Source organism: Henckelia pumila, chromosome 3 (assembly GCF_033568475.1).
Source record: "Henckelia pumila isolate YLH828 chromosome 3, ASM3356847v2, whole genome shotgun sequence".
In the NCBI taxonomy this organism is placed as follows: domain Eukaryota; kingdom Viridiplantae; phylum Streptophyta; class Magnoliopsida; order Lamiales; family Gesneriaceae; genus Henckelia; species Henckelia pumila.
In genome coordinates this window covers 52,651,532-52,721,967 of record NC_133122.1, presented here as the reverse complement: position 1 = coordinate 52,721,967, position 70,436 = coordinate 52,651,532, and the positions used below count along the sequence as shown (strand labels likewise).

The 70,436-nt window shown below is 35.6% G+C and overlaps 9 protein-coding genes across 11 annotated transcripts; 4 read left to right on the top strand and 5 right to left on the bottom strand.

The window, feature by feature from the left end:
• Positions 1–3,432: 3,432 nt before the first annotated feature.
• On the bottom strand, positions 3,433–8,724 carry LOC140886228 (glutamate decarboxylase). Its single transcript, XM_073292733.1, has 6 exons — positions 8,423–8,724; positions 8,133–8,337; positions 4,976–5,391; positions 4,604–4,857; positions 4,168–4,220; positions 3,433–4,056 (listed from the first exon to the last, which is right to left on the bottom strand). The coding sequence occupies exons 1-6, from the start codon at positions 8,506–8,508 to the stop codon at positions 3,571–3,573; spliced, it is 1,500 nt and encodes a 499-aa protein (XP_073148834.1). The 5' UTR covers positions 8,509–8,724; the 3' UTR covers positions 3,433–3,570.
• Positions 8,725–11,012: 2,288 nt separating this feature from the next.
• LOC140886803 (isocitrate dehydrogenase [NADP]) lies at positions 11,013–15,438 on the bottom strand. Its single transcript, XM_073293659.1, has 15 exons — positions 15,178–15,438; positions 14,733–14,776; positions 14,512–14,621; positions 13,882–13,919; positions 13,690–13,767; positions 13,548–13,601; positions 13,362–13,463; positions 13,178–13,269; positions 12,993–13,096; positions 12,519–12,587; positions 12,307–12,422; positions 12,029–12,063; positions 11,642–11,784; positions 11,419–11,541; positions 11,013–11,324 (listed from the first exon to the last, which is right to left on the bottom strand). The coding sequence occupies exons 1-15, from the start codon at positions 15,224–15,226 to the stop codon at positions 11,243–11,245; spliced, it is 1,239 nt and encodes a 412-aa protein (XP_073149760.1). The 5' UTR covers positions 15,227–15,438; the 3' UTR covers positions 11,013–11,242.
• A 2,108-nt stretch (positions 15,439–17,546) lies between these two features.
• LOC140888729 (protein ALTERED XYLOGLUCAN 9-like) lies at positions 17,547–18,572 on the bottom strand. The gene has a single exon (XM_073296427.1). The coding sequence runs from the start codon at positions 18,570–18,572 to the stop codon at positions 17,547–17,549; it is 1,026 nt and encodes a 341-aa protein (XP_073152528.1).
• A 15,711-nt stretch (positions 18,573–34,283) lies between these two features.
• Positions 34,284–35,357, bottom strand: LOC140888728 (protein ALTERED XYLOGLUCAN 9-like). The gene has a single exon (XM_073296426.1). It carries the CDS (start codon positions 35,355–35,357, stop codon positions 34,284–34,286), a length of 1,074 nt encoding a protein of 357 aa, XP_073152527.1.
• A 1,829-nt stretch (positions 35,358–37,186) lies between these two features.
• On the top strand, positions 37,187–39,354 carry LOC140886822 (uncharacterized). The gene has a single exon (XM_073293692.1). It carries the CDS (start codon positions 37,686–37,688, stop codon positions 39,129–39,131), a length of 1,446 nt encoding a protein of 481 aa, XP_073149793.1. The 5' UTR covers positions 37,187–37,685; the 3' UTR covers positions 39,132–39,354.
• Positions 37,215–45,329, top strand: LOC140886821 (NAC domain-containing protein 54-like). 2 transcript variants are annotated; one of them, XM_073293691.1, is made up of 7 exons: positions 37,215–37,290; positions 41,311–41,589; positions 42,672–42,949; positions 43,038–43,313; positions 43,716–44,156; positions 44,255–44,330; positions 44,425–45,329. In XM_073293691.1, the coding sequence occupies exons 2-7, from the start codon at positions 41,433–41,435 to the stop codon at positions 44,958–44,960; spliced, it is 1,764 nt and encodes a 587-aa protein (XP_073149792.1). In that variant the 5' UTR covers positions 37,215–37,290; positions 41,311–41,432; the 3' UTR covers positions 44,961–45,329. The 2 variants fall into 2 exon arrangements, with proteins under 2 accessions (XP_073149792.1, XP_073149791.1); XM_073293690.1 differs by lacking the exon at positions 37,215–37,290 and adding an exon at positions 41,011–41,078.
• Positions 45,330–52,779: 7,450 nt separating this feature from the next.
• LOC140893070 (uncharacterized) lies at positions 52,780–56,258 on the top strand. The gene is made up of 11 exons (XM_073302146.1): positions 52,780–53,121; positions 53,558–53,663; positions 53,876–53,889; positions 53,983–54,195; positions 54,405–54,476; positions 54,579–54,671; positions 55,125–55,163; positions 55,248–55,352; positions 55,484–55,649; positions 55,763–55,872; positions 56,005–56,258. Exons 1-11 carry the CDS (start codon positions 52,894–52,896, stop codon positions 56,089–56,091), a joined length of 1,233 nt encoding a protein of 410 aa, XP_073158247.1. The 5' UTR covers positions 52,780–52,893; the 3' UTR covers positions 56,092–56,258.
• A 217-nt stretch (positions 56,259–56,475) lies between these two features.
• On the top strand, positions 56,476–57,357 carry LOC140888727 (uncharacterized). The gene has a single exon (XM_073296425.1). The coding sequence runs from the start codon at positions 56,476–56,478 to the stop codon at positions 57,355–57,357; it is 882 nt and encodes a 293-aa protein (XP_073152526.1).
• A 61-nt stretch (positions 57,358–57,418) lies between these two features.
• Positions 57,419–62,110, bottom strand: LOC140887485 (sucrose synthase 5-like). Of its 2 annotated transcripts, none has more exons than XM_073294740.1 (14): positions 61,599–62,110; positions 61,219–61,373; positions 60,849–61,044; positions 60,505–60,623; positions 60,179–60,395; positions 59,968–60,063; positions 59,638–59,811; positions 59,414–59,530; positions 59,157–59,323; positions 58,820–59,044; positions 58,172–58,738; positions 57,899–58,037; positions 57,675–57,787; positions 57,419–57,567 (listed from the first exon to the last, which is right to left on the bottom strand). In XM_073294740.1, exons 1-14 carry the CDS (start codon positions 61,833–61,835, stop codon positions 57,546–57,548), a joined length of 2,544 nt encoding a protein of 847 aa, XP_073150841.1. In that variant the 5' UTR covers positions 61,836–62,110; the 3' UTR covers positions 57,419–57,545. The 2 variants fall into 2 exon arrangements, with proteins under 2 accessions (XP_073150841.1, XP_073150842.1); XM_073294741.1 differs by having other exon boundaries at positions 57,459–57,588.
• Between the last annotated feature and the right edge of the window lie 8,326 nt (positions 62,111–70,436).

Below are 70,436 nucleotides of genomic sequence, written 5' to 3'. Positions count from 1 at the left end.
TCCAGAGAACGAATCCATCCCTCAGCCACCAAAGGATCGGTGGTACCAACAAACTCCTTGGGTCCCTTCTTCTGGAACCTCTCAGCAACGTCCTCCTCATGGGACAACCTGGGACGAGTAGCCTGCTGCTCTAACAGAGCAGTAATCCCTGCCATCATATTCGCATTGGCCTGCTCCAATGCTGCTAGAGGGTTCTGCGGAGGTGGAGGTGGAGGTGTAGGTGGAGATCCCCCACGTCTGTTCATCGGTCTAGGAGGCATTCTGCACCACGACATATTTTTTTACGTAAATCGCCATGCATAACTAAGTTGTTTAAAATTAATGCTAACTTAAATTCTAAAAATTAAATCATGCTATAAACACTTAAAACTTACAGACCGGTAGCGTGGATTTCTGAGCTCGCATAGCAGTAATGACCCCTCCAAGAACCGTGCTTTGATACCAACTGAAACGACCCTAACTCTATATTAAATAAATAAATATGCGGAAATTTTTTTTTTATATACTTTCTAAATACAATATGCACATATATGCCCATACATACATGCACAAAATAAATAGATTTAAAATAAATAAATAAATAAATAACTTAAATAAAATTGCATTCTTTAAATAAAATAAATATCTGAGTCAAACATTTAATTAAAAATACTGCATAAATAAAATGATGTAAAATTTGCATGCACTGAAAATATACAAAACTCACAACCACTGAAAAATAATATAAAATGTGTAACACGCTGACATAATCAAAAATATGCATGTGACTCAGACATCTATCACGGTCACGGGGTCACTGCATGTTCGCTCATAGGTCCTCGCCGCCGGTAGGAGCTACATCCTCCTCTACGAACTCACCTGCACCATACCAGTGTAGTGAGCCTAGAGGCCCAACATGCTAACATAACAAGGGTTTAAAATAATTTAAAACAATTAAATATTAATACATAACATATACATGAATGAACATGCTTAAAAATATCATGGCATAAACATAACTTAAATTAACTTAAATAACATAATACATACATATGGTTGAGCAGTTAAATTTCTAACATCGCATGGTTGTATCCGTAGTGTAACCTTAAATCATACATTAAATACTGATCAGCGTGGAAACCAACGTACGTGGCGGTGACGAATCACCTCTTAAATTGGCAGTAAACTGCCCTTCAATAGTTCACATATGGGGACGAATCCCCCTTAAATTGTCACACTACTTCAACTTCCAACATAAAATATTTTATTATTGCTCAGCCTTAAACATTTAATTATGCATAAAATTATTTCATTAATGCATGTACTTAAATAAAATGTGTGTCCTTCATATATATTTAATTTAATTTCTTACTAACATATAAATATTAAAATAACTTCAATGCATAAAAATAATTAAATATATAATCAGGACACATGCAAATTTCTCATGGATGGTCCTGGACTGCTGGCCCTAACACTCAAGCCCAATTACTTAAATTTGGCCCAATAACATACTTAAGCCCAATAAAATTGTTCTAAGCCCAATAAAATAATTTAAAGCCCATAAAACATTATAGGCCCATTAACAACTTAAACTGGCCCAATGGGCCCAAAAATCCAAAGACTGGCCCAATAACTTTTATGGGCTCAAAAGCCCATAAAATTAATGGACTAACTTAATTAAAATTTTAAAAGCCCAAATAAAATTATTTGGGAGTCCAAATAATTTTATTTCTAATTAATTGGCCCAAAAACCCATTAATTCATAAAATATTTTAAAAATAAAAAGACTCGAGCCCGGCCCACCAAACCCGGACTAACTTAACCCGACCCACTAACCTACTGACCCGACCCGGACCACCCCCCTAACCCTAAACCCGAAACTCCCCCTTCCTTCCCCTTCTCGGCCGCCGCGTGCAGCAGTCCTTTAGGGACTGCTGCCGCCTCGCTCCGGCCGCCCCTGGCCGGAGCGCCGCCGCCCAGACGTAGCCCACGTCTGGGCGGATCGAACCTAGACTAGCCCCGGTCCCCATGCACCCTAGCCAAGGAACCCGAAGCCCCTTAATCCGAAACCCTAGCCTGCGTCTACCATGGAGCCGATCACCTCTTGGCTTGATTCTAGGCTCATTTGGCTCGAGCCCCTCGAGCCACTTGAGCCTAGACCCACCTTAGACATCCTATCAACCTTGACCAGCAGCTAGAACGATCCATGGCTAGAAAAAAAACGTGAACATGATCAACATTATCAAGAACCATATGCATACATCAAAACCGATTGAATTTCTTAAAAGAAAACTTAAATAAAAATCGATGCATACACACACACACTATAACAACTGATATGGTACGATAAATAGAGAAAGAATCATGCCTTTCACCGTAGAAGTCGATTGAGCACGTACGTAGAACATTTCCGGGACGACGAACGACCAACTTGGAGCTTGAACAACCAAGGCTATGGGATTTTTCTTGTGGGAAGCCGATGAAGATGATGAATGGAGGGGAGGGAGGCGGCTGATGGCTTTTGGTCGATGGGTTTGGGTAGATTAGGTTAGAGTTTTTAATAAAATAGGTTTTTAGGATATTAAAAGTTTTAAATAAACAAACATAAAATTTTAAAACTCTAAATAAAAGTTAAAATCTGATAATTTAAGTTAAACATATGGAAATCCCGAAATTATAAATTTAGGGAATTTTAAAAATACTAAAAAGTCAATATTTTGGCTTATTTTGAATAAAAATGGACTCCTAAAATTATATAAAATTAAATACTAAAAATTTTGAGATAATAAAACTCAAAATAATATTTTAGGGCTCTAAAAAGGCTCATGAAATTAATTGGCTAGAAAGTTGTCATCTCGTCCGTCCACGATCCCGTCTACGCGATAAAATAATTAAAATACTAAAAATCATAAAAATCACTTATTATGGGTTAAATGCTTAAAAATAAATTAAATCATGCACAAATAATTCACATAATTATTTAACCCATAAATCTAAAATTTAAATAATTAAACATCCTAATTATGCATGCGGATTTACGTATTTAAAAATAACGGGTGTTACATCATGACTGGAGACATCTGAGTTGGTGTGTGATTCAAACAACTTAGATGGTTAATTAATTCCTTTTTTTTTCTTTTTTTCTTTTTTTGCAGAGGCATATTGTTGGACAAGAACAGCGGAGAGACAAAGCTTCGAGATTGAGAACAAGAGGTTTGAAGGCTGTAATGAGACAAGACGTCGGATACTTCGATTTGCAGTGTGTATTGAATTAGAATTTTAATTTCGAGTGATTTGTAATACTAAAAAAATATTAAATTTTATTTATGAAATTTTAAATTTTGGATTATTTATAATATTAGAATTTATATAAAAATTCTAATTCAAAGACATTTGCACAATAATAATGACATTGCATTAATGCGTTTATGGAAGCCAAACACAAAGACATTAAAATCGCGTCCCACGAGTCAAAACTTAACAATTAACACAGAAACATTCAATTATAAAATTGCGCTAAATAGTATCCGCTCAAGAATTCGACACTCTAATATTAATACACGACATAATGAAAATAGTCACCCTGCCCTAGCAAACTCCATTAGTTTTCTTCTTGTCAGCAACCAGCTTCCTCCAAGCAGCCGTGATTTCCCTCTGCACCTCTATCGCCGTCCTCTTCACAACGGCCGGGGGGACTTCCTCCACCACCGTCGTCGTGGCCGCTAGTTTCTCCGTGACCCTAGCCGGGAGCGTATCGAGCTCATGGATCACCTTCTCTATGTCCAAGACAAGCCTCTCCGCCAGAGTCCTCGAAAAGTCCTCTCGAATCACGACACGAAGTACTGTTACGTGCTGGGCGTCCGGAGGCATGGTGTAGGCGGGGACGATCCAACCGAAGCGACGTAGCGTCTCGGAGATTTCGAATTCGTTGTGGCGGGTGCTGTCCTTGAGGGAGAATGCCACAAGCGGCACTCCATGGTCTTTGGAGATGATGTTGAAGCGTCCTGTGCGCTCTAGACCTTGTTTGAGTACCATGGCGTTCTCCTGACAGTTTTCCATTATGTTTTGGTAACCCTGCATGCATGTACATATAGTAACATCATTGTTTAATGCTGCATTTAATTTTCACCAAAAGTTTGCATATCCGCTAGCTTAATATATATTCTAATTCAAATCTTTACAAACCTCGTATCCCAAGCGAATAAGCTGATAGTACTGAGCAATGACCTGACTTGAACCTGCAAGTACATTTTATGACCAATCAGGGTAGCACAATCTGATGAACGTCATTTGCTTCAGGTCCCAAAAAAATCAGTTTTATTATTATATAGATATATAAAGGTACTGTTAGGTTTAAAATTACATCAATATTTTTAATGTTATAATTTTTTTGAGTACTATATAAAAATAATGGCCCCTAAAATTTGTATGTTTTATTTTATATTTTGTAGTTTTACTTGATATAATTCATAGTTCATTTTAAATGAGACTATGTTCGGGCCAAGAAAATCTCAAGTACGGCACCGTGACCAATTACATGAAATGTTGTGATAATTAATTACATGCAGGATGTAAAATTTGAACAAATGGAGTAGATAATATATTATATATTATATATTACCTTTAGAGAAGTTGAGTGTAAAAGTGGGCTGATCTGCTCCGAGATAGTTGATGTGAAAAATGAGTTCCTCAGGCAAGTCCTCTTTGGTCCTCCACAAAGCCCAACCAATTCCAGCGTACACTAGACCATATTTGTGCCCACTCACATTTATACTTTTCACCAATGGCAACCTAAAATCCCACTCCAGTTCTGGATAAAGAAATGGTGCAATGAACCCCCCACTTGCTGCATCTACGTGGATCGGTGTATCCCATCTGCACCATCATTTACAATATAATATTCATTCATTCCCAGATACACACAATTAATTAGAACCTTGATAAATATTTAGTAATATTGCATGCATGCCAAACATCGAAAAACTATACTTACCCTGTTTCTTTGTTCTTCTTGACCAAGAGATCATTCAATTGCTTAACATCTTCGAACTCGCCATTCAGGGTCGAACCCAAGATCGCGGCGACGCAGATGGTGTTCTCATCCACCAGTTCCACAGCCTTCTCGGGGTCCATCACATAGTACCCGTCTCTCAGTTTAACTTCCTTGAGCTCCACTTCGAAGTAACGCGCAAATTTCTCCCAACAGACCTGAACATTGGCACCGGTTACAATGTTGGGCTTGTCGTAGGGTTTGCCGAGTTCTTTCATCTTGTTCTGCCATTTTCTCTTGAACGCTAGCCCGGCCAGCATTATGGCCTCCGATGAACCGACGGTCCCCACGCCTACCGCCGCCTGGCCATCCTCCAGCGGCGCGTTAAACAGATGTGCAATGATGTTCACACATCGATTCTACAATATAATATCCAAGCAGAGAGTTTTGTGAAAAACTTGCTAACATATATACCATGATATGCATGCATAAAGATAGAATATGAGCTATACCTTAGTGGAATCTAAAATCGAAATGGTGACATGAAATTTAATTTTTTTAGATTATAAACTGAGCATATAAAATTTGGATTTAAGTAACAATAGTACTAATAAATCTTGCACATGATCTTGTAAATTTTCATATCCAGATGAACTTCGGGTTAAACAATTTAATAGCAAACTCGAATATTAAAATCGCTAAGATTTTACTTCAAGAACAAATTAAATCAGTGAGATTTAGCTAGGGCAAGTCTACATTTTACAATTTTACTACTGTTACACCAAATTAATTAGCTTTTCTTACATCATCCTTAACCTTCTTTTTCCTAGAATTAGCTAGTGCTTTAAGATTAGAAGTCAACCTAGATAGTTCTTATGAAAATATTAAATAGCGTCGTGTTTTGATTCCTTGATTGAGTTTTATAGAAGAAATTAATTAATTACTAACAATTATTTTAATTCAAAATTTGGATGAAATATATAATATTATCTTAAGTTTCGAAATTTTTAAACAAATTCACGGAACCAATCAATCCAAAAATAATTGAAACAGTCTATCTACCAGTTTGTGTGTAGAAAGCGAAGTCAGAAATCAGGATGGCTATAAAAGAAAAGAAAAGTCAAATGTAGTATTAAAAAAAAAACAATTGTATTAAAGTTGGATAGCGAAAAGAATTAATGGTCCCGCGATCAACGCATCGATTGAAAGCAATTTACAACCAACTATATTGAAATATATCAATATTCCAACATTCATTAAAGAGTTCGATATGTTGTGAGATGATCTTATTATTCTAGAGATAGTCAACTCTACTCATATTTAGAGTAAAAAATAATATATTTGACATCAAAATTAATATTTTTTTATGAGCAATTCAAGTAAGATAATCCATATATGAAAATTAACCGGCAAAATTGTCTCACATAAATTTTTTTGTTTATTACATTAAACAAATATAGAATCGATGCACCACTAAACCAACACACACACACACAATGTAAATGTACGAGTTCATTTGAACTGATCAAATAACACATATATATAATATGTGAAATATTAATTTATTTAAACAGGAAAGGAGCGAGGAAGGTTATATCTAATTAATCAAATGCACCTCAACTAATAGGGAAGGACCACTCAGCCCAATAAGAAATAAATTTTTGGACGAAACTTTCAACTTCAAGAAAAAGCATATTCGATTAAAATACAAAAAATAGATTAAATATTGCAAGATTTATAATATATATATATATATATATAAAAATATATAGTGAAAGACACATTGCCTTTTGGATGGATTCAATGTCAACAAACTAGTAGTAGATATTTCATGCATATCATATCCAAAATATAGACATCCAATGATATATTTTATAATCTATATATATGGAAGGACACAAGTTTAACTTTATTTTTCTTTTATGAAAATTATTTATTACCAGAAGATGCAGCAGTAAAAAATAAAATATGGTTGAAAAAACAAATTATGCTGTCGATATTTCTCAAGCCAGCAGCCAGTACTGTTATAATAGTAGAATAATGAACAAGTATATATATAATTTAAATTATCTAGGTGCGGTGGCTGCTTTTAATTTTCGCCTGAAAAATTAATTATAATATTTATTCCATTGTCGGTAATATAAAGCAAGCTAGCATCGCTATAATCAAAGCTAGGACTTTGGTAGTGAGTCAGCCACGACGTAATGAATATAATTTTTAGGTTGAATTAAGTGACGATATATATTATATATACTAAAATAACTTTCTTAGTATTTTTGGTTTAGACATATAAAATGCGAAAAAATTTATCGAGTTTCGAAATTATTGCAAGAATTTATGAGACGTCACTTCCACTCCAAGTGAACATATAATATCCTGTCTCCTCCATGAGTGATGATAAAACAAAGAAGACGTGCTTGTGGGGCATAGAATTAACCACATACGAACGCAACAATTGGTGTGGCTTACCAAACCCAAATTATTGCAAGAGACTTCTTTTTTTTCTTTCTTTTTTTTTTTCCCAAAAAAAAAAAAGACAACCTCATCTAAATTCTGTGTGAATTAATTCTCGAATCAAACTTCTAAAACGAGATTAGATACTAAATTAATTAAAACCACATTAAAGTAGAGAGTTTGCTTGAAAATGATGGGGAACATGGCAAGAGAATCATTTTGAAGGGAAACAAGAAAAAGGTATAGGTTAATGTTCATTGAACCTGAAAATAAGAGGCCATCTATCAAATTAACTTAAGGCCGGGTTTGAATTTTAATAAGCAATTAATTAATCCTCTTATACATTATATTATTAAAGAATCCCATTGCGACTCTCTCTCTCTCTCTCTCTCTCAAAATCAGGAATAATTTATTATTTCGGAATGTGTGCTTGCTTAAATCCATCCTATCCGAAGCCCACAGGATAAATTATCCAAATGCTAATTATAGAAATTAGTACTCTAAATTATTATTATTTAATTAAGAATAAGGATTAGTAACTAGTAAGTCAGTCTCATCTGCAGGGTTTCCGTTTATAATATATATATTCCTGATCAAGATCCGCGCCGGTGGCCAATGGAGGTGTTTTGACTGGATCGTGCGGATATATATAATATAATTGGATCGATGGAGATTATATAAATAAAAATAAAATAAATAAACTTGCCTGTAGCTCAGTGGTGACAGGATATTCATCCATATCGACATAGTTTTTGTTAATGGAGGCCATGACGAGCTTGTCACACTCAGGCTCCATCCATGTGGTGACGAACGATGCCAGATTCAGCCGCGGATTCCCGTCCAGCATCAGCTCATCGTTTATGATCTGGTACGCCGCGTCTTTCGGGATCGAATTATCCGGCAATTTGAACCTAAACATGATCCAATTAATCCATTACGATCCGAATCAATGAAATGGGTCGATCTGATCGATGATGAAGATTTAATTAAATTTACCTGGGAAGACTGTCTCGTACGTATCGAGAAGCAAACGTGGAGTGCACCGAAACATCCGATTGCGAGGCGGTCTTGGAGAGCACCATCTTATAATTATAAAAAAATTTGGTTGATTAAAGCCTTTAGATTGAAATTCAACTAGTGAAACCAAAGCACAAGTGATGAGAGATATTTTGTTGGTGCATATGGTTAGTGTGTATTTATATATAGTATATTAATTAGTGAGAATAATGCATGAAGCGTAGGGGATGGTGGTGGCCATGTTACCATAAATTAAATATTTTAATATATAATTTCATGCGTTTACTTTTCAATAGTAGGACAGGACTTGGCTCATGTGAACTGCATGCCTCCCATTATATATAGCTTTAGCACGTACCGGGCCGAATCTTCCTCGCTAGCTATAGCTTGCCTTTACGCGTCTCCATTAATTCTATTCTTTTCTTATACATGTATATATATGGTGCAACAAGCACGTTATTTAATTATTTTACATTTTATATAAGTTTGTGAGGTTCGTTAACTGTTATTGGCCCAGTCGGCCGGGTGCTTTTGCATTTTCTTTATGTATAATTTATTCATTAATACAAAAGACGTTGCAAACATTGAAATTAATGTGGTGATTAATTGGGACAAGTACTACTCTACCCTTTTTACCAGTCAAAATTGTCAAACCATGGATCTAGGAATTTTCAAGTTAATTTGCGTTTGGGATTTTACATACATACAAAACAATGTTCTCGCAACATTAGTCAATTAAAGCTAACTATATTTAATTATAAAACCATTTTTAGAAGCTAAACACTATAACTTTTGTCATTTATCTCTAGCTAGCTGGTTTGCTTTTCTTTTTAATATCATTAATCTATTCTATCTTTTCACTAATTGGAATGTGGTACCTCCTTTGATTTATCATGTATTTAACTATCAAAATATCATTTTTTTGTCAATTGATAATTATTAATTTACGAAAATGTCATATTTATAAAATTAATTTAATTATTTTCGAAAACATCACTTTTCAGAATTACTCTATACTTTTTTTTTCTTTTTCTTTGTTGAAAAAATTAATTACATGAGCACACAACACATATATTAATGATAATTTAAAACAATGCTAGGAAGGAATATGGTTCGACGCGTGAAAAGAATTCTTTCAGTTGGTATTTGACCCACCGGGTTTCCCTTTATTTTTCTTTGATAATCTCTCCGTCCCATATATAATGTTTTCTTTGGATTTTTACATAGATTAAGAAAAATGTGTTGGAAAAGCAAATTTTATATAAATTTCCTATTTTATCCCTATTTAATGTATTAAAAAATGATTGCACAATTTTCAAAGTGTAGTTAATATGGGTATATTAGTAAAGAAGTGTAAAAAAAAATTACTAAATATGGTATATGACTATATATTTGAGACAAATAAAAAAGGAAACATGGACAATATAATTGGAACGGAGGGAGTATTTCATTATCTAATAATTGAAAAAGCATAGAGTTAATAATTGTACGAGTTAATAAAGCTAAAAAATCAATCTGCTAGCTTTTCATCAATCCAAATCAATCATAAATCAAACTACGTACGCTTCTTGTATTTGGGAATATGCCAGAATTAATATTATATTGAGGAATACTATTAATGTAAATAAATAAAATCAATCTACTTTTTCATCGATCACACATGCAATGGTGTCGACTGTCGTCCGAATTAGGTTCAGAATTAATAAATAAATAAATTATATAATTACTCTTCCGAAAAAACACAGAGGAAATAAAACGTCTATTCATGAGTTTCGAATTTGTCTTCTTGACCAACGCAAAATTGCATAATTGACGAGTTCCATTCAATCCTCTGACTAATTGTCAATTCAAACAATTGTAAAAGTTGATTATTATTCACCCCTACCAAATGTCTCTATCTAATATGTGGGAAATTCTATGCCACCCCAAAAAGCACTGTCCTGGGGTGGGTGTGGCAACCCGTGATTGGCTAAAATCAGCTTAACAAATCACGGGTTGCCACGCCACCCCAGGGCAGTGCCCTTTGGGGTGGCATAGAACTTCCCCTAATATGTGCATCAAAATTAATCATCTAATCGGTTAGTTCGATGTTACCTTAGTGCCCTTGGGGTAGCGTGGCGGATCATGATTGATCAAAATCAGTGGACCCCACATGGGACTCACTGATTTTAACCAATCATGAGATTACACGTCATCCGCAGGGTACTACCCTGCGAGTGGCATGAACAAAACCCATCTAATCACTAATGTCATGGATTAGGTCATTCAAAGTCATTGAATTCCATCCGAAAACCTCCTGGTACTAGAATTGATGATCCTTACTTTTTGGAGTTGTTTGAAGCTAGCATCGAATAATCAATTTTTTCAAAAAAAAATTCATGTAAGATGTTCGGGTAAATATGTCGTGTATCATTTGGATACACCTTTCGGACACTAACCTAAGGTTAACATATGTTAGGAACCAAAATCGAACCACAAGGCCTCAATTTTTGGCTTGTGGTTAGAAGACAACCTGCAACTTGAATTCTGGTGTTTTAAAATGTCTCAATAACGCTTGGAAAAACTTGAGTTGAAAATGGTAAGAAGCTAAAACTAATAAGCCAAAGGGTTCATTTCAACGTCAGCTGCAACACAAGCCCATTTAAACAATGGAAGCAGCAAATATGCAGTTCAGTTATATTAGGAAATGGATAGTAATTATTGAGAACATTAGTTTTCTGACAATAAAATCGCTCAACTATTTGAAGAATAGCTCAATATCAATTTTCTTCTGATTCAAAACTCCATTATATTTTATGCTCAGCTCGAAAGCTTGACTTTAAGCTCGTCAGCGACCGCATCAATGAACTCTTCGGTGTTCAGATACTTGTCTCTTCCAAGCCTACATTTTATAACAAAAATCCAAACTTCCAGTTATAACATACTTGGAGAGAGAAAAAAAAATGTTGATTTGAGAACTCAAATCGACAACTCACTTGGATCCATGGATTATAAGGGCGAGATCCTTGGTCATCTTTCCAGATTCCACAACACCAACACAAGCTGCTTCTAGTTTCTCAGTGAACTCCAAGAGTTTTGCATTGTCGTCCAGATTTGCTCTATAAACAAATATGTGGCTCGTTCATCACTTATTCTCTCTTTTAAGCTCGGCTTTTGATGGATGGGGTATTTTTTGTATTGAAAAACATTAATAGTTACCGGTGTGCAAGGCCACGACTCCAAGCAAAGATTGAGGCAATGCTATTAGTACTGGTTTCGCCTCCTTTTTGGTGAACCCTGTAGTGGCGCGTAACAGTTCCATGGGCTGCTTCTGCCTCGATTGTCTTACCATCGGGGCATACCTGAATCATGTACAGTCATCCGTTAGAATCTAGGGTGAAAATAAACGGGAGATAAGCGAGTTCATAAAATTTGGTGGCAAAAAATGAAGTAGATGTCATGAACAAAAGCATACAATAGAAGCTCAGTAATGAAGGATAGAGGCTCCAAAAAAATAGGAATTTTTTATGACAACAAACTCAAAAGGTATCCAAGACAACAACAATGTGGGTAGAATCTACAGGAGAGAATTGTATATATGCATACCAGGACCGATGTCATCAGCCCAAGAGATCCAAACCCTGCAGGATAGTTGAAATTGTTGAAATGAAACTACTCAAGGCACAAACAAATATAAATAGAAGAACAAAGTTGAAATAGTGTTGAAATGGGGTGATGAGACAAAATAAAAACCAAAAGTTATATCACAATTGATAGACCACTTCTAGGCAAGAATAATTACAGTCCACTTCGATTTTTTTTCACTGGTATCAGAAGCACAATTATGGTTTTTGCAGTGTTGGGATTTCGGAAGTAACGCCTACCCTGTGCTAAGAAATCACTCTGAACATCCCCATCATAGTTCTTGCAAGCCCATACATAACCTCCTTCGCTCTTCAGAGCATAGGCAACCATATCATCGATGAGACGGTGCTCATACCTGAGTTTATGTGGCATTTGCAAAAATTGCGGAAGGTTAACAGGGTGAGATTTGAAGAAAAACCAGAAGATGAAAATAATAGGTCAAGCGACTCACCAGATTCCTGCTTCCTCATACTTGGATTTCCATGAAGATTCATAAACTTCTTGAAAGATGTCCTTGAATCTGCACCAATAAATATGAATTTGATCAAAATACCTCTCTCTGTATAAATACTAAGACAAGCAAGTTTTACTCTTTGGATTGGCAATGCAAATGTGTATTTTCAAAATTAATCTAAATTTCAATGCGAAAAAGTTAAAACAAAGAATTTGATTCAGAAAATCAAATATATCTTTAATAATTTCTATACATAGAGAAATAATTTCATAAAAATAGAAATTTAAGACTTCAAGCATTGGCTTTTCAAAAAATGAAAGTTGTATCGACGAGGATGAAGAAGGTTAGGTGATACATGGGGTATAATCTATTCTGGGTGTTCCATTTCCATACTAGTAAAAAGAGCATCCTAATACCCAGACTAAAAATGAAAAATTGTTTGATTAAAGTTGTAAGAAACTTATGGTATACCTGCCATCATATTTCTTGAGAATCGTATTCTTAGTGCTAAGATATAGTGGCCACTTTTTCTGATATGCAGTGTTCATAGAAGCTTCAGCAAATGAACGAATGGACTGCATCCCCAAAATATAAGTCAGCTTCCAGCATCTTATCAGTTTTATCCAAAAGCATCACCAGAAAGTTCAAAGAAAAACCTCATCAGTGTTGTACATTGATAGAGCAACTCCACCGGCACCCGTAAAGTTGAAGACCTCGAATTCTTCCGTATCACCCTTTCCATCTGGCACTGTATTCGAGTTGATCATTTTGAAACAAACTCAGAGACGCGCCCAAGATAAATAAATAAAGATTTGCAAAATGTTAATTAGGATACCGTACCAAAAACCAATTTGAGCTTTCCAGCTCCTTTAATAACTGTATCAGTAGCTCGATATTGATCTCCAAAAGCATGTCTTCCAATGCAAATTGGCTTTGTCCATCCTGAAGGTTGCATCAAAATGTTTAGAACAGTTCTAGTAACTAAACAAATTAATTAAATAACTCCACAAAAGACACAGCTCCTACCTGGGACAAGGCGAGGGACATTGTTGCACATTATTGGTTCTCTAAAAACCGTGCCTGTGAAAAAATCGAGTTGAATTGGGGCCATCAATATCCAAAAAACAAAGTAACCGTTCAGGAGTGCAAAGAAATTTGATTCACTGACCGTTCAAAATGTTCCTAATTGTACCATTTGGACTCTTCCACATGTACTTTAATCCAAACTCCTTCACACGAGCTTCATCTGCAAGTTTTGAACATTATGTCATCATAATTCACTTTATTAAGAAGCAGGGTCGATGGTGGCAGAGATCTAGGAGAAAGCAATGAGCCATCGATGACTTTCAAGCTTACAAACCTGGAGTAATGGTTGCGCACTTAATAGCTACATTGTACCTGCAATTTGAATATACACAGCATGAAATCCCATTAAAGGAGGGTGAAAGATACTCAAATGTCCAAGCAAAACAGTATGGTTACAGAAGCATGCAAACTGCTGAAAAGTAGCTGGATAACACTTGCCTAGAAGTAATTGACAATGATTCTCATTCATATACGTCCCTACAATCAGCTAGTACGGAGACACAAAAATGAGCCATAGAAGTAAATCAAAGTCTACTTCTTGCCAAGCTGACTTTTCTTAGCTGTTTGGCTCAAGCTCGATTGTTCCATGAGCTGGTTGTTAGCCTTGATTATTCTTAGTAGTTATTTACCTCTATGTTGATAATATATATTACATCAAACATAGTGATCAAATACTATTATAGAACCAAAATTTTTAATCATTAAAAAATGAATCCAATTTTATAAGGACCTTAACACAATAGATGATTCCTTTTCGTGCACTCAAATTTTGAACCCAAACAACCCTAAACTAGTTCGATGAACGACTCAAACTCGACCCTAAATATAAGCCTGAAAATATTTTAAACACTAGATTCATGCTTTATTCGTTTACACGCCTAGAAAAAACATACAGATCACTTACTTGAGAGTTGCTTCTGCACTTTCAACCGTAACTTTATCATCTGTGGCGTCACGGTGAGGAAGACCAAGGTCGAAGTACTTTATGTCCAACTCCAAGAATGGCAAGATCAACTGTTATCAATCAAAACACAAGATTAAGCATTCATATATACCCACTGGTTATTGAAAGGACGAGAGAGAGAAAATTGGTAACATGATTGAGCAGAAAATCTGATTTAATACCTTGTCCTTGATTAGTTTCCAAATCACCCTTGTCATCTCATCTCCTGCACAAAATATATAGATTTTAGGTGAAAAAGGAAACAAAAATAGGCGTCAAAGAAGGGACCGCAATAGAAAATCATATCCCATTTTGAATCATGCATTCAGAAACAAATTCAGTTAAATACAGGCCAACAAATTAAGCAGACACAAACAATAAAATCGTGCAGAAACACAGATCGATTTCAGTGCAAAGCAAGTTGGGCCCGCAACCGCAAACTTTCCTAAGGAAATCAAGAAAGATCCGAATACACTCCAAAAGCATAGATCTTTACAAACAACACACGAAGACCATCAAAATAGACAGAATCAAGAATAAAAAAAAGAATCTTTACAAGAAAATTCGATCGCTAAGAAAAATAAACAGATCGAGGGGGAAAAAAGAAACGAGAATCCTGAATCTGACCGTCCATTTCAACGATGGGGTTGGCCACCTTGATCTTGTCGAACGCCATGCCGATTCTCTTCGGTTTTTCTTTACCTTCTGTATCTCAAAATTCGATCTTTTCAGGAGAGGGGAAAAGGGAAAGGAGAGATCTCCGGCTGCGGCTAATGGGTTTTTCGAAGGGACGTCAAATGAATCGAAAAGTCGTAAAAAACACTCGCTCGCATTTGTTTTTTGTAATTCATGGCCCTTACAAGGTTCAACTAGAGTTAGGTGACCTGCAGTTGGCAGAGTCAAATAACTCACCCGATACGATAGAGACATTTTATATAACAAATTCTTGATGTACTAAAGAACATATTCCGAACCCAGTAATCATCCTAGGTTTGTCTCATTTTTCATTGGCCCAAACTACACCATATGTACAACATTAAAACCATGCTACTGTTCATCCCAATTATATGATAGAGACATTTTATATTACAAATCAATCATTCTTATGTACTTTATAGCATAGTCCGAACTCAGTAATCATCCTAGATTTGTCTCATTTTTCGTCGGCCCAAACTACATCATATGTACAACATTACAACCATGTTCCTGCTCCACTCATCGGACAAAACCCTGGCGTATAGCACTCCCTAGCCGCAGCACACTATACTGAATGAAGTGGCCCATTTGGCCATTTCGAGTGGCCGAGGGGGTTTTGTCTATGCTACCTCATTCGGGTAATGGGAATCCAACGATCCAATTTTTTTGCAATTTAAGATGTTTATGCGAACATCTCAAATACAAAAAAAAAAATGAGCCGTTAAATGCAGTACATGAGCAGTGACCATGTGCTAGCATAGACAGATCCGTCGGACGGAAATTAATGTGGTACATGAAGCAGGTATGGAACTTGACTTTCCTCCCCACTTTCTTCCTTTTTTTAAGAAAAAATGTTTAATTTTCCATTATATCATGTATTTTTTGCTTTTGGTATATTAACTTTTCAAAGTTTGGTTTTGATATACTAATTTTTTTTAATTTTGATCAAATTGCTGATGTGGCAGATTGACACGTCAGTATTTTTCGGTGACATGTCATTATTTTTCGATGTCATATCAACATTTTCTGGTGTCACATAAGCAATTGGACCAAAATAAAAAAAAAAATTAGTGTACAAAAAACAAATTTTGAAAAGTTATTGACCAAAATTTTTAAAAAAATAGACAAGTTAGTAGACCAAAAAAATTATTTTCTATTTTTTTAATGAAGGAATAATTCATCTTAAAAACTATCTGAAATTTTTTTTTACTGAATGCATGACAATAATATCTACGATATTGGACATAAATCTATAAAGTTGAGATTGGATGGATATGGATTTGATTTGAAATCTATTTTTGTTGTCCCGATAATTAAGATTGTAAATTTAAAAATCATCCTTACATGTTTTGTGCATGATTATATACTATTTTATGTTAATAATCAAGATGAATTTTGAGGTTGGTCAATAATTGTGTCATTTAAAAATAATTATATTTTTTATTATAATATATAAATCAGTAAGGTTTGAATTTAATATTTGATCTATTATTTCATCGTAAACAATAAAAAAAATTCAAATCTATGGATTTTAAATCCATTTTCCTAAGTGTACCTTATGATAATTTGATTTTAAACATTAAGCTTAATTTAGTATAATGAAAAGTAAAGAAAACAAATGATGGGATTATTCACATTTAAAAATATAAGTGCATTTGCGTATCGAGAAATAAAGAGTTTCAAATTTAGTTGCACTTGCGTATACTAAGGTTGAAAAAGACCAAAAATGAAAATGAGGTGAAAAGTAGAGACACAACCATCATGGAAATTTCATATATATCTGTTACTACTTAATAGTGGGGTGGTGTGATAACATTCCATTCTTTCTTGGAATTATTATTATAAGTCAAGGTTGTTACATATATATATATTCAGTTTTGAAAGATGAATATAAGATCCCATGATTTGGAATTTGAAATCTTTGAATTCTAAGTTCTAACAATGGGAAAAATCAAGAACGAACTTTTTTCCCCCCTACTTTAATGAAGTAATTTATCTGTGTACATAAAAAAATTTATACGACTTATATATATTTCGAAAAAATGAAACTAGCACCTCACGCACCATACACCACTACTTCACTGAATGCAATAGTACTACTCCCTAAAGTATTTCCTTGAGAAAATTGAATATTAAAACAAAAACAAAACTAAACAAAACTCCGAAAAAAACAATAAAAAGAGACTGTAAAAAACAAAACATCTGCATAAATTTAATGGAGTTAGGTGTAGCTAGCTAGCGTAGAAATGGCCCAAAATAAAATATGGCTACCTCCATTCTTCCATTATTAATTAAAATCATTAGATGAGTCTTGTATTGAATGGAATGGCCAGAAAATTTAGCATTATTTGAACCACAGCATCATGCACCAACTCCTCGTAATGCAACCCATCGGCAGAAAAATCCGTCCCGCACAAATCACTCAGCAAACGAAGGTCCAACAGGAACATCGGACCACCGGATTGCCGCAATATCCTGCTTCCTCTGAGCGCATCGTCGTACATTCTGCGCACTCCATCGGTCAACCTCATCCTTTTCATCTCCGTATTCAGCTTGGGGTTCACCAGAGTCGGCATCCCCAGCCAAAACACTCGAATCCCACCTCCTAAATACGACGACGTCTCTCGCAACGCCTCCAGCTTACGACCATAATCGGTCACATTGTTCTTGAACAACATCTCCCATATGCCAGACCCCAGAATGATCAAATCTGGGTACCTCTTGGTCTTGTTAAACTCCCACATTAGTTTCGTCAAATCCGAAACGAAAGGCATCCAAAAGAAATCCATCTTCAACCCAATGTCATCCACGGTTTTCGAGTAGTCCTTGTTCTTCCCTTGCTGGAGAGTGAAGTTTCTTTTCACTCTGTTGATTTCCTCGGATCCTACGAATACTTCTAACAAGGAAAAGTATGTTATCCTGCACTCGGAATCCCCGGCCACCACTATCCACGACCCGTTTACCAAGACGGATGCTTCAGACTTGTGGACTCGGTGGAACCCGCATGACTCGGAAACCCGATTTGATTGGATCCAGTCCCATGAATATTGTTTCTTGTCTTTACAAGGTTCTGCCTTTTGACACCCAGTACTTGCAGAAGAATATTTATACCTTATGCTGTGTAAAAAAGAGACGCAGGTGTCACGATGTAGAGGAGACCCGGCAGTCGGGACATGCATCCATCCCGAAGAATTCGTCGGAAAATGATCGGAAACGGAAGGGAAATACGGGATCAAATTAATCATAACAATGAGGATAAAGAAGATTGCACAGCTTGAGACGAGTATTTTGTCGAGACTAGATTGAGAATCCGTGGCCAGCCCCATTGGTGAAAATGCTTCCCAAGATTATCTATTAGTTTCTTCACAAATCCAGATGTAAATTAAGATTGCTAGCTAGCTTCAACAGTGGTTAATAATCTTGCTGGTTCAGAAGTTGATGATCTGGATTAATAAAGGAATCTCTCACGTTCTGAAACGAGTAATAAAAGTGGTTGGTTAATCACGTTACCTCCCTCTAGATTTATAATAATTACAAAAAAAAAAATAACCTTCCGAATTTAAAAATAACAAATACCTCGTTGACATAATTACTTGACTTATATATTAGAATAATTCTAAATGTACAACAAAAATTGTTTACAATGATATTTGTAATAATTATATCGTGAGATTTTGGTTGCATTAATTGGATTATTGTTAAAATGGAGGGGTAATATGTAGGATAAGTAAGAACGGGTGTTTGTTATTTTCTAAATTTATTTGGGCTTTTTTTGTGATTGTGATAAACCTAGGGAGAGGTAAACGTAATTAATCCTAATAAAAGGGTAGTTTCTGTTTAATATTTGCATTGATCTCGTACTTGATTATAATGCTAATGATATCAAAATTTATGATTCATTATGCAACTGGAAATCATTTGCCACATTTTGCATGCAAGCACCAAAACCTGCTTAGAAAATCATGCCGAAAATTGGATTAATACACGAGAACTGCATATCAACTTATATATATTTAATTTAATAATTTGGAATGGATCTCTGGTTAAATAAGTCGTCGCAGTTTATATCTATAATGAAAAATAATATTTTGTTTTTAAGGGGTGCTCAAAGTTGGTGGAGTATTTGAAATTTTGGCCAGAGATCAGGAGTTCGATTTCCCTGCCACCACCTTCGCAACGAAAGGAAGAGGCCGTAGGTTTCCACGTCACAAAAAAATATAAAATAATATTTTTGACGCAAATATTGTTAACATCCTGAATAATGTTAAAGTACAACTAATATATTGAACACAATTATATTAATGATGAGATTTAAAAGCAAAAGCATAGATCTTTACAAACAACACACGATCGAACAACATCAAAATAGACAGAATCAAGAATTAAAAAGAATCTTTAGAAGCAAATTCTTTATATAGTTAAGAAAAAATAAACAGATCGCGGGAGAAAAAAAAAAAAAAAAAAAAAAAAAAAGGAAACGAGAGTTCGGAATCTGACCGTCGTCCATTTCAACGATGGGATTGGCCACCTTGATGTTTACGAATGGTTTTTCTTTATCTTCTGAATATTTTCAGGAGAGATATATCACAAACTGCGGCTAATGGGGTGTTTTTCGAAGGGAATTAAGTCAAATGAATAGAAAACAGTACTACTCACTCGCATTTTATTTGTTTTTTATTTATTTAGTCTTTCATGTTCTTCACGAGTTTCGATTTTAGTTAGGTGGCATGCGGTTGGCAAAGTCAACTTATCCCGTATGATATATAGACATTTTATATTACAGAATCATTTTCTTGATGTTGTACTTTAATTTATAAGACAGTTCGAACCAGGTCAGTAATTAATATATATTCATTCTATGGTTATAATTTGTCTCATTTTTCATTTGCCCAAATTAAACTACACCATATTACAGCCGTGTTTCTGTTCCTCCCATCGACAAAACCCTGGCGTTATAGTACTCTCTAGCTGCAGGCTGCAGCACACTATAATACTATATATCATAGTCTCCTTCAATGAAGTGGCCCAATTCGAGTCAGCTGGAGGAAAATATTTAAGTATTATTTGGCAGCGATTTTATGAAACATTTTTCAATTTTTTCTTCATAAAATTTTGAAATATTAAAAAAATTTATGAAGGAAAATGTGATAAGTGCTTTATAGAAACTCCCCTAAACAATATCTTAGTCTTTTTTTTTTATTGGCTTCCTGGGAGTAATGATGATTTTTAATTACCATATTGGATATCTGTAAATTACAATCACATGTTTACTTGTTTTTTGAGGGTCTGTATTAAATCATAAAGCACATCCATAGTTATTTAATTTAAACTTTAAATCTTGATGATTTATCACAAATAAATGGTGTGATAAATAATCATTAAGTTTCTAATAGAAAAAAATTACACTAATATCCTTAATTTACTTTCCAAAAATATAATATATGAAAATCTAATTTTAAAAAATTATATAACATGGATATAAATTTCAAATACTTTAAGATATATCAATACAATTCATTTGATTTAAATATACGAAAGGTCCATTTAAAAATTATAGAAATGAAAAATTCTAATAATTTAATATATGATTAATACATTTCATTAGATTTTATCCTTATTCATGGGAAAATTTTTTTTTAACTGAATATATTAATTTATGTTTTAAAAATAAATAATATTTATACTCAATAATTTTAGTTAATTAAAATAATTTACATGTGAATTAATAATAATTTACATTAAAAATCATAATCTCAATTTTACAAATAAAAACTAAAAATAAGATTATATAATATATACAAAGAATAAAATTGTAACTCGTCATTTAATCATAGTATCAATCACAAAATTGATCAATTAAAGTAAACATGTGATTGTTTATGCATCATTATTCGACATCCTATAAAATTAGTTTAATAGTCTTAGTATTATTTATCTATATATAATTAATCTCATTAAGTAAACACATCCATAGTATTTAATATTAATTAAGATAAATTTCGAGTTCGTCATAAATTTCGAACATCAATAATTATATTCGTCACCTTCAATTGTTGCGACGAACGTTTTATTTTAGTCGCTAAGTGTTGGGATCGGTTCAGAGGGTAGAGGGGGGGGGGTGAATACACTCTGAAACTTTTCTTCTACTTCTTTAAAATGATCAAGTGAAGTTTAGTTCACTTAATCAGTTTTCTCAACTTCTAAAACGTTTTGAACAACTTAAATAGTGCGGAAATAGTTCAGAGGTTTTAGTGATGCAAAGTTTATAATGCAATGTATGAGCAGGATGTGAGATAAGTGGCAGTAAATGCTAAAGCACGATTTTATGGAAGTTCGAAGGCTTAATCCTTCTACGTCTCCCCTTCTTCCACTTAGGAAGGAATTCACTAGAAGACTTTGGTTATTACAACGTCTTGTAATACACCCACTTCAGACTTAGGACTTATCCAATGCCTAATCCGAAACTCCTAGATTTACACAGATTAGATTCTCAGTTCTTATCAGACTGGTGGAAGCTTTCAGAGCAGCTTCAAGTCTCTTCAACACTGAGTATAGTTGAGTTGAGCTTCTCAGACTGCAGAGCGGTCGAGAGGCTTGAAAACCCTAGGATGATCCTTGACGATCAGATATGTGAACTGTAGGCGAGGGTTTATTTGAGCAGCAGATGATTGATCTTGTAAGTGTGCTCAAGTATATCAGATGAGGACTTCTGATATTAGTCAAGTGATTGAAATTTTTCTGAGTTGCTTGTCTCTCTTCGTTGTCTCGTATCACTTCTTGTTGTTGTTTGAGCAATCTTCCCTTTATATAGGTCAATCATCAACGTCTTTATTTTGAACGTTCTGATGCTGCATTGAATGCACATTTAATGCTCATAAATGCATTGATGATTCTGCATGAGGATCGTACACTGCAGACAACTTCCAGGGTCCAAAACTGGAATAAACGGTCGAATGCTTTATCTGCAGTCATTCTGTGTTTTTGCCATTTTGGTACAACCTGTTGTCTTGATTTGCAGGAGTCAACAAATCTTCTGAAACGCCGGTTCTGCTTTTAATAAAAGATCCTGCAAAGAACATCTTGTCATAGGTACTTGTCTCGAGATATCTAGATAGGCAGTTGGCATTCTACCGGTAGAGATATTTGTCCTCTGCTGGTTTGAATAACCAGTCGATAAGCTTGTGACTTCAACCGGTCGAGAGATAAAGGCGGTTGACAAGCTTCCGGTAGATAGATTTATCCTCTGCTGGTCTTGATAGCCAGTTGATAGGCTTGTGACTTCAGCCGGTCGAGAGCAAAGGCGGTTGACAAGCTTTCGGTAGAAGTTGTAGTAGGTTCCTGAAATACAATGGTTGGCAGCACATTCCTATACAATGAGTTGTTGTTTGTTATCACCAAAATATCGGATTCAACAATTTCCCCCTTTTTGGTGATGACAAAACTTAAGTGCTCCAAGAACAATATGAAAGCATTAAAATGAACTTCATTGAGAGAATGAATTTCATTAAGTACAATAAGCATTTTTATTACACCTACAGAAAAAAAAGATGCGGCTGCGATAAGTAAAGAAGAGATAAGTTGTTCATCTTTTGAACCAACTGGCTCCTCCTGACCTATCGCCTTCTCTTCTTCTTCTGTCGGCTTCTTCTTTTCTTCTGGACTCTTCTTCACGTCTTCTTGCCTCTGCTGCTCTACGTTGCTCTTCTTCCCCCTTTTTGGCATCACCTTGGTTAAGCCGAAGGATGACCTCAGTGAGTTGAGTGCCAAGGCAGGCTTGCATAGTGTCTATTTTTGCATCGATTTGAGCAAGTAGAGTGGCTTGCATAGTGTCCATTTTTGCATCGATTTGAGCAAGTAGAGTGGCTTGCATAGTGTCCATCCGATCATTCAACTGCTTATGAAGGCGATTTTCGGATCGGATAACTTGTTCGGAGACGGTAGAGAGCGTGTTGATTTGAGTGCGATGATGATTAGTGATCTCTGTGGACAGACGAGCGAGGTCTCGAGACACGGTCTCGAAATGCCGAATCATCGTCTGGCGTGAATTATCGACCGATAAGGATGAGTTTGTTATGTCTTGAGAGAAGGACCTAACCGTTTGCATGAGCTCATGAAGCCGATTTATCAAGGTATGATCTAGAGCTGCGGCCATGGCTTCAATTAAAGAATCATCAGTCTGAATCATTTGCCCTTCTGAGTCATTTCTTGGTGAAACAGGGCTAGACTCACGATGATGTGGTGCGGGTGAACTTGCTGGAGAGCTACCCGATGGACCTTCCAATAATGGTACAGTTGGAGATGTAATAGTTTCGACTGCAGCCAATATGGTTGGTGGAGTACCAGGATCAGCACTTGGTTCATCCATAATGAGATCTTCCATAAACTTTTCAGTAGATGGAGACGGTTGAAGTGCTGGATCAGCATCAGTCACTTGCTGTTCTGGAGATGCAGGTGATACAATAGTGCTTGATATCTCCGTTGGGGGCACTGTTGCTTCACTACTGCAAGGAGCCTCTGTCACAGAGGTGACAGGTATCTCTTGTGCAACCACTTCTAAAACATCTTGTGAATGACCGGGAGAAGTGTGAGCGGTCGTCACGGGAGAGGAGCGAGCAATCACAACTGCTTCCGGTGGAGTAACTACTTGGACTGCGGTTGAGGAGGGGTCGACCGATGAAGATGCTGCTACACTCGATCTTAGAGCATATGATTGAAAGAGGTCAGCAGTGATGAGATCGGTCAGAATCTCATCTGAAGAAGGAAGAGCATAGACGTCTTCTTCACCCTGATCTTGAGTGAGAAAGGTTTTCATCATCACTTGTGCTTCCAGCACATAAGCTTGCAAACAGGCTGCTGAAGCTGGTGTTTTGACATTGTTGAGAGCTTGGAAGTGCTGAAGTAGTTGAGTGATTTGACGTAGACTATCCTGTAGTCCAGTCAAAATCACAAAGTCATCGGCAGCGGTAGGACTCTTGGATTTGAAATTCTTGACACGCTCATTAATTAGCAGTGATAACAGGCTTCCTCGAAGCTTCAAGTCTATGAGATGTCTTCTTCCCAGAGCCTCCACGATGTCTTCAGTATCAGCAAATAGAAGCATCTTCTGCTCAATGACGTTTAGAGATTTCCATTTAGGAAATATTTGAGCGAGTGTCAAGTGAGTGCGGGAGTGATGCCATCTGTCAAAACGTTGTAGATGACGCTTGATAGTACGGAGTACGTGAGAGATGATCATATTGAGTTCTATCGTAGCTGCTGGTTGAGCCTTGGGTGTGTAGATCATCACACCTTTCCCTTTGTCTTTGGGATCAGCTAGAGTGACCTCAGGAGCTGATGAGGCACCTTCTCGGATTATCACACCTTTTGTAGGACGAGGAGCAGTAGAAGCAACAACGGTAGTAGTCTCGACCGTTGGCAGGGTAGGAGCAAGTCCAGAAAGAGACTTTAGCTTCTTGTGCTGCCTCTTCTTCTCGCCTGCAGGCGTGGATGACACAGCTGCTTTGGAGACCGAAGGGGATGACCTGCTGAAAGCTTGAATCAGTGGAACATTCTCACGTGATTCATCCTCAGAGTCAGATTCGATGATCAGTTGACGCTTGGCAGACTTTTTGGTATGGACTGGTTTGGCCACGACCGAAACCGTTGAAAGCGGTTGAGGGATAGCAATAACCTTTGCGGTTGAGGGCAAGGTGTCGACCGCAGTCTCTTTCTTGTTCAGGAATTTGAGAATCGTAGACTTGTTGAGCCATTTGGTGGGATGCAGAGGCTCAGTCTTGGAAAAGTCCACTCCAAGGACGCCCAAGATGTGGCAGATTTGCAAAGCAAATCCCTCGGATTGCCCTTTGCCCCTGATCATTTCACATAGAATATTGAACAGAATGTCTGACCAGTTTATGTTGATCTTGGAGGCAATACAAGCCATGTATTGAAATTTCTCCAGCGTCACCTTGTCGTAAGATCCAGCCTTGGCCAGAAGATTCTTGGCCACGATATTAGTCAGTAGCCTGAATGGAGCTTTGAGAGATGTCTTCTGGGCCGGCAGTTTGATCGGAGCATCAGTAGTTGAGAACTCCTTCAACCAATAAGAGCAGTTACCATCTGGAAGATCCGTGCATTTTGTCAAACCCCTGGAGGGCAGATCAAATGTGCTGGCGAAGAACTTCTGATTGAAGGAGTAGACCTCTGTCTTGATCAAGCATTTGATAGTCCCATGCTCGATTTGAGCGGTTGCGAAGAACTCCTTCAAAACAGGCAAATCGCAGATGGCGCTGCATTCCAGAAATTTCCTCAGTCCAGAGGCTTCAAGCATGGTGAAGACCTCAGTTATTCCTGCGTTGTTTGCCTTAACAACGGAATCAAAGTTGATGGCGAGGCAAGTCTTCTGGATAGACATGATATCTATAGATAAGAACTCGAGCAAAGAGTAAGCAAAAGCTTGAGAGTAATTCGATGGAGCGTTTAATACAATATGAAAGTTTTTAGCAAAGGTGAAAAATTGATATACGAGTGTAAAGAAGTATATATAGGAACCTATGGGCCATAGGGTGATGTCATGAAAAGTATTTTTGAAATTCAAAAAGTTTTGAAGAGCATAATCACGGCGCCCAATTAATGTCATTTGGTTCAAAGCACCAAGCTGCTAGTACGAAGCCTGTCAGAGACTAGTTAAAGGCGGATGATATGCCAATATTAATGGCAACGTAACAGCTAATCTATTAATGTCATATTGACAATCATTCCCCCTAAACACATGCATACTAACTTAAATCTACTAAGCCAAGAATATTTCGAAAATATGAAAACTTAGCGTCCGGTAGAGGCTTGGTGAATATGTCTGCTGCTTGCTGATCGGTAGAGATGTATTCCAGCCTAATTTCCTTCTTTAAGACATGATCTCGGATAAAGTGATGCCTGACATCAATGTGCTTTGTCCGAGAGTGCATCACTGGATTGTGAGTGATGGCTATGGCACTTGTATTGTCACAGTAGATTGGAGCTTCACTCGACCGAATCCCATAATCATTAAGCTGCTGTTGAATCCAGAGTATTTGAGCACAACAGCTGCCAGCAGCAAGGTATTCTGCTTCGGCGGTCGAGGTAGCAATTGATGTCTGCTTCTTACTTGACCACGAGATTAGTCTATCTCCAAGGAATTGACATGTGCCACTTGTACTTTTGCGATCAATTCTACAACCTGCATAATCTGCATCTGAATAGCCAATAAGATTAAGATTTGAATCTTTGGGATACCAAAGACCCACATTAGTAGTTCCTTTAATATATTTAAGTATTCGTTTGGTAGCAATGAAATGAGATTGCTTAGGTGCGGCTTGAAATCTAGCACATAAACAAACTGAATACATGATATCCGGTCGACTGGCAGTCAAATAGAGCAGTGAACCAATAAGGCCTCGATATATGGTTACCTCAACCGGAATTCCCCCTTCATCTTTATCAAGCTTAATTGATGTACTCATGGGGGTAGATACAGTTGAGCATTGTTCCATTCCAAACTTCTTTACCAATTCCTTGGCATACTTGGACTGATTGATGAATATTCCAGTTTCAAGTTGCTTTACTTGAAGTCCAAGAAAGAAGTTTAGCTCGCCCATCATGCTCATTTCAAACTTCTCCTTCATCAGTTTAGAGAACTTTGAGCACAACTTGGGGTTAGTTGACCCAAATATAATGTCATCAACATAAATTTGTACTAGTAACACATGATCACCTTTTACAAATTTAAACAGGGTCTTATCGACCGTTCCAATTTGGAAATCATGTTCCAGTAAAAATTTTAGCAAAGTGTCATACCAAGCACGCGGTGCTTGTTTTAATCCATAGAGAGCTTTGTCAAGTTTATAGATATATTGAGGATGAGTAGGATTGACAAAACCTGGTGGTTGTTCAACGTACACCTCTTCTTGAAGTAGACCATTGAGGAATGCAGACTTCACATCCATTTGATAAACTTTAAAATTCTTGAAGGCTGCATAAGCAAGAAAGATGCGGATTGCTTCTAGTCTTGCAACTGGCGCGAAAGATTCCTCAAAGTCTATGCCTTCTTCTTGTCTGAATCCTTGAGCAACAAGTCGAGCTTTGTTACGCACAACAGTGCCATGTTCATCGAGCTTGTTACGAAACACCCATCTAGTTCCAATCACATTTTGATTTTTCGGTCGAGGAACTAGATGCCAAACATTGTTGCGGGTGAATTGATTCAACTCTTCTTGCATAGCTTCAATCCAGCTGGCATCTGATAGAGCTTCATCTATTTTCTTGGGCTCTACCTGAGATATGAAAGCTGCATGCAAGAATTCATTAATCATTTGACCACGTGTTTTTCGAGGAGCAGAAGGGTCACCTATGACCAACCCAGGTGGATGATCTTTGTTCCACCTAAAATAATTCCCTAAAGGGTTGTCATCAATTGGTTGATGAACGTCCTCGTTTACTGGATCATCATTGGCTGGAGGATTGTTATCAACCGGTGGATCCACTTCTGGCCTTGTTTGATCACACCCGGTAGAGGGAACTGGATCATCCTTCTTTGGAGGATATAGATCACTGTCATTCTCTTCCTGTAGATTTGTGTTTTCCAGTCTGTGACTCAGATCATTTATGCTCCCTTGAGTTTGTTCTGTACATAGAGTAGATTCATCAAAAACAACATGAATGGTTTCCTCGACCGTTAGTGATCTTTGATTGAACACTCGATAAGCTCTGCTAACGGCTGAGTAACCAATAAAAGTTCCTTCGTCTGCTTTGGCATCGAAGGCTGTCAAGTGGTTTTTGCCATTGTTGTGGATAAAGCATTTGCACCCAAAAATTTTGAAATAAGAAATGTCAGGTTTTGTGCCATTCCAGATCTCATATGGAGTTTTGTTAAATCGTTTATTAATCATAGATCTGTTTTGAGTATAGCAAGCTGTGTTAACTGCTTCTGCCCAAAGTCTTTGAGAAACATTTGAATCAGCAATCATAGTTCTGGCTGCTTCTTTTAAAGTACGGTTCCTTCTTTCAGCCACCCCATTTTGCTGTGGGGATCTAGCAGCTGACAACTCATGCTTGATTCCCTGATCATCTAGATAAGTCATAAGAGTGGTGTTTAAAAATTCAGTCCCTCTATCACTCCTGATTCTATCTATCACAGTAGATTGTTCATTTTGCAAGCGTTTAAAAAGCTTAATCAGGTGAGGTGCAGTTTGATCTTTTGAAGAGAGAAAGATGACCCAAGTAAATCGAGAAAAGTCATCTATAACAACAAGAGCATATCTCATTCCCCCTATGCTTCTTACTGGTATAGGACCAAATAGGTCCATGTGAAGTAAGTCTAAACATTTGGAAGAAGACATACACCCTTTATTTTTAAAAGTTGCTCTCACCTGCTTTCCTAGTTGACAAGCAGGACAAACTTTGTCTTTTATAAAATCTCCTTCGGGCAGACCAGAAACCAAATCATGCTTCCTCAAGTTAAAAATGGACTTAAAATTTAGATGATTTAACCGCTTATGCCACAACCAATGTTTATCATGATGAGCAGTAAGACAAGTAGGTGAAGAACTATGTGAGCAAGACCAGTTTACCTTGTAGGTGTTTAGGTCTCGTACACCGGTCATAAGAGTCTCACCTTTGTCATTTTTTATGAGGCAAGTGTGTTTGTGAAACTCGACCGAATGATCATTGTCACATAGTTGACTAATACTTATCAAATTATAGCATAGTTTGTCAACAAGTAACACATCTTTAATAATGATGTTACCATGGATGATCTTGCCCTTACCCACGGTTTTACCTTTGGAGTTGTCTCCAAAGCTGATCTTTGGTCCTTTGCACAACACCACTTCTGTTAGAAGTTCTGGATTCCCTGTCATGTGTCGTGAGCAACCGCTATCTAAATACCAGGTAGTGTCCTTGATAGAAGTGGTTTTCTCGCCCGTTTGGACTTTTAGTACCTGCAAAGAGTGAAGAACTTTTGGTACCCATATCTAGTAGGGTCCAGGTCGGATTAGCCCTTTCGGGACCCACACCTGGAACACCCTTACAGGTTTGCCCGTGTGTGTGTCCAGAAATCTGTGCGGTTGATAGGCAGTAAATGTGTGTGCTTGTGAGGTTGCTGTGTGCTGCTTGCCTTTTTTATTTTCATCAGTTAGCATGTACCTCTTTTGAACTGGCCTGCAATTAAAGTACTGGTAAGGCTTCTCCTTTGACCATATTTTCTTAGAGTAGTTAGACTCATTCCATGGCCTTTTGAAATTAGATTGGTTTTCCTTTCTTCTTTCATTAGGTTTTGGTTTGATCCAAGTTCCTCTTTGATTAGAGGTCTGGGGATCCACATATCCCAGCCCTTTATGCTTAGAGCTTCGTTCGTTCGATACTTTCTGATTTTTGTCAAAGCTGCACTCATCGTGTTCATATATCGTGCTGGACCTGACAAATCTTATTTTGTTAAGATTGCCTTTGTCCAGGCTTGACTGAATACAGGATTCCATAGACTGTTCATTTGTTCCAAACCCTAGACCGGTTTTATCATGTACCGGTCTTTGGATTTCTTGAATCTTGTCAATGGTTACCGAAGATTTATTCCAAGCCTTAATGGTTTCAAGTAGTTTTTTATTTTCAATCAAGGTAGCTTGGAATACTCTTTTCAAGGTGTCGTTCTCAGTAGCCAGCAGACTTAGCTTGACCTTAAGACCATCAAGCTCTTTTTGCTGCATGCAGCTTGATTTGCTTGACTTATCTTTTAGATTAGCTCTTTCTGCCTTTACTTCCTCGAACTCCTTGGATAATGCTTTGTATTCATTAGCCATTTCGTGTAAAGCAGTAACTAAATCACTGTGAGTAAATTCAGGTGAGCCAAAGTCAAATACCTCCTCAGCTTCTTCTTCGATGTCGGCCATAAGGCATTCCACTTTTTCATCATCGCTGTCATCTGAAGAGCTTCCGGTATTGGAGTTGTCAGAGTCAGACTCAGCCCACTTGCTTTTGCTTTCATCTGCTACTAGAACCCTTTGGTCTTTTCCTTTTCTAAACGTCCTTTTATCCTCCTTACCCCTTCTTCTTTCGGAGAATTGCTTCTGATCATTGTTCTTAGGCTTGGTGCAGTCTGCAATGAAATGGCCTGGCTTTCCACAGTTAAAACAAGTAGGACCATCGTTTGTATGGTCCGATTTATGATAATTTTTAAATTTAGAATTGTTTTTACGCATAAATTTACCAAATTTCTTGACAAAGAGTGTCATGGCTTCATTGCTGATTTGCTCAGCTGATCTCTTTGGAGGTTCCTCGACCGGTGGACGTATCACGGTTGAGGTTAAGGCCTTGGTTGGTTGAGATGTGGATGGTTCATCTTCTGTTCTCATGTTGAGCTCGAACTCGTAGGCTTTGAGATCAGCAAAGAGATCATGCAGTTCAACCTTGCTCAAGTCTTTTGACTCTCTCATGGCCACTGTCTTGATCTCCCATTCTTTGGGCAGAGCTCTCATAACCTTCACAGCAATTTCTCGGTTAGTATAAGTTTTACCTAAAGCAGTAAGATCACAGATGATACTACTGAACCGTTCATCAAATTCAGCCATGGTTTCCCCTGGCTTCATTTTGGCGTTGTCATATTTTTGAATGGCCAGAGTGAGCTTGTTTTCCTTTGTCTGGTCATTCCCTTCACACAGCTGAGTGAGCTTCTCCCAAATCTCCTTTGCTGTGGAACATGACTTGATTTTGCTGAACATATTCTTGTCCAGTGTTTTGTATAGGATGTCCCGGGCCACATTGTCAAGATTGGCCTTCTTTTTGTCCTCAGTGGTCCACTCAGCTCTTGGTTTCTCAATCATTTGTCCTGCACCATCGGCTAGAGCTGGGTTGACCTTCATAATTTTGATAGGACCGTCTGTTATGACATATAGCATGTCATCATCCTGTGCTGCAAGATGTGCCTGCATGCGAATTTTCCAATCATCATACTCTTCTTTAGAAAACATAGGAATTCTGTTGAAAGAAGTCATGATTTGAAAACTTCAGATCAGCAGTTGAGAAAGGAACCCGCTCTGATACCACTTGTTGGGATCGGTTCAGAGGGTAGAGGGGGGGGGGGGGGTGAATACACTCTGAAACTTTTCTTCTACTTCTTTAAAATGATCAAGTGAAGTTTAGTTCACTTAATCAGTTTTCTCAACTTCTAAAACGTTTTGAACAACTTAAATAGTGCGGAAATAGTTCAGAGGTTTTAGTGATGCAAAGTTTATAATGCAATGTATGAGCAGGATGTGAGATAAGTGGCAGTAAATGCTAAAGCACGATTTTATGGAAGTTCGAAGGCTTAATCCTTCTACGTCTCCCCTTCTTCCACTTAGGAAGGAATTCACTAGAAGACTTTGGTTATTACAACGTCTTGTAATACACCCACTTCAGACTTAGGACTTATCCAATGCCTAATCCGAAACTCCTAGATTTACACAGATTAGATTCTCAGTTCTTATCAGACTGGTGGAAGCTTTCAGAGCAGCTTCAAGTCTCTTCAACACTGAGTATAGTTGAGTTGAGCTTCTCAGACTGCAGAGCGGTCGAGAGGCTTGAAAACCCTAGGATGATCCTTGACGATCAGATATGTGAACTGTAGGCGAGGGTTTATTTGAGCAGCAGATGATTGATCTTGTAAGTGTGCTCAAGTATATCAGATGAGGACTTCTGATATTAGTCAAGTGATTGAAATTTTTCTGAGTTGCTTGTCTCTCTTCGTTGTCTCGTATCACTTCTTGTTGTTGTTTGAGCAATCTTCCCTTTATATAGGTCAATCATCAACGTCTTTATTTTGAACGTTCTGATGCTGCATTGAATGCACATTTAATGCTCATAAATGCATTGATGATTCTGCATGAGGATCGTACACTGCAGACAACTTCCAGGGTCCAAAACTGGAATAAACGGTCGAATGCTTTATCTGCAGTCATTCTGTGTTTTTGCCATTTTGGTACAACCTGTTGTCTTGATTTGCAGGAGTCAACAAATCTTCTGAAACGCCGGTTCTGCTTTTAATAAAAGATCCTGCAAAGAACATCTTGTCATAGGTACTTGTCTCGAGATATCTAGATAGGCAGTTGGCATTCTACCGGTAGAGATATTTGTCCTCTGCTGGTTTGAATAACCAGTCGATAAGCTTGTGACTTCAACCGGTCGAGAGATAAAGGCGGTTGACAAGCTTCCGGTAGATAGATTTATCCTCTGCTGGTCTTGATAGCCAGTTGATAGGCTTGTGACTTCAGCCGGTCGAGAGCAAAGGCGGTTGACAAGCTTTCGGTAGAAGTTGTAGTAGGTTCCTGAAATACAATGGTTGGCAGCACATTCCTATACAATGAGTTGTTGTTTGTTATCACCAAAATATCGGATTCAACACTAAGTTCAACGACAAATATACAACACTCGTCGTTAAATTTAAAGAATTTGAATTAGCAACGTTTTTTTGAAAATTCGTTGCTATTAGCGACGCTATTTTAAAAAATGTCGCTAATTTTAAGAACAAATTTTAAAATTTAGTCGCTAAATGCCGTGTTTTCTTGTGGTGAATCAATTTTACTCTGTATATGTAAATAATTAATTAAAGTTTGAATTTAAGATTTGGTCTAGCTAGCTATTATTTCATGGTAAACAATAGAATTATATATCCAAATCTATGGATTTCAAATCCATCCTCCCAATGCACCCTAAGAAAATTTGATTTAATTTAGTATAATGGTAAGTAAAGAAAACAAATAATAGGATTATTCACATTTAAAAATATCAGTGCATTTGCATATCGAAAAAAAAAAAAAAAAAAGAAAACACAACGAATTGGGATGAAAGTTTGAAAACAATTAAATATTTTTAAATGTAGCTATATCATACGTACAAGTTTTAGGAAAAAAAAAAACCATCAATGGAATTGAGGTGAAAAGTAGAGATACCAACATCGTGGAATTTTCATAGATAAGATTGTTATATATTAATTGTACACGCATGATAGAGATGATAGTCCATTCTTTCTTAGAATTATAAATAAAAATAAGGATACTAATCACAAAGACAAATATAAGACCCATGCATTATTTGAATTCGGAATTTGAATATATTCTTTCAATTCTTTTGTTTTAGGGGTGAAATCTTTCGATTCTAAGTATGGGAATAATCAAGAAAGAAAATTTAATTATTGTTCTATTCAGGTCAATTTTAACTATAGTCATGGGAAGGATCGTGTTCCGTAAAAAAAAATGTTGTTTTCTAATTTTGATATAAAATTTATTAATTTTTGAAATTAAAATAATTTAATAGAAGAAGGAATATAAAGGAAAATATTATTATAATACAGTAAAATTATATGAACTAGTTTGATTAGAAATATATATATAGATGATGTTTTAAGTGAATCCAAAATCATACCATACGGTGAGTGATTAATTTATATTATATGTATATATATATATATTAAGATTTTTATACAATAAATTTGTGTCAAAGTAGTGTGGATTGTTTAATTTCATTGAATAGTTTTTGAGTGTTTATTTTGGCATAAATGTTGTATTTATTTTATGAAAAAGAAATATATATTTTCTTGCTCCAAGGCTATGTATACACGTAAAGAATTCTAAAAATAAAATTATTAATAACATTTTTGGTCTATCAAATTGAGAGAATGGCAGTCAACCTTCCATAACTATGATGTGGCCCAAGTCATTGTGACTAGCAACCACACTGGTACTTCTAAGCGCAAATCTTTACCGCGGCAATATATAGTACGTACTCCGATCCCTCACATAAAAATCATAGATAGCTATAGTATTTATTTCTTTCACAAAACTGAGTGGAAAAAAACAAACAAACATACAAAACATAAACTCAACTCGAGAAAAACAATGAAAATGGTATATATTTCGTTCTCCTTTTAAAATTTCAATTAGATAAACATACATGTATAGTTTTTCAGTGGCAAAATATGGCTCCATTCCATAAATTATCAGGTTCACTTGTACTCTGTCACCCATTCGATCCCAAAAATCATTAGTATATTTATATCAGGGTTGAATATTTTTATTGGATGAAATGGCCAGTATATTTAGCAATATTTGAACCGCAGCATCATGCACGAACTCCTCATAATGCATCCCATCCGCAGCACAATCCGCCCCGCACAAATCACTCAGCAAACGAAGGTCCAACAGGAACATCGGACCCCCGGATTGCCGCAATATCCTGCTTCCTCCGAGGGCATCATCGTACATTCTGCGCACTCCATCAGTCAACCTCGCCCTTTTCATCTCCGTATTCAGCTTGGGGTTCACCAGAGTCGGCATCCCCAGCCAAAACACCGGCATCCCACCTCCCAACGTCGCTAAATACGACTCCCGCAACGCCTCCAGCTTACGACCATAATCGGGCGCTTTGTTCACGTACAACATCTCCCATATGCCAGCCCCTAGAATGATCAAATCTGGGTACCTCTTGGTCTTGTTAAACTCCCACATTAGTTCCGTCAAATCCGAAACGAAAGGCCTCCACAAGAAATCCATCTTCAATCCGATGCCATCCACGGTTTTGAAGTAGTTCCCGTGCTGGTAAGTGAAGTCTACTTTCACTCTGTTCATTTCCTCGGATCCCACGAATACTTCTAACAAGGAAATGTATGTTAGCCTACACTCGGAATCCCCTGCCACCACTATCCACGACCCGTTTACCAAAACGGATGCTTCGGACTTGTGGACTCGGTGGAACCCGCATGACTCGGAAACCCGATTTGATTGGATCCAGTCCCATGAATATTGTTTCTTGTCTTTACAAGTTCCTCCTTCCTTTTGACACCCATTTGCAGAGGATTTATACCTTATGCTGTGTAAGAAAGAAACGCATGTGTCACGATGTAGAGGAGACGCGGCAGTCGGGACACGTATCGAACCCGAAAAATTCGTCGGAAGATAATCGGAAACGGAAGGGGAAGGGACAGGTAAGGTGCCCGAAGAATTAGTGGGAAAATTATAGGCAATGAAAGGGAAATAGGGGATCAAGTTAATCGTAACAACAAGTATAAAGAATATTGCACAGCTTGAGACGAGTATTTTGTCGAGATTAAATTGAGAATCCGTGGTACCCATTGGTGAATTCAGATTCAAAGATTGCTTCAGCTAGCTCTGGTTTCTTGGAGAAGAAATTTGTATGGTGATCAGAGGTGGAGCATAAAATTTTGCTGGTTCAGAAGTTATCGGATTAATAGAATCTCTCAGGTTCTGAAATGAGTAAGAAAACGTACGTGTAGTTTAAATTTTTGCGTTTGCTTTATTTGTAATTGATTAGAATGCAAATCATATCAAAATTTATGGTTGCATTATGCACATGGAAATCATTTGCCACATTTTGCATGCATGCACCCAAAAAAACCTGGTTAGAAACTCAAACCAAAAATCAGAATTACACGAGAAGCATATCAATTTCTATACATCGATTTAATTTAATTTGGAGTGGATCTCAGGTTAAACAAATCGACTCGTCTATATCTACAATGAGAAGCAAAATTTTTACCATAAAGAATAATACTTTTATATTGGTCGGATCGAATAACAGATCATTTTAACAATTTTGACCAATGAAATGGTTTGATAAGAGGTTTTGTATTTAATTTGAACTCGTGATACGAAATCAAAACATATTTCCTAAATGAAATATATCGTAAAATGATAATTACAACAGTTACATTGTGAGATTTTGATATTATATCATGTTGAGATCTTGTATTCAATTTTGCTAAAGCAATTAATTAATTTTTATGGTGTAAAAACTGTCGAACAAATTTCGTTATACATGTTAAATTACTTCTCCAAAATGGGTAGCTCAAGGAGACCTCAAAATCATGCACGTTAGGCATTGTTTGGTTTGATGTATTATTAATCTATGTATAACTTATCCCAATCAATTTTGCCTTATTTTCGTCATATTATTTATCTATTTATTAATTAATAATTTTACATCAATTAAATCAAATAAATTATAATCTATCCATCAAATCAAATAATGTATTAACTATTTTTTCTTATTTATTTTTAATTTACATTATATTACTTATCTATGGATTACTTATCCTATCACCCAAACCAAACGGTGAGTACAAAAATTGTACCGGAATAAGCCCCAAAATAAGTACAAAAATATTTGATCCCAGGCTCTTACATTAATTAGAATCTGCTTATTTTAGAAATTGCATGAGAATAAAATCAAAACACACCCAAATTGCAAATTTTTCCTTTAACTCAATTTCAAATACTTAACCATATATATCCATATGTATGTCGATACGCAATCACATAAATAAACAAGAAAAATCATACCAAAATTGTCTTAAATTATTCTTCGAAAAATTAATTTATTGCGCATTTCGTGCAATGTTTGGTTTTCTTTACCGATAATAATTTTCCATTTTAATTCAACTTTTCACCACTTTAATAAAATATTATATTGACAAATAATATTTTAATGATAATTAATATATGTTAAAATTATAAAATATCTGAAAAGGTAAAATATAGTTTATGGACCTGGTTTTATTCTCCTTAATTTCTTCTCTGGCCTCTTTGTGTTCAAGGGTGGCTCTTCTGCAAAAAATGTATATACCATTAATTTTATTAGTTCACTATTATTGAGTAGCCTCTTAATTATATGTATATTGATAATTAAGTATAGTTGAATGGATATAAATTATCTAGTTTTAGCCAAAGTAAATCCATATTTTATCCATTATTTATATATTTTGAGTAATTAAATTTAATATTGTAAATGAGTAAAATGAGAAAGACCCAATTGGGCCACAAAAACAAAACCTTATTATCCCAAACAATCAGCCCAAAGAAAAAAACTTTGAGAGAAATTAGAAAGACCCATTTGGCCCACAAAACAAAACCTTATTATCCCAAACAATCGGCCCAAAGAAAAACTCTTGAGAAATTTCAAGAATCATCGTGCTCGGCTGTCGCCGCTTCTTTCGGATTCTAATTTCTACCCCCAGCCGTCTTCCACGAATCTGAAGCTTTTTATGAGGTAAGGAACAACGATCACTACTGGGTTTTGTTTTTCGATCCCCGTTGGACTTTTGGTCAGTTGAAATAGGGACGATAAAATATGTAATTGCTAATTAGGATTTATACCCCTTTTCCGATTTCAATTTGAAATGAAACTAGATTGCCCTAAAGTTAACAGATTATTGGGCATAGAGTAGTGCCTTATTTTATTTTGTAAGAATTCTGTGCATAGAAGAAGAAAGTTCTCTGTTTTAGCTTGGCAAGTCATGATCATTCATGATCATATCAGCTTGGTAGTGGGTTCCTTCTTCATTTCATCATTCGGGTTGAACTTGGACGCGTAGATATGAAAAGGCATTATTTTTGCGTAAGTCGAATCAATGGAGACTTGTAACAAGTAAACAGTAGCAGGGCATGTCTAGGGCACTCAAGAGACTCCCGATACAGGGCCAACGCTTGGCTGCTGTGTCACCTCTGCCTCCAGCTCCGCTGACTCTGCCAGAATCCTCACTTTCTCTCTCGGAATTAACTCCTACCTCTTCCTCCACTCAAGCTCAAATCATCCAACTCACTACCCTCTTCAAAACCCATCTCAAAGAGAACCCCACCACCCTTTCAACTAATGAACTCGTCCACTTTATGAAGACCCGGCTCCGCCACCACCCCACGCTCAGCCACCTTGATTTCTACCTCTTCCGTTATACCGCCACGCTTGATTCTTTCCGTCATGACCATTCCACTTTCGAGTACATGGCCCGTTCCCTTGTTTATTCCCACCGCCTTGATTCTCTCCTCTCACTTCTCGAGTTCATCGCCACCAATCCTTGTCCCTGCGCTGACGGTATTTTCTCTTGCCCCAAGATTGAGGCTATTTTCCGTGTTTCGATTGGTGCATTTTGTAGGAGTGGTAAATTTGAAAATGCTCTGTTTGCGTTTGATACTATGAAAAGACTGATCGATGGAAAGCCTGATGTGGCGTTGTATAATATTGTGATTCATGGTTTTTTAAAATTTGGGAAATTGGATAAAGGGGTCGAGTTTTATGGGAGGATGATCAGGGACATGGTGAATCCAGATGTGGTTACCTTTAATACATTAATCAGTGGCTACTGTAAGAGTAATAAATTTGCATTAGCATTAGATGTTTTCCAAGAAATGAAAGATAAAGGTTGTCTTCCAAATGTGGTTTGTTTTAATACTTTGATCAAAGGATTCTTTCAGGATGGAAAGACCGAGGAGGCGATAGGAATGGCACATGAAATGATCGATTTTGGTTGCAAGTTTTCGTGTGCGACTTGTGAGATCTTAATAGATGGACTTTGTAGGCAAGAAAAGATTGTGGAAGCATCTGTTTTGATGATTGATTTTTTAAGGAAGGGAGTGCTGCCTCATGGGTTCGATTATCTTGTGTTAATAGAGAGACTTTGCAAGGCGGGAAATGCTGGAAGAGCGTATGAATTGGTAGATGAGTTGTGGGGGCAAGGTTATGCGCCGAGCTTGTTCTCGTTCACTACTTTGATTGAAGGTTTATGTGGCGTTGGGAGGACCGATGAATCAGTGAAGTTGGTCAGAAAGATGCTTAAAGAGAATATTGTTCCGGACACAGTGACGTTTAATAGTTTGCTTTCTCATCTGTGTGATTCTCGGCAAACCGCGGAAGCAAACAAGTTGAGGTTGTTGGCTTCTGACAAGGGGTTGCATCAAGATGGTATGATGTATAGGATATTGATCTCTGGTTACTCGAAGGAGGGTAGAAGAGAAGAGGGAGAAGCTGTGGTGAATGAGATGTTGGATAGAGGATTTGTACCTAATATTGCTACGTACAATAGGTTTATGGGTGGTCTTGCTAAAGCTAAATGATATCCATATCATGTGTGCCTATCTAATTATTATGCGTTTGCAAGAAACAGCAAATAATGTCTTTCAGAGAAATTTTGTGTGGATTCAACTGGTTAGGTAGTATTTGCAAATGTTTAAAAGAAGTGACTTCTCCTTGCAATTTTTCAAGGAAAGTTCATAATCATTTTTTAAGCATTTGCAAACACTGCATTAAAGGAATTGTGTATCGAAAGTGTTTTTTTTATCACCATGTAATCATATTTTAATTTGCTGGTCCAAAGGGGGGTTGTAGATTCACATTAAGAGGAGAGTGGCCAAATGCTTCCATTTTTTTCCCCGAAATCTTTACATTTGCCTCTGATTATTGCATTTTTTCGACCCTTAAAAAAAGTATAAAAATATTGATAAAATTTTTTATCAACTGATGTGGGGATTTGACTCCTTGCTATATATATACGGTTGCTATGCAGTTATGTTATACGTATAAATGTTACAAGTTGTTTAATTTTAAGTGTTTATATGTCTTTTATGTTATTAATCAGGTAACACATGCCAAAATTTTTATTGAATCCTATGATAATAAGTTCGAATAATTTTTTTTTTCAAAAACTAAATTATTATCATGCAATTGCATGATAATAAATTAAAATAATATACCTACTGAACTTCAAATAAATTAAAATCCTCCATAGAAAGGATTGAAAATATTATTTAACGCAAATAATACCTCATTACAAAAATTTTCTTTAGTCATTCAAATGTTTACCAGCTAGGCAATAATTAATAGTAACAGAGTATAAATATTTTTTTACGCATTCATGTACGTACCTTATAAAACTCAAATTATAACTATATGTAATAATTTTACTGCAACATTTATGTGTGTGGTGTGTATATAGTGAGTACAAGTAAAGTTTAAATACTTGCCAAAACGTTAATTAAAACCCAAAGATTTAAAATTTCCATGTATTAAATGGGAAAATTAATCTTTAATCGTTTTCCTCTTATGTCTGGTTATTATATCTTTGATTAATCTTGCTTTAGTCGATCAATTAGGGCATATATGTGCATCAAAATATATAAACTTCGACTAACGAGATCTTTGTCTACCAAAAAAATACAATTTTCAGCCGAAAAATATAAGGTAAGATCAAATATATATACCATCTGAAAATAGATATTGTACGTACAAATTAAATTGAGGGTCGATGATTTTCTAACTGCATATATAATGACTTTTAATGATATATCATATAATCACACAATCATATATTGTTCCAAAATATTTATATATCACACACAAACATATAGTGTGTATGTATAATTAATTAATGAACAAAGAATAGATTCTTGTTGAGATGTTACAGTTAAGAAAGCCGCAAAACTCAAACTTGGAGCAAATTAAAGATCCCTAAACCAAACCCAGTTTAATTCATGTGGGCAATGCATCAAATGACATGTTACCACGTGGAACAGGCAACCTCAGATTCCAACAAAGGACCATGTCCCAAGAATAGGATCAATATACACATGAAATTTTTTTATAAAATAAAATATATACCCCGATCCCTTTTTAAGATATATAAAACAATTTATTTGTTTTTTAAATAAATCGTAACAAATTTAAATAGGTACCGTAACAATAATATAGTTGCATGAACAAATTTGTATTCACACATATTTATGATGAGTTTGTGTCACATATAACTCAAAGAAGGAAAAAGGAAAGCGAGCTTGAGAAGAAAGACTGGTACTTAAAGCAAGAATTTTAATTAAAAATAAATAAATAATGGTTATATATTTTTCTTAAAGGTAAAGTGAAATAGTTGTAGGGGGGTGGCAGCCTCCCACATTAGCTTTTTAATATTTTATTCACTCTTTTCTCTTTTTGTTCTCTTATCAAAACCCCCAACAACCCCAGCCTCTCAAAACTCCCTCTTCTACCATTTTGGACCTTCTCCACCTAAGGTTCTCTCTTATTGATCTCTTCACTTGAAATTTGGTTTGCGATAAATTCTCGGGTTCATCTCTGTTTAATTTACTACGTGAAGTCGATTTTTTTATCGTACGCAACGTTTTGTATGTATAATGTATATACATGTGCATGTACGATTTTCATATTCAAAACATGTTTTTGAACTATATAAATGATTTTTTTTGGTTATCTATATATGTTTTAATTTGTGGGCTTTTTTGACAGTTCAACATATATATAGGTGTCCTATATATTTAATTAGGAGGCTGGTCTCTGTTGTTTTTGGTTCGAGGCTGGCGAGAAATTTATCTGCGTTTTCATCATAACATTGATAATTAATATAAACAATGGCCCCGGTTTCGTTGCCACCTGGTTTCCGGTTTCACCCGACGGATGAGGAGCTTGTTGCATATTATCTGAAGAGGAAGATCAACGGTCGAAAAATCGAGCTTGAAGTCATTCCAGAAGTTGATCTCTACAAATGTGAGCCATGGGACCTGCCAGGTACATATTGCTTTCATTACTATATAGTTAACTTATGAGAGATATGAAAAGTCCATTTTTTTTAACTAAAGAATTTCTAAAACTATGCATGATATTTTTAAAATATAAAGGTAAAATAAAAGTATCGTCAAAACCAAATTCATTGATCTTTCAATAAAACAATGAAACTAAAACCATGTTAATTGGATAGAAAGTGTTGTTACGGCAAATACGTTGTGTAGAATTTCTGTGTTTTTTTGGTGTCACGCAAGGCGAAAATATTATACTTTGATTAAGACTGGAAGCTAAGAATCCGAGAAATTTGTCAAAAATTAGTTTAAGTGAAAAGATGAAGAAAGGTATAAATATATTTATCATACCATAGAAAATATTTCCCGATGTAATCGGCCATAAATTTTATTCATCACCTGATCATGCATAGTCAGGGTCTTCAAAATAATAAAATTTTGAGATTTTATGCCACTTTTTGAAAACATAAAATGTATTATGTATCCTAAAAATAATGTTATAAGAACTAAGAAACCCTCCCATTTAACTAATTAATTTTTCGGTTGCGCATGGAAAAAATAATAAACTCGAATTCGATAACACTATATTAATTAATATTTAGTTAACATTTAATTAAGTTAGAGCAAGCTTTAAATTTTTTAAAAAAGTAGCCTTGAGAACTTCCAATTTATCGGTCAACAATAATAATTGGCTTTATTTTTTTCGATAGTGTTACCCCTTGGAGAAAGCGGGGAATTGCTTAATCATGGTCCCTACAGCTTTTTCATAATATTGTAATAAGTCAAAAAGAAAATAAAAGAAGAACGTACTTCGATTGGATTATGTAATCTTACAAAACCCACTGCTTTTTTATCCTATACTTTAGTTTAATTGTAACAACTTCCAAGAAAAGCCATTTAAATCACTTGACTCTAAGAAATATATATTCAATTCAAGAAGAGAAACTTTAAACAAATAGATAATTATTTTTGTCAAAAATACAGTAACATCACTTGCATGCATGCATGTCGAGTCATTTGAATAGATTATGTAACACCAAAAGTGATAGACTCAGAAAATCATACACTACGCAGGAAAATCATTGTTGCCAAGCAAAGATCTTGAATGGTACTTTTTTAGCCCTCGAGATCGTAAATATCCCAACGGTTCGAGGACTAATCGAGCCACAAAAGCGGGATATTGGAAGGCCACGGGAAAGGATAGGAAGGTAAATTCACAGATGAGGGCTGTAGGCATGAAAAAAACCCTAGTTTACTACAGAGGGAGAGCACCTCATGGATCCCGCACAGATTGGGTCATGCACGAATATCGTCTCGACGAAAGGGAATGCGAGATTAATACAGGCCTCCAGGTGAAACTTCCAACCCTAGTTTCATTTTTTGGAACTTCATTATATATACATGGTTTTTATAAAGTAGAATCAATATATATTTTTTCAGGATGCTTATGCTCTATGCCGAATATTCAAGAAAAGTTTGAATATGGGGCCCAAAGTAACGGGGGACGAGTACGTAACGTCAGCAAGCGATCGGTCCTCGAGTATAAATGATCATCATCAGCATCAACAACTTTATAACTCTGGGGAGGATGTTGATCATAACATGATGACTGGACCATCAAGTGATGCAAGATGGATGCAATACTTATCCGAAGAGGCCTTCAGCTTCCCGAATCCGTACTCCGATTGCAGCCCGGTACCGTATCCTCCATCGAAGGTACTCCTATAAATAATTATATATGTTATTTTTGTATATATTATTTAGGGAAAACTGCAAATTTGGTCTTGTATGTTTGTCACTTTGCGATTTTGGTCATTTATGTTTTTATATTTCGCTTTTAGTTCTGCATGTTTTGATTTTTGACAATTTCGATTTTTTTTTATTCGAAAATTCTTACGTGACACTGTACACGTCAGCTCCACATCAGCACTGAATTGGCGCCACGTCAGAAAAATGACTAAAACTGTCAAAAAAAATAAAGACAACGGACTACAACTGAAATCTAAAAAAACTGAAATCGCAAAGTGACAAATAAACAGAACTAAAAAAACAATTTTAATTTCCCAATTATTTATCCTATTTCTAACATTTGATTATTCTACAAATTGTATTTTTCAGGTTGACATAGCTGTAGAATGTGCAAGGTTACAACACAGGTTTTCACTCCCTCCATTAGAAGTACAGCACTTGTCCCAGACAGACTTTTCTAGAGATCCTACGACGTTCTTGCATCCGAGTCCTATGTTCGACGATCAAAACACAAATCAAACTGACATTTTGGAGGAAATCTTGTCGGTGGCACAAGCTTCGCAAAATCTTCAAAATCATGATGCTTGGACTGCGGGAACTTATGCACCTACTGATGATTTTTCGTTCTTTAATATTCATAGTAATAATCCAACGATTCCTGAAGTCGGTTCTTCGAGATATATGAACAATTTAAGAGATGAACAGATTCATAGGCCCATTGAAATCGATGAAAAGGACGAAGCTTTTACTACGGAAAGAATGGTGGAGAACTTGAGATGGGTGGGCATGTCAAACAAAGAATTTGACAAGGTAAGTAATCGCTGCACGTACAACAATATTTGAACTTTTCAAGTCATGCATGATTTCGTAGACATATATAATTACATCGATACCTTGTCCTTTGACAGAATTTTTCGGATGAATTTAAGAGCGTTCCCATAGAAAATATTTCAAGCATTCAAAGAGAAGATCATGACTTCCAAGGTTAGTAATTTTTAGCTCATGTTGACATATATCATATTAAAAAAGATTTTAATTTTCATATAAATTTCCATCGTTACATTATGCATGATTGTAGGAGAAACAAGTAACCATGCCTTCGAAAATAATCAAATCTTTGAGGGACTAGTGAATGACAATGCAAGCGACAATTTCTTGGTTGATGACGATGGAGACATGGACGATTTTTCTAGCACACCAAACTTTGACATGTATGAGAAGATACAAATCAATCATGGATTGCTGATTTCGACCCGGCAAGCACCCAAAACATTTTACCACAAAGTGGTTCCATCTAAGACGGTTCGAGTCCACCACAACCCTGTGGCATTCCATCAATTCCCAATAACAAGGTCCAAGAACATCTCGGGTTTATGCGATAAGTCTTTATCGTTTCCAAGAAGCACGGTGTTGGGATTTTTGAGAGCTATGAAGCCTTGGAGCTTGAAGAATATGATGATTCAAAGTTGCGAAAGGGATCATCAAGAAAGCGAAGGTACGACAAATAATATTGGTTTTAAGGGATGGAGCTTTTGTGACGAGATTGTGAGCACTATAAGGCCTTATCTTGCCTTTGCTTTGGCACTGTTCGTAACACCTTTCTCACATATATAATTTATTTGTATTAGAAGCTGAAGGTTTAATTGCACTTTGAGCAGTGATTAAATTTAACCGAGCTGAAAAATCTGAGTAAGAAAACAACTGGCTAATTAGGATTACTCATTTTGATTTGAAAATGTAAACTTAAAACCCCTTTGAATTGGGTGTTGCAAGTTGCATTATGAAAAATCACTTATGGGGTTAATTAAGCCAATTGTTAATCTTCTTGACTGGAGATTTCAACATGTTTAAATTTTTCATGAAATGTTCAAATGTAATTCACCTGTAATTGGTATGCATGTAACATGGAAGGGTAGTCTTTCAAGATTTGGATTCTTTTTTTTTTTTTTTTCCTTTTTCTTTTGGTTTATTTCGGGGTATAGAAAAGATTGGGTCAGGTAAAATGAATTAGCGCGTATGTATGCTGTAATTTTATGGTATATATATATATATATAGTTGACATATATATATACTTCCTTCAAATTGAATTATGATATAAAATTCAGAAGCATCTATACCTTTGGGTTACGGTGTGATTTAATTTTTCCGTTTCAATTTTCTCGCGTAATCACTTGATATTTTATTATTAATGCGATTCTAAGTGAATATTAACTTGACTCTAGCATATGTTGATTTTTGGATATAGAATATATGTTTATGTATAAAGTTAGAAGTTGGAGTCAATATATAATTCATGTTAATTAACTTACGAAACTAAATATATAAATGATTTTTCAAATGTAGAAACGTAATTGTACATTTGTATACTAAGTTTTAATGTTTATATATGTTTAAAATAAAACTTAGAGAAAATGATCGTAAACATCATTTACGTTGTGTTTGAGAGAGCTTCAAAGAAACACTTCTCAGTTTTTTCTTAACAAAATTTCACAAAATTAATTTCAAAATTTTGTTAAGAAAAAGCTGAGAAGTGCTTCCTAAAACTCTCTCAAACACTACCAACTCTCTCAAACACTACCTTAGTTTTGGTGTAACATTATTCATGAATTAAATTCTCATTTTTTTGACTTTTTTTTATTTTTAAATTATAATGTGGTAAATTGTAAAGTCAACTATGTTTAACAGATGATTAACTTTTGTGAAAAGACGCTTATAGTGCATTTGAATTGAATGATGTGAAATCAAATTCACGTTTGAAATTTATCATATCCTTTTGACTCAAAATTAAAATGAAGGATTTGAAATCCTTGTGTCGCTCAAGTATAATTTCATGTTTCAATTTCAAATTCACCCTCTAATTTTGAAATTCATGCATTTTAAACCTTCAATTTCAAATTCGTACATCCAAACACAAACTAAGATACATGAGGATTACAACATTAATTTGGTATTAATATGCTCTATATCTATTATTATTATAATTAAAGTAAGAGACACAAACCTGTTTTTGGTATTTTAATATTTTTAAGTGAGTAGCTTCAAAAAAAATATTTTTATGTGAGTTTCCATTGTTATACTTTAAATTAACTTTCATTTATATGACAAAATAAAAGTTCACTCATAAAAAAACCTACCAAAAACTACTGATATTTTCCTAGAAAATTTTTTTTTCACAAAAATCAAAAAAAATGTTTTATAATAAAATTACTTTTGCTAATAATATATTATATTGTGTACATGTGATGCGTGTGAATAATATATATATATATATATATATATATATATATATATATATATATATATATATATATATATATATATTTTGGTTGATTAATAAGAAAGTGGGAGGAATTTTCGATCTTTGTCATCATTTAAATGGCCACTTTGAAGTGAACAAATTAATCACCAAACTATACATATATAATGTAGATGGTGAGGTGTCAATTATTCCCAATGGACAAAATTAGAAATTTGATCGTAAGAGAATTTTAAATGTTGAGATAACGGATCGAAATATAATATATTTTTACACCACATTCATATACGTGTGCACATACATATACATATACATATACATATGACTTAAGAGCATATGTATATATATATATATATATACTAGAAAACATGCACGTGCGTTGCACGTGGGGAAACACATGTGATTGAGTAATTAAAATTCGAAACAAAACAAAAACAAAAACTCTAGTAAGACAATCTTACGAGCCAACTTTGTGAAATTGATTTTTTATTTAGATCGCTTCAAAAAAATTATTAATTTTAATGTCAAAAGTATTATTTTTATTTTTAAATATGAGCAAGATTGAACGGTCTAAAGGATAAAAATTCTTTAGACCGTCTCACAAGAGACTTACTATAAAATTAATTAACTCAACAAAAGATAACAACAATAATATTAAATTTCAACATTTAATGTTTGGTGTCACGCCCCGGGCCCAGGCCCGCGCTTACACGACTGCACAAGGAGCCTTTATAGCCACTACTTCGTAGTCGTCCTCGCTTTACGAAAATGATTAACCAAAGTTGGTATAGAAGCGCATTGTAGCTCATTTTAAAGCTTTTATTTTCTCATATGGGACAGGGGTCTCGTAATCATCTTTCCTTCAGAACAAGAACACGACGTCCTCGCACTAATTGATCCACCAGCACCGAGAATCTAGAGGTGACTCTTTTAGGTTCAAGAGGTGTCTCCCACGCACAAAACATTTTACCCCGTATAGCACTTATTTCTCATGGTTCCTGCAGGTGACCGGCTCTATTACCATTATGTCCGCGCTTGCGCGACTGCACAATATACCCTATAAAAACTATTTCTTATTCGTCCTCGCTTTAATTAAAATTATTAACCCAAGTTGCTATAGAAGTCCATTGTAGCCCATTTTAAACTAATTTTAAAGCTTTTATTTTTGCTATGGGGGGCAGGGGTCTCACATTTGGTCTACCTTAAATCGTAGTTCCTCAAAATTTTATAACTCTTAATTAGTTCTGGCTTTTTCGTTGTTTTTTATTTCATTATTGTAATTGTAGTAATCTTAAGAGGTTTTGGTTTAGTCTCCCTCTCTTTCATGTATTTATGTTTTCTTCATCAATAAACGGGTAGGAGTTTGTCTAACTCCTCGCCACAACAGACGGCTTTTGGAAAAAAAATCAATTCATGTTAAATACTCATATTAACCAATTTAGATAAAATATGTTTTTTTAAAAAAAATAAAAAGATTTTAACTACTAAATTCTTACAAATATCTATTTTATCGTACCATTTTCTTTTGTCATATTTTTATCGTAATGATCTTTTACCATGTTTTATTAAAGTAATTTATAAATGTAAATCAGAAGAAAATATTTTTTTTGAAAAAAATGATTACAAATTAGAAAATTAGAAACTATAAAAAATTATATCAAAACAATATTTTATTGTGTTTTATTTACGTAATTTATAAATAAAAATCACAACAAATATTGGTTGCAAAATTTTTTAATTTAAACACATAAGTTAACATAGAATTGAGATTCTCATACTTAAGTACATGCAACGGAGTTTCCAGAGTTATTTAGTCAATATTTGAGTGTTTCTAGCCATATTATCGAGGGATAGCAAGAAACAGTATGCTACTGAGGTCATAACGAAACTATGCTCATTTGTGGAGCTCTCGACTTCTACGAATTAACGACAGATAAAAGATAGTTTCGTATACTTAATAGTTTTTGAGAGTATCTAATGGATGAATAGAGACTTTTAGATTTAAAAAAATAGTGTTATAAAGTTCACTTATCTTTAGGCTGGGACTTTATAGACTCTGTACTACTAAATCGACTTTTTAGAGATACGTAAGTATTGACTGAGATATATGTGAGATGATGCATGATTATCCATAATGTATGTATGAATATGTGATAATCACGTTGAGCCTAATATAACTTGAGATAGTAAGTTAAGTAGGGTCGCTCAGCTTTTATTTCTTTATTACCGTGTGACATCTACTGGATCCATAGAACATCGTGTGTGGTACTTATCTAGGACAGAGTAGGTCGAAGAGCACGCTCAGTATTTGTGGTATCCAATGAATTTTTGGAACACCGACCTCATACTGGGGTTCTTACAGTCTAAACATGAGTTTCAATTTTTTAATCCCGATTAACCAAATGAGTCCTTGCATGTAAACATGTGTCCTCATGCATTGCGTACTTGGAAATTTTACTCACGTTCTTGATTCTATCATGGATACCACATTCAATGGTGCAACTTACAAGTGGTTCAGACAGAATGTGAATCAATCTTCAGTCAATTACCATGAACTAAGCGTATAGGGCACCACTGGTTTTAGTTTCAGGATATTTCTATTCTTTTATTGTAATTTGATTGTATTATATGATTAATTCTCAAGTTTTTTGTTATGTTCAATTATTTATATATGAATAATTTAATTAAATTAATTACATATTTATCGAATTCTAGTAGTGGATTTCAGACACGAAGAACATACGTTAGAGTAATTAGATTTGAAAGAAAATTAAGAGAACAACTCATGCAAAACAAACTCATAAGTGTTTTATGAGATATATTTCTTATTTAGGTCAAATATAAAAATTATTGACTTAACGAAAGATAAAGATCCGTGAAATCATTTTACAAAATACCTACTCAAAAATTAATTAACTTAACAGAAGATAATGAAAATATATAGCATTAAATTTCAAAATTCATGTTAATTCCTCATATGTCAATAATTTGAAAAAAAAATATTTTTAGAAAAAGTAAAACATTGGAATACACAATTTTTTTCTCATATTTGATTTTATCGTATCATTTTCTTTTGTCATATTTTTATCGCAATGATTTATCATCATGTTTTATTAAAATAATTTATAAATATAATTTACAAGAAAACGATGGTCGGAAAAAATTATTACAAATTATAAAATTAAAAATTCTAAAAAATATATCAAAATTATCTTTTATTTTGTTTTATTTAATTAATTTATAAGTAAAATCATAAAAATATTATTTTCAAAAAACTTTGATTTAAACACATAAGTTTAAATAGACACGAGATTCTTTCTAAGTGTAGCAGAGTTTCCTAAGTCATTCAGTTTATATTTAAGTGTTTATAACCATATTATCGAGGGCTAGCAAAGAGCAGTGTGCTACCGAGTTTGTATCGAAATTGTGATTTACACGATTAAATTAATTTGTAAAATTAAACTAAAAAATTATGGGTGCAAAAAAAATTTATTTGAAACTTAAATTTTAGTTAACAACCACAACTATAGAGATAAAAAAAGAATACAAATGCATGAAAAAAAACAAATAGTTCACAATAATTTTTCACCATGTTTTATAAGAGTATTGTATAAACATAAACCATATAAATTAAATTAATTAAAAAAAACAAAAAGAAATCTCATTATTTAAAGTCATTAAACAAACAAGAGTATATTTATAAATTCACAATAGAATTTACATATTTATATATAAAAATAAAAAATTTATTTTAAAAAATAAGTTTTAGCAAACAACCACTACTAAAGATATAAGAAATAATAATTCAAATGGAAAAATAAATAGCTTACAACAATTTTTTAAATTAACATATTTTATGCAAGTAATGTTTGATCATAAACTATAAGAAAAATTGCTTTTTTTGTCTTGTATATTTGTCACTTTGCGATTTCAGTTCTTTATATTTTTAAATTTCAGTTTTAGTCCGCTATCTTTATTTTTTGGCAATTTTAGTCATTTTTCGACGTGGCGCTGACGTGGCACCAATTCAGTGCTGATGTGGAGCTGACGTGTACAATGTCACGTAAGCATTTTCGAATAAAAAGGACCGAAATTTTCAAAAATCGAATCATGCAGGACTAAAACTGAAATATGAAAACATAGATGACCAAAATCGCAAAGTGACAAACATACAGGACCAAATTTGCAGTTTTCCCTAAACTATATAACTTAAATTCATTATAAAGTAATAAAGAAAGCTCATTAATTAAATTTATTAAACACACAAGAGCAACCATGTAATATTTGTAAATTCACAATAGAACTTACATATTTATTATATATAATATAATAATAATAATAATTAATATTTTAAAACATACGTTTTAGCAAACAACCACTACTAAAGAGGTAAGAAATAATGATTCAAATCGGAAAATAAATAGCTTACAATTTTTTTCATCATGTTTTATGCAAGTAATTTTTAAATATAAACTATATAACTTAAATTGATTAGAAAGCAATAAAGAAAAAAAATAACTAACAATAATTTTTTCACCATTTTTATACAAGTAATGTATAAAAATAAACCATATAAATTAAATTAATTATAAAGCCAAAAAGAAACACATTAATTAAAGTCATTAAGCAAACAAAATGATGCTTGTAAATTCATAATAGAACTTGAATAATTATGTATATAAATAAAAATTAATATTTGAAATCATAAATTTTAGCTAACAATCACAACTAAAGAGATAATATAAGAAATATGAAATGAAATGAGAAAAAAAAATAGTTCAATAATTCTTTCATCATGTTTTATGTAAGTAATGTTTAAATATAAACTATATAATTAAATTCATTAAAAATTAATAAAAAAAAACTCATTAATTAATGTTTTATGTAAGTAATGTTTAATTATAAACTATATAATTAAATTCATTAGAAATTAATAAAAAAAACTCATTAATTAGTGTCATTAAACACACAAGAACAACAATGTAAATTAACAATGAAACCTACATATTTATAATAGAATAGATATATGCGAGTTATGCGAGTGAAAACGCTCTTTAAGTCTTACCAAACAACCATATGCACAAGTAATATTCAGTGATGATTTTGTTTGAACTCGTGACAGGATAAAGCAAATAAACATTCTCTATGTTTCTAATAAAAAGATTATAATATTTTATTAAAGTGGCCGCATGGTTGGTAATTGCACATGCCTTGATGCTAGCAACAAAATATACATGTATATATATATATATATATACATACATATATTCAAGGTTATGACAAGACAACTTCTATTCACGGGCTAACTAATTATATGAATACTCATTAACTACCACGACTCTTTGCACATGCCAAATTCAACAACTCCTTTTCATTACATAATGCATTCTCCTATATATTAATTAAATCATCAAATGCATGTATTTGGAGAGCACATTTGAACTAATATTTAATCAATTAATTATGAACTAAATTTTATTTTTTTTTACGTATACGTGCCACAAATAAAAGTACTACTACTACTCATTGTAAAATTCTTATGAAGAATGAATTAATATTATTGATAACTGAAGAGCATATAAATACAAAGTTATAAGCCTAAATTATAGTAAAAATAATCATAAATAACTAACTAATCTTGATACAAAATACAAGGAAGTAAATCACAAATATAATCTATAAAGTAGGAAACAAATCAAGAATAATATTTACAAGATACACTAACAGGCCGCGGGTCTCAGGTTCAGCCAAACCCGCTCCAGACCCGTCCCGTTGTCATCCCTAGACAGATGCTTTACAGCTGCTTGTGTAATTTTTCTTGGTCCTACACCTATTTCGTGGAGTTCCAAGAAGCAAAAGTCTGTTTCTCATTCATTTATTGAGGCAGAATATCGTGTCATTACTTCTGGTGCCGCTAAGCTACAAAGTAGGAAACAAATCAAGAATAATATTTACAAGATATCCTAACACTCGTGACCCGGCCACCATATATATTCTGAGTCATTATATTCCAAAAAAGTATGTGCAATAAAAAAGATGCCCTTTCAACAAGCAAAGAATGAAATATATATTAATGAACGGGATTCCATGCATTTCAACACACACACACTCTGGTGGCTTCTTCTATATATATTATTTCTTTCTCTTTGTAATACCATGAATCCTAATATATTACAAAGCTGTTGGTTAGAGAAATATTCTTCTTATATATATATTTAAAGAGATCAAAGGGATCGAAGAATTAGCTAGCTAGAAATTAAAGGGTCATTTTGGATGCCATTTTTTAGGGCATGCTTGTAATAATAATGTTTTCAAGATCAAGTTTTGTTCATGTCAGCGTCTGTTTGTTAATTTTTGAAGCTAATTATGGAATCGTGATCAATGCTGCTTCTGCCCCGAGGGTGAAAGTTGGAAACATCTCGCAGGTGGAAGATGCTATAAACTTTCAGCTATATTATGGGCAGACTTTTAAAGTTATCAAGAATGGAGTTGATGGCAAGAGTTATCTTCTCATTCAGGTATCATGTATAATTCAGGATTATTTATTTCTACAGCCCTAAAATACAAATTATAATTAAGGAGTTTATTTCGAATTTTGTGAATAAAGAGACGGCACATTATATTATTAATTCTAGAGTTTATTCCATAATTATACGGTCAATCTATTATTAATTAGAATTAATTTAGGTCCAATGTGATTCTAATTTCATTAAATGGAATCAGAATCTAGCTAGCTATATATAAACTAAAGATTCAAGCTTCACAACTTTTTTAAATAAATAAATATGCTCTGTTTCCTCAATCGCTCTCTTGAAAGACAAAAAAATATATTTAGTGTGCTATACTAATTAGGCAAAATAGCTAAAATGATTGTGTTCGTTTATTTTGTACGCTCGTGTTTTAATCTTGCAAATGTTCTTATAAACGAAAATATGGTCACTTTGCTTTCCACAGAATGATTCGAAGATGACAAATAAGACGAAATATTGCACCTCAAGGATAAAATCTTTTGTCATCCCCTTAACCAACTATTCAATAGATACTCGAAACCAGTTTCAAGGTAAATATTAAATATTTAATTAATTAAGCTTCCATTTTCAACATCAATTTGTACAATATTTTTTCTCTCGAATAACCAACCTTTACATTTTAAAAGTATCTTTTTTTTAAGTCTCGTCTGTTTTTCATTATATATCTAGATACGTACACCTATTTTTACAAAATACAATGTTATTATAATCTAATTTTACTTTATTTTGTTTATTCTTGCAGTTTCTTTTTTTGAGGTGAGATTCCCAACTCAGTAAGCCATTATTGCCATGTTTTTAACGTTTTATTACATGTAATATATAAGTAAGCACATGAATACATGCATGCAGCTGTTGGGATTACTTGGAAATTTAATGGGCATCACATCAGATTCAGTAGCTTCGGAATGTGTACTGAAACTGTACAGTGAAGGCCAACTTCAGCTCATCAACAATACTGATATTCCACCGCAATTTTCGGCCCATTTCATTAATAATATTGATTCGCAATCCTCATGTAATTTTGCAACTTTTATGCCCATGGATGAGGAAGCTCCTCTCCAGGTATTAATTATGTGAAAATTATTATGTTATTTTTATATATTGCAACTTATTATAATAAGGTAGTGTTTGAGAGAGCTTTTAGGAATCATTTTTCAGCTTTTTCTTAACAAAATTTTGAAATTTTATGAAATCTTGTTAAAGAAAAGCTGAAAGTGCTTTTAGGAAACTCTCTCAAACACTACCTAAGTATTGTGTTGGTTTACACGCAGAGAGCCGAATGGATAAAATATTTGGGAGTGTTTGCAAATATGGATACAAGAGCAAATCAAGTCTACGATGCAGTAAGTGCATGTAGATTAATTATTAATATATATTAATTATTTTATATATGTTTGTTTGTGATCATTTGTATATGATTTGTTGGTTTTAATTATAATTTGTAGATTAAGCAGAATTATTTGTGCCTGAGTAAGACTGCGGTCAACAAGAAAGGGTCGACTTTCAAACCAGTGGTGGCTTGGATGACCCATACAGATGTACGTACCATCATTAATCATTAATATTCCTTTTATATGCATTGATTTGGGGATTTTTTTTATAAAGAAAAAATGCAATTTTGGCTTCGTTTTTTTTTTTTTTTGTCTGCTTCTTCTTAATTTGGTCATCCGCGCTATTATTAAATTTAAGTATTGAATATGTTGTCTTTCATTTTCGCATTTTTAATATTTTTTCTACGTCGTATTGGTGTGACACTGATGTGTCTAATCGTCAATGTTACTTCAGCATCTTCATGTAAAATGGACTAAAATAATTGAACAAATGAAGGAAAAAAGGGGAAAATTAAATAGACATTATCAAAACTCAATTATGATGATATAACGGATCAAAATAGCAGTGTGTATAGAAGACGGAAAAAAAATATATACCCCACTTTTTTGTTTTACTTGAATGATTTTGTGATGATAATGAGATGGACGTGGTTGGCGCAGGGTGTGTGGTCTTTTACGCAAGAGGCTTACAAGTTAAAGGTATGTATAAATTTCATTTAAGAGGCATATTGCATTTTTCATACAAAATATTCAATTTAATGCCATTTTAAATATATTTATTAGTACGTGGAGGATTCGGGTGGGGAAAATATTGATGATTCCATCAATAGAGTAACATATAACGTCTCAGTGCCCGATGAATTGGATGCATTTCAGGCTATTCTATGCGTAAGTCAATATTATTATTATCTCCGATCCACAAAAAAAAAAAAAGTCTATATTAATTATTATTTTTCTTTTTTTATTTCACAAAGAAGGAAATAAATAATATATTTTATTAAATTATTATTATCTATTAGACCGTGGACGTAATGATCGACGAAAGCTATGTTAGTGATCCAGAATCCTACACAGCTTCCACTTTTCTTCAAAATTTGAATGTTGAGGATCAGTCTTGCTTTGCCTTCGTGTCTAATCAAAGCCTGTGGAGATATGACAAAAGAACTCGAAATTCCCTTATTCTAGGTATTTAATCTTTTGGTTTCTCATTATTATTACGATTAGAACACTAGTCGTTATTTTTCGTTGCGTATCAAATAAATATCGAGTTATAATTATCTTATTTTGATTTGATGTAGATTGGTACGATGGAGCCATATCTCAGCCCCATTTAGTCCTGGCGGATCTAATCCAAGCTTTATTTCCGTCTATAAGTTACACAACCACCTACTTCAGAAATATCGCTAAGGTAAAATTACAAAATTTCGTTTCATTTGTCATCGAAAATATAATAATATGATGATGTGAGATTGTATATATTTAATTTATGGGCGGCCAGCAAATTACTTATAAATAAGACTCCTTATATTTATTGTTACAGGGAGAAGGAATTGTAAGCATTGGCCCTGAAATGTGCAACAGAGACATCTCCACTGCCATGAATCCAACAATCTTAGATTGCCAATAGAAACATAATTGAGACATGGATACTACTCTGGATTAAATACTTTTTATCTTAAAATTATTTTTGAAATTCGAATATTTATTTTTTTAAAATTGAAAGATAATTAGTACGGAGAAAATATATATTTTTCATGTAACTTGTAAGTTTTTCATTTTTAGTCATGTTATCACCGATTAACTATTTTACACATGATAAAGCACATTAAAAGGGCCAGGAACACTAGTCACATGTTTCTGCACCATTGTTTTTACCGTGTCTTCCCAAGTAACTCACATTTTCCATCAATCTCAGTTCCTTTTTTTTCACGAGTAATTTGCAAGATAACAAATGCACATATACATATACTCGTTTGAATGAGATTTCCTTGCAATAATTAAAATACGTAGAATGCTCCGAATAAGACTAATTCAAGCCACATTAGTCTCCATAGTGATTCTCCTCTTAATCTTCTTCATAATCTTCGACATCCAATACAAGTGCCCTCTCTCAAATTCCACACTCACCACACTCACTCTCCATAACACATCCACTCAACTCACCCTCTTGATCGGGGTCCTCACCCGTCCCGACGCCTATGATCGTCGCCACTTCCTTCGCCTCATATACGGGACTCAAACCAAATCCATCCCCACCACCAAAATAGACATCAAGTTTGTTTTTTGCAACCTCACAAAACCCGAACAAAGAGTCCTCGTATCACTAGAGATCATGCGTTTCGACGACATAATAATCCTCGATTGTCATGAAAACATGAACCGGGGCAAGACTTACAAATACTTATCCACCCTTCCAAGAGTCCTCTCCACCCGATATGACTATGTCATGAAAGCCGACGACGACGTGTATCTAAGGCTAAAACCTCTCGCCTTTTCGCTCTATCCATTGCCAAGAAATGACACCTACTATGGCTTTGTGATCCCCTGTCCTAGCATGAACCCGTTCGTAAACTACATGTCGGGTATGGGATTTGTGTTGTCTTGGGATCTTGTTGAATGGATAGGGAGCTCTTCCATTCCTAAAAACAATACTTTTGGACCGGAGGATAAGCTTGTGGGGAAGTGGCTAGATACAGGGAAGAAGGCGAAGAACCGGTTTTCGAACAAACCAGCTATGTATGACTATCCTGGAACTAATGGAAGATGCTCACATGATCTCATACCAGATACAATAGCTGTTCATAGATTAAAGAGGTGGGATCAATGGTTACATGTACTTAGATTTTTTAATGTAACCAAAGAGGTTGAATTGTCTAAGCTCTATAATATATGATTTTGATTTTGTTTATAAACATGGATTTATTTATAAACTGATGAAGAGCTGAAGACTTTAAATGGGAAAAAAAGAAATGAAATGAAATGAAATATACATAACCTTCAGTTTTCTAAAATAATTGGGGTTTTTTTTTTTTTTGGTAGTACAAGATCTTTTGCATAAATGTCCAGTGAAGGAATCCATCTTCACCACCATCTTCTCAGACACCTTGATCAAGATCGAAACAACCTATGAATCCACAATAAAGATAAAATGCATACTAAAAATTCGGATTAGTACACAAGAAGTTGTAGCATTTATATTTCAAATCTTACTTTTGCAAAGTGGACTGGGATTGGGAACGCCTTCTTGAAACCTGTTGTTTCGGCTTCTCCTTTTCCACTTGTTGAGGAGTTTCATCATCCTTTTTAATCAATATCTTCTTCACCTAATTATCATCGGTTTTTATTACATGTTAGGATGTATCAACTTGCTAAGTCTAAGATTACTCAATCAACAGTTCGAAAAATAGAACATGTTTAGGAGGCAAACAATATACCAAGCTCCTGAATTGAAGATTGTAAAATGTCTGAATGTATCTCCCTTTGGCCAGTTTCTCTGCTTTGTGCAGCTTTTTCCAGAAGCTATAGATGCAGCCCATGTTCAGAACTTTATTTGCATATATCTTCCATGTATAGCTTCAAACAAATCAAAGAAAAAACAAAGTCAGTATTCATTCACAATCCACAGTCTATCTCATGAAAGTAAAGTTTCAACCTCACTAATTAACTCTATATGAAACATACTGGTCGATATGTTGCAAAAAAATTACCATTCGTTTATACGTTGCAGCCCCTGGACCGATATTCTGTTCCAGTAAGAAGGATCCTCATTCGACTTCTGAAAGAAATCAGCAATCTTGTTGCTCGATTCATCTCCGTTGTTAGGATCAATGTGGAATCCCGAAATGCCATCGACTATTATCTCAGCAGGGCCACCTTGGTTAGTTGCAAAAGTTGGTAATCCACAGTTCATTGCTTCGACCACCGTTAGGCCAAATGCCTCATACAGAGCTGGTTGGACAAAAGCTCCCTTTGTATCCGAAATGGCACGATAGAGTTCACCGTTTCTTCGTCTGTCAGTTTGAGCCGCTATCCATCTTATCTGTCCCTTGAGCTTGTAAGTCTCTATTAAAAGATGCATCTTCTTTATTTCTGCTGCTTCTTCTCTGTCTTTAGACTTCGAAGAGTCGAAGAAACCGCCAACAATAACAAGATTTACCAAGTTTCTAAGCCTTTTGTTCTTGCCATACCACTCTGTTAGTCCAGAGATATTCTTCACAATATCTAGCCTTGCCATGGTAAAAATTATAGGTTTTTTCCGGTCTTCTAAATATCCACTGTTTCGAAAGAAATAATGAGATTAGTACATCCAAACGATCCATAATTGCGTGTAGGTATTGAGGAAACTCAAAACTCACATGTGCTCATCATTATCAGCTTTGCTAAAGAGAAGCTCTTCAATAGAAGCACTGTAGTTAGTAAACCGTTTTTGTTTATCCGTGTGAGGAAAATACACAGATTGATCGGCCCCTGGCGATGAAATGTTGAATTTCGGATCGAAAACATTGATGCCGGATACAACTCTATACATCCCTGGAAGTGTAAATGCGGCGTGGCTTTCGTACTGCCCCGGCCTATCTTTGCTGGAATATGTAGAAGTTTTCACGAACATAAGCCTTGGTCTTTATCCAACAATCAATTGTAATATTCTGACTCTAAATAGTACCGAAGTTAAATTTTTTTTGAGATGAATACCTTCCCGCGATTTCTTGATATGTGCTTGTAATGATGAAATCTGCACTATTCATGGAGATTAAATCAGCTGTGAACTGGCACGAAAAATGGTGCTTGGAGTCATGTTCCTTCCATTTCATGTCCGAGTCTTCATACTTTGTCTTCTCTAAAGCATGTGCAATTGTTCCCTGTTTCAAATTGAGGTTTCCGTACTCGGTTCAAGTCTTGGTATAAATATTTATAGTTCAAACATAATAAAAGGGATCAGCTTTAGGTACCAGTGTTATGTCAAGTTTACTAGCCATAAGAGATGCCACCAGGTTTCCATCAGTGTAATTTCCAATTATTAAATCTGGTTTTCCTTCCATTACTTCAATGATTTTGCTGGTAGCATCCTGTAAAATAATGAATGACACCAAAAGATAGAAAAACAAGTCTCAAAATGACTCACAACAAAACAAAGGCGGATTCAGCAATGGGGCGAGAAGGGATTTTCCCAAACCTGAGTAAACCTCTCCAGATATGGATAGATATCAAACCGAGAAATCCATTGTCGGAGGATTCCATCTTCTGTCCTAAATGGCACTCTAAGAATGTGGGAATACTTGGTGTTGAAAACTGGTTCTAGTTCCTGGTTGCATTTAGTCCCCTTTGCATCAGGAATGAGTCGAGTCACCTGCATCACAAGCAATTATTATGTTGATATTTTCTGATCCAATCTTTACATATTTCGGAAAAATATTTCATCTCAGGCAAGCAGGAAAGGTTGCCCCTGAATACAGTAAGTTTAGTCCCTCAATTAAATTCCCATGTTCAGAGTTCTACTACTCACCACAAGAATCTGTGGCTTCACATTAAGACCTTGCTGCTTGATTCTTAGCAGCAATTCCTCTTCCAAAGCTACTACTTGATCCAAAACATAAACTACCTGTCCAAAAATAGAAATAGGAACTCGAGCATTAGTGCAAATTGTATTCATTCAAAAACTATTATATGCAACCATTGAACTCAAGAACGGTTGCGGAATATTCTTGTTTACCAACCTGTCCACCTGTATCTGGCAACCCGAGAACATCGGACTGACCGAAGTATCCATGAACAGAAAACAACACAATGTTGAAGATAATCGGAAGCCTGCCAAAAAATTTCTCCATGTTTAATGGATCAGGAGCTTGCAGAATTTCTAAAAGTGAGTGCATTGTTGCATGAACTCTTTCAGCAGTGGCCCCCCATCCTTTCTCAAATCCCCATTCTTTAAACCTGCATTTAATTAGCAAATATATAATTATACGTTTGTTTTCGAATCAAGGTTGGGATCAAGAAAAGGGAAAAAAATAATAATAATGCTGGGATGATTTGATTATTCCACCTCATCTCAAAGCTCTGAAAAGGAGTGTCTTTTGGCAGAGACAGGAGGGCCGATTCAGCAACAATAAGCGCTCCCTGGAGCTTTGAAACTGTGCTGAGGGTCTCATTTATCATGAGTTTCTGCAAATTCAGGACCAAACGTATGGTTAATACAGAATCTATGTCAGCGGTTTGTATCATCAGTGAAGTCTAATGTGCCCGAGTCATAAGACCGGGGACTAGTGATGAGGTCCTGTTATACGCTTCAACGGAAACTACTCCGAATTTTTTTCTTGCATAATTGAAGTACTAATATTAAACCTAAAGCTCTTAAAGAGTTATGCGATACGCAATGAAAGTTCATACTTCTCCTTGGTGGTTCAAGGACAGCAAATAATCCACCAGAGATTGTGCACTTTCCAAGCTTTTGCTATTCAGATTTGAAGTAAGGAATTTGGAGATGTAACCAACTCCATTTCCCACAGAAGAAGACATGGTCAAATGAGGTAAAGAATAGTCCATTGCTCCAAAATCAATCTCCAGTGCATTCTGATCATTTGCCCTGCAATTTAAAACCATGTTAAATGAACCATACACCAAATTTTATGAATTGTTTTTTTTAAATGCTTCGAATCGACCTTGAAATGTGTTATGTTGCTACAAGTAGATTCTATGGCATGCCAAGGGGAAAAAAACAAATAAAAATGGTTCATGCTATACGTATGTCAATATATACCAAGTCTCATCCTCTGTCATCTCTTTGTATTTCAAGTACTCGGTTGCAGTGATCTCTTCACCAGATAGATCATTAGCATTGACTTTGACATACTCCCAAAATCCAGGAGATGGCCTGATGGCGAATGCAACATTCGGAGGAACCACGGCTGCTTCCTGAAAATTCAGCACAATATGCATGTACCCGCCATAAATTGTTTCGTTCCGAATGCTCCTTGGTAAAACTTGATGATGAATAGTTGAGTTGGTTTAGTTACAATTTATAGTGTTGAAAGAGAACATAGGATAACAGGATTACATGAATTGGCCATAAAGATTTCCACGCAGAGAATATGTGAAAGAGATTGCAATTGTAATAATATCAAATTTGATTCATAAAACCTGAGTTGTACACAAGATGTAACCGAGCAACCCTTCAAGTAAATGAGTCCTTTCAGCCTTATCATCTATGACTTGTTCCATTTCACCCATCAAGTTGTGAAGTTTCATCAATCTCCTTCCCTTTTCAATGTACTTAGCAAAGCACCTCTTCATGTGGTACCGGCTTTGCTTCAATGCCTCCGGCATGCTCTCTGCGATCGATTCTGACCGTTTCAAGGCCGGTACATTAGAAGCCATTGGATTGTGTCTAGATATGTAAGGTGATGAGCCTTGGATGTATATTGAAAGAAATAAGATTTGGCTGATGGTTAATTTCAAGATCTTTGAGGAAATTTATAGATGGATGGCTAAACAATTTAAGAACATCTTTCTTGGCTCATCATCATGTAGTAAAAGAAAGGTATCTTTGTTGAACACATTAAAGAAACTGATTGTGTGGAGAATTTAATATATATATTTTAAGATGATTAAAATCATAATTTTAAATGGTTCAAACACAAACTTGAATTTTTTTTGTTTGTGGGATATGATCGTGAAGCTCAAACATTATTACAAGATCCAAATAGTTGGAGGATTCCTTGTACTCGCGTAGGGAGCAAAGGTAAACCTTTCCGCTTGTCAGGAGCATTTTAGTTAGGTATCTTTCTTTTCTTTCTACTACACTTTCAAGAAAATGCTACCCCAATTTCCCTTGCTTTTTTGTGTATGAAATTTCATGTGTCCAAAGTGATATCTATTGCTACTATAAAAGGGTGAATGAAGGGCAAAGTTTTTTTATTGTGTATTGTCATAATTGTCCAAATTTTGTTCATTGGAGTGTTAAATGCAAGGGGTATTTTTGAAAACTACATGAAAATTATAAGAACATTTGAGGAAGCACAATAATTCATCTCTCTCCCTACATGGATTAATGGGTTAATAATTGAGTTTGTATTTATTGTTAATAATTAAGTTTGTTTTTATTACTTCAAAATTAATTATTGATAAACTATGTATACTATATAATATAAAATTTTACACACAATATTTGGCTAATATTTTTATCTATTTTCTACTATAAAAAGGTTAATGAAGGGCAAAGTTTTTTTATTATGTATTGTCATAATTGCCCAAATTTTATTCATTGGAGTGTTAAATGCAAGGGGTATTTTTGAGAACTACATGAAAATTATAAGGACATTTGAGAAAGCACAATAACTCCTCTCTCTCCCTATTGATTAATGTGTTAATAATTGAGTTTGTATTTATTGTTAATAATTGAGTTTGTTTTTATTACCTCAAAGTTAATTATTGATAAACTATGTATACTATATAATATAAAATTTTACACACAATATTTGGCTAATATTTTTATAATGTAAAATATTTTACTTTTGGAAGGTAAAAAAAAATCCAAATGTTTATTGACTACTAAATGACACAAACCGGATGTCTAATTGTTACACACCATAAAAAATTGAGCAGTAATATTGTTAAAAATTAAATATAATTTATTTTTATTTAAATTAATTGACTCTTAATATCTGAGTTTTTTTAGTGAGTGTGATTTTTTTTGGGTTTTTTTTAATTGGATCTAAATATTGAGTTTGTTTGTTTTATTGCGTCTTTTTTTTATTGGGTTTTTAATTGACTCTTATTATCTGAGTTTTTTTTAGTGAGTTTTTGTTGGGATCGGTTCAGAGGGTAGAGGGGGGGGGTGAATACACTCTGAAACTTTTCTTCTACTTCTTTAAAATGATCAAGTGAAGTTTAGTTCACTTAATCAGTTTTCTCAACTTCTAAAACGTTTTGAACAACTTAAATAGTGCGGAAATAGTTCAGAGGTTTTAGTGATGCAAAGTTTATAATGCAATGTATGAGCAGGATGTGAGATAAGTGGCAGTAAATGCTAAAGCACGATTTTATGGAAGTTCGAAGGCTTAATCCTTCTACGTCTCCCCTTCTTCCACTTAGGAAGGAATTCACTAGAAGACTTTGGTTATTACAACGTCTTGTAATACACCCACTTCAGACTTAGGACTTATCCAATGCCTAATCCGAAACTCCTAGATTTACACAGATAAGATTCTCAGTTCTTATCAGACTGGTGGAAGCTTTCAGAGCAGCTTCAAGTCTCTTCAACACTGAGTATAGTTGAGTTGAGCTTCTCAGACTGCAGAGCGGTCGAGAGGCTTGAAAACCCTAGGGATGATCCTTGACGATCAGATATGTGAACTGTAGGCGAGGGTTTATTTGAGCAGCAGATGATTGATCTTGTAAGTGTGCTCAAGTATATCAGATGAGGACTTCTGATATTAGTCAAGTGATTGAAATTTTTCTGAGTTGCTTGTCTCTCTTCGTTGTCTCGTATCACTTGTTGTTGTTGTTTGAGCAATCTTCCCTTTATATAGGTCAATCATCAACGTCTTTATTTTGAACGTTCTGATGCTGCATTGAATGCACATTTAATGCTCATAAATGCATTGATGATTCTGCATGAGGATCGTACACTGCAGACAACTTCCAGGGTCCAAAACTGGAATAAACGGTCGAATGCTTTATCTGCAGTCATTCTGTGTTTTTGCCATTTTGGTACAACCTGTTGTCTTGATTTGCAGGAGTCAACAAATCTTCTGAAACGCCGGTTCTGCTTTTAATAAAAGATCCTGCAAAGAACATCTTGTCATAGGTACTTGTCTCGAGATATCTAGATAGGCAGTTGGCATTCTACCGGTAGAGATATTTGTCCTCTGCTGGTTTGAATAACCAGTCGATAAGCTTGTGACTTCAACCGGTCGAGAGATAAAGGCGGTTGACAAGCTTCCGGTAGATAGATTTATCCTCTGCTGGTCTTGATAGCCAGTTGATAGGCTTGTGACTTCAGCCGGTCGAGAGCAAAGGCGGTTGACAAGCTTTCGGTAGAAGTTGTAGTAGGTTCCTGAAATACAATGGTTGGCAGCACAATCCTATACAATGAGTTGTTGTTTGTTATCACCAAAATATCGGATTCAACAATTTCCCCCTTTTTGGTGATGACAAAACTTAAGTGCTCCAAGAACAATATGAAAGCATTAAAATGAACTTCATTGAGAGAATGAATTTCATTAAGTACAATAAGCATTTTTATTACACCTACAGAAAAAAAGATGCGGCTGCGATAAGTAAAGAAGAGATAAGTTGTTCATCTTTTGAACCAACTGGCTCCTCCTGACCTATCGCCTTCTCTTCTTCTTCTGTCGGCTTCTTCTTTTCTTCTGGACTCTTCTTCACGTCTTCTTGCCTCTGCTGCTCTACGTTGCTCTTCTTCCCCCTTTTTGGCATCACCTTGGTTAAGCCGAAGGATGACCTCAGTGAGTTGAGTGCCAAGGCAGGCTTGCATAGTGTCTATTTTTGCATCGATTTGAGCAAGTAGAGTGGCTTGCATAGTGTCCATCCGATCATTCAACTGCTTATGAAGGCGATTTTCGGATCGGATAACTTGTTCGGAGACGGTAGAGAGCGTGTTGATTTGAGTGCGATGATGATTAGTGATCTCTGTGGACAGACGAGCGAGGTCTCGAGACACGGTCTCGAAATGCCGAATCATCGTCTGGCGTGAATTATCGACCGATAAGGATGAGTTTGTTATGTCTTGAGAGAAGGACCTAACCGTTTGCATGAGCTCATGAAGCCGATTTATCAAGGTATGATCTAGAGCTGCGGCCATGGCTTCAATTAAAGAATCATCAGTCTGAATCATTTGCCCTTCTGAGTCATTTCTTGGTGAAACAGGGCTAGACTCACGATGATGTGGTGCGGGTGAACTTGCTGGAGAGCTACCCGATGGACCTTCCAATAATGGTACAGTTGGAGATGTAATAGTTTCGACTGCAGCCAATATGGTTGGTGGAGTACCAGGATCAGCACTTGGTTCATCCATAATGAGATCTTCCATAAACTTTTCAGTAGATGGAGACGGTTGAAGTGCTGGATCAGCATCAGTCACTTGCTGTTCTGGAGATGCAGGTGATACAATAGTGCTTGATATCTCCGTTGGGGGCACTGTTGCTTCACTACTGCAAGGAGCCTCTGTCACAGAGGTGACAGGTATCTCTTGTGCAACCACTTCTAAAACATCTTGTGAATGACCGGGAGAAGTGTGAGCGGTCGTCACGGGAGAGGAGCGAGCAATCACAACTGCTTCCGGTGGAGTAACTACTTGGACTGCGGTTGAGGAGGGGTCGACCGATGAAGATGCTGCTACACTCGATCTTAGAGCATATGATTGAAAGAGGTCAGCAGTGATGAGATCGGTCAGAATCCCATCTGAAGAAGGAAGAGCATAGACGTCTTCTTCACCCTGATCTTGAGTGAGAAAGGTTTTCATCATCACTTGTGCTTCCAGCACATAAGCTTGCAAACAGGCTGCTGAAGCTGGTGTTTTGACATTGTTGAGAGCTTGGAAGTGCTGAAGTAGTTGAGTGATTTGACGTAGACTATCCTGTAGTCCAGTCAAAATCACAAAGTCATCGGCAGCGGTAGGACTCTTGGATTTGAAATTCTTGACACGCTCATTAATTAGCAGTGATAGCAGGCTTCCTCGAAGCTTCAAGTCTATGAGATGTCTTCTTCCCAGAGCCTCCACGATGTCTTCAGTATCAGCAAATAGAAGCATCTTCTGCTCAATGACGTTTAGAGATTTCCATTTAGGAAATATTTGAGCGAGTGTCAAGTGAGTGCGGGAGTGATGCCATCTGTCAAAACGTTGTAGATGACGCTTGATAGTACGGAGTACGTGAGAGATGATCATATTGAGTTCTATCGTAGCTGCTGGTTGAGCCTTGGGTGTGTAGATCATCACACCTTTCCCTTTGTCTTTGGGATCAGCTAGAGTGACCTCAGGAGCTGATGAGGCACCTTCTCGGATTATCACACCTTTTGTAGGACGAGGAGCAGTAGAAGCAACAACGGTAGTAGTCTCGACCGTTGGCAGGGTAGGAGCAAGTCCAGAAAGAGACTTTAGCTTCTTGTGCTGCCTCTTCTTCTCGCCTGCAGGCGTGGATGACACAGCTGCTTTGGAGACCGAAGGGGATGACCTGCTGAAAGCTTGAATCAGTGGAACATTCTCACGTGATTCATCCTCAGAGTCAGATTCGATGATCAGTTGACGCTTGGCAGACTTTTTGGTATGGATTGGTTTGGCCACGACCGAAACCGTTGAAAGCGGTTGAGGGATAGCAATAACCTTTGCGGTTGAGGGCAAGGTGTCGACCGCAGTCTCTTTCTTGTTCAGGAATTTGAGAATCGTAGACTTGTTGAGCCATTTGGTGGGATGCAGAGGCTCAGTCTTGGAAAAGTCCACTCCAAGGACGCCCAAGATGTGGCAGATTTGCAAAGCAAATCCCTCGGATTGCCCTTTGCCCCTGATCATTTCACATAGAATATTGAACAGAATGTCTGACCAGTTTATGTTGATCTTGGAGGCAATACAAGCCATGTATTGAAATTTCTCCAGCGTCACCTTGTCGTAAGATCCAGCCTTGGCCAGAAGATTCTTGGCCACGATATTAGTCAGTAGCCTGAATGGAGCTTTGAGAGATGTCTTCTGGGCCGGCAGTTTGATCGGAGCATCAGTAGTTGAGAACTCCTTCAACCAATAAGAGCAGTTACCATCTGGAAGATCCGTGCATTTTGTCAAACCCCTGGAGGGCAGATCAAATGTGCTGGCGAAGAACTTCTGATTGAAGGAGTAGACCTCTGTCTTGATCAAGCATTTGATAGTCCCATGCTCGATTTGAGCGGTTGCGAAGAACTCCTTCAAAACAGGCAAATCGCAGATGGCGCTGCATTCCAGAAATTTCCTCAGTCCAGAGGCTTCAAGCATGGTGAAGACCTCAGTTATTCCTGCGTTGTTTGCCTTAACAACAGAATCAAAGTTGATGGCGAGGCAAGTCTTCTGGATCGACATGATATCTATTGATAAGAACTCGAGCAAAGAGTAAGCAAAAGCTTGAGAGTAATTCGATGGAGCGTTTAATACAATATGAAAGTTTTTAGCAAAGGTGAAAAATTGATATACGAGTGTAAAGAAGTATATATAGGAACCTATGGGCCATAGGGTGATGTCATGAAAAGTATTTTTGAAATTCAAAAAGTTTTGAAGAGCATAATCACGGCGCCCAATTAATGTCATTTGGTTCAAAGCACCAAGCTGCTAGTACGAAGCCTGTCAGAGACTAGTTAAAGGCGGATGATATGCCAATATTAATGGCAACGTAACAGCTAATCTATTAATGTCATATTGACAATCATTCCCCCTAAACACATGCATACTAACTTAAATCTACTAAGCCAAGAATATTTCGAAAATATGAAAACTTAGCGTCCGGTAGAGGCTTGGTGAATATGTCTGCTGCTTGCTGATCGGTAGAGATGTATTCCAGCCTAATTTCCTTCTTTAAGACATGATCTCGGATAAAGTGATGCCTGACATCAATGTGCTTTGTCCGAGAGTGCATCACTGGATTGTGAGTGATGGCTATGGCACTTGTATTGTCACAGTAGATTGGAGCTTCACTCGACCGAATCCCATAATCATTAAGCTGCTGTTGAATCCAGAGTATTTGAGCACAACAGCTGCCAGCAGCAAGGTATTCTGCTTCGGCGGTCGAGGTAGCAATTGATGTCTGCTTCTTACTTGACCACGAGATTAGTCTATCTCCAAGGAATTGACATGTGCCACTTGTACTTTTGCGATCAATTCTACAACCTGCATAATCTGCATCTGAATAGCCAATAAGATTAAGATTTGAATCTTTGGGATACCAAAGACCCACATTAGTAGTTCCTTTAATATATTTAAGTATTCGTTTGGTAGCAATGAAATGAGATTGCTTAGGTGCGGCTTGAAATCTAGCACATAAACAAACTGAATACATGATATCCGGTCGACTGGCAGTCAAATAGAGCAGTGAACCAATAAGGCCTCGATATATGGTTACCTCAACCGGAATTCCCTGTCATGTGTCGTGAGCAACCGCTATCTAAATACCAGGTAGTGTCCTTGATAGAAGTGGTTTTCTCGCCCGTTTGGACTTTTAGTACCTGCAAAGAGTGAAGAACTTTTGGTACCCATATCTAGTAGGGTCCAGGTCGGATTAGCCCTTTCGGGACCCACACCTGGAACACCCTTACAGGTTTGCCCGTGTGTGTGTCCAGAAATCTGTGCGGTCGATAGGCAGTAAATGTGTGTGCTTGTGAGATTGCTGTGTGCTGCTTGCCTTTTTTATTTTCATCAGTTAGCCTGTACCTCTTTTGAACTGGCCTGCAATTAAAGTACTGGTAAGGCTTCTCCTTTGACCATATTTTCTTAGAGTAGTTAGACTCATTCCATGGCCTTTTGAAATTAGATTGGTTTTCCTTTCTTCTTTCATTAGGTTTTGGTTTGATCCAAGTTCCTCTTTGATTAGAGGTCTGGGGATCCACATATCCCAGCCCTTTATGCTTAGAGCTTCGTTCGTTCGATACTTTCTGATTTTTGTCAAAGCTGCACTCATCGTGTTCATATATCGTGCTGGACCTGACAAATCTTATTTTGTTAAGATTGCCTTTGTCCAGGCTTGACTGAATACAGGATTCCATAGACTGTTCATTTGTTCCAAACCCTAGACCGGTTTTATCATGTACCGGTCTTTGGATTTCTTGAATCTTGTCAATGGTTACCGAAGATTTATTCCAAGCCTTAATGGTTTCAAGTAGTTTTTTATTTTCAATCAAGGTAGCTTGGAATACTCTTTTCAAGGTGTCGTTCTCAGTAGCCAGCAGACTTAGCTTGACCTTAAGACCATCAAGCTCTTTTTGCTGCATGCAGCTTGATTTGCTTGACTTATCTTTTAGATTAGCTCTTTCTGCCTTTACTTCCTCGAACTCCTTGGATAATGCTTTGTATTCATTAGCCATTTCGTGTAAAGCAGTAACTAAATCACTGTGAGTAAATTCAGGTGAGCCAAAGTCAAATACCTCCTCAGCTTCTTCTTCGATGTCGGCCATAAGGCATTCCACTTTTTCATCATCGCTGTCATCTGAAGAGCTTCCGGTATTGGAGTTGTCAGAGTCAGACTCAGCCCACTTGCTTTTGCTTTCATCTGCTACTAGAACCCTTTGGTCTTTTCCTTTTCTAAACGTCCTTTTATCCTCCTTACCCCTTCTTCTTTCGGAGAATTGCTTCTGATCATTGTTCTTAGGCTTGGTGCAGTCTGCAATGAAATGGCCAAATTTCTTGACAAAGAGTGTCATGGCTTCATTGCTGATTTGCTCAGCTGATCTCTTTGGAGGTTCCTTGACCGGTGGACGTATCACGGTTGAGGTTAAGGCCTTGGTTGGTTGAGATGTGGATGGTTCATCTTCTGTTCTCATGTTGAGCTCGAACTCGTAGGCTTTGAGATCAGCAAAGAGATCATGCAGTTCAACCTTGCTCAAGTCTTTTGACTCTCTCATGGCCACTGTCTTGATCTCCCATTCTTTGGGCAGAGCTCTCATAACCTTCACAGCAATTTCTCGGTTAGTATAAGTTTTACCTAAAGCAGTAAGATCACAGATGATACTACTGAACCGTTCATCAAATTCAGCCATGGTTTCCCCTGGCTTCATTTTGGCGTTGTCATATTTTTGAATGGCCAGAGTGAGCTTGTTTTCCTTTGTCTGGTCATTCCCTTCACACAGCTGAGTGAGCTTCTCCCAAATCTCCTTTGCTGTGGAACATGACTTGATTTTGCTGAACATATTCTTGTCCAGTGTTTTGTATAGGATGTCCCGGGCCACATTGTCAAGATTGGCCTTCTTTTTGTCCTCAGTGGTCCACTCAGCTCTTGGTTTCTCAAT

What these genes read in the sequence shown, in the direction of transcription:
- LOC140893070 (XM_073302146.1), top strand. Translation starts at nt 52,894, where the DNA reads ATGCTTGTAATAATAATGTTTTCAAGATCAAGTTTTGTTCATGTCAGC. An exon ending in CTTGGATGACCCATACAGAT is followed by an intron (nt 54,672 to 55,124) that starts GTACGTACCATC and finishes TGGTTGGCGCAG; the next exon opens with GGTGTGTGGTCTTTTACGCA. An exon ending in ACTTCAGAAATATCGCTAAG is followed by an intron (nt 55,873 to 56,004) that starts GTAAAATTACAA and finishes TTATTGTTACAG; the next exon opens with GGAGAAGGAATTGTAAGCAT.
- LOC140887485 (XM_073294740.1), bottom strand. Translation starts at nt 61,835, where the DNA reads ATGGCTTCTAATGTACCGGCCTTGAAACGGTCAGAATCGATCGCAGAG. An exon ending in TTTCAGAGCTTTGAGATGAG is followed by an intron (nt 60,396 to 60,504) that starts GTGGAATAATCA and finishes AATTAAATGCAG; the next exon opens with GTTTAAAGAATGGGGATTTG. An exon ending in TGAAGCCACAGATTCTTGTG is followed by an intron (nt 59,812 to 59,967) that starts GTGAGTAGTAGA and finishes CTTGTGATGCAG; the next exon opens with GTGACTCGACTCATTCCTGA.
- LOC140888727 (XM_073296425.1), top strand. Translation starts at nt 56,476, where the DNA reads ATGCTCCGAATAAGACTAATTCAAGCCACATTAGTCTCCATAGTGATT.
- LOC140886803 (XM_073293659.1), bottom strand. Translation starts at nt 15,226, where the DNA reads ATGGCGTTCGACAAGATCAAGGTGGCCAACCCCATCGTTGAAATGGAC. An exon ending in AGTGCAGAAGCAACTCTCAA is followed by an intron (nt 13,920 to 14,511) that starts GTAAGTGATCTG and finishes TTCAAATTGCAG; the next exon opens with GTACAATGTAGCTATTAAGT. An exon ending in AATTAGGAACATTTTGAACG is followed by an intron (nt 13,602 to 13,689) that starts GTCAGTGAATCA and finishes ATTTTTTCACAG; the next exon opens with GCACGGTTTTTAGAGAACCA.
- LOC140886821 (XM_073293691.1), top strand. Translation starts at nt 41,433, where the DNA reads ATGGCCCCGGTTTCGTTGCCACCTGGTTTCCGGTTTCACCCGACGGAT. An exon ending in TACCGTATCCTCCATCGAAG is followed by an intron (nt 43,314 to 43,715) that starts GTACTCCTATAA and finishes TGTATTTTTCAG; the next exon opens with GTTGACATAGCTGTAGAATG. An exon ending in CAAACAAAGAATTTGACAAG is followed by an intron (nt 44,157 to 44,254) that starts GTAAGTAATCGC and finishes GTCCTTTGACAG; the next exon opens with AATTTTTCGGATGAATTTAA.
- LOC140886822 (XM_073293692.1), top strand. Translation starts at nt 37,686, where the DNA reads ATGTCTAGGGCACTCAAGAGACTCCCGATACAGGGCCAACGCTTGGCT.
- LOC140888728 (XM_073296426.1), bottom strand. Translation starts at nt 35,357, where the DNA reads ATGGGTACCACGGATTCTCAATTTAATCTCGACAAAATACTCGTCTCA.
- LOC140886228 (XM_073292733.1), bottom strand. Translation starts at nt 8,508, where the DNA reads ATGGTGCTCTCCAAGACCGCCTCGCAATCGGATGTTTCGGTGCACTCC. An exon ending in GTACGAGACAGTCTTCCCAG is followed by an intron (nt 8,338 to 8,422) that starts GTAAATTTAATT and finishes GATCATGTTTAG; the next exon opens with GTTCAAATTGCCGGATAATT. An exon ending in AAGAAGAACAAAGAAACAGG is followed by an intron (nt 4,858 to 4,975) that starts GTAAGTATAGTT and finishes ATGATGGTGCAG; the next exon opens with ATGGGATACACCGATCCACG.
- LOC140888729 (XM_073296427.1), bottom strand. Translation starts at nt 18,572, where the DNA reads ATGGGGCTGGCCACGGATTCTCAATCTAGTCTCGACAAAATACTCGTC.